The 59,684-nt window shown below is 39.5% G+C and overlaps 4 protein-coding genes across 4 annotated transcripts; 3 read left to right on the top strand and 1 right to left on the bottom strand.

Annotated features, from left to right (window-relative positions):
• Positions 1 to 1,965: 1,965 nt before the first annotated feature.
• On the top strand, positions 1,966 to 10,401 carry LOC306961669 (alpha-protein kinase 3-like). The gene is made up of 14 exons (XM_079554513.1): positions 1,966 to 2,137; positions 2,260 to 2,470; positions 3,654 to 3,775; positions 3,972 to 4,089; positions 4,537 to 5,557; positions 6,180 to 7,806; positions 7,876 to 8,023; positions 8,107 to 8,234; positions 8,302 to 8,337; positions 8,421 to 8,692; positions 9,092 to 9,180; positions 9,267 to 9,484; positions 9,894 to 9,942; positions 10,057 to 10,401. The coding sequence occupies exons 2-14, from the start codon at positions 2,337 to 2,339 to the stop codon at positions 10,379 to 10,381; spliced, it is 4,287 nt and encodes a 1,428-aa protein (XP_079410639.1). The 5' UTR covers positions 1,966 to 2,137; positions 2,260 to 2,336; the 3' UTR covers positions 10,382 to 10,401.
• A 5,283-nt stretch (positions 10,402 to 15,684) lies between these two features.
• sec11a (SEC11 homolog A, signal peptidase complex subunit) lies at positions 15,685 to 22,011 on the top strand. Its single transcript, XM_079555228.1, has 6 exons — positions 15,685 to 15,861; positions 16,126 to 16,235; positions 16,428 to 16,577; positions 18,256 to 18,375; positions 21,502 to 21,559; positions 21,635 to 22,011. Exons 1-6 carry the CDS (start codon positions 15,811 to 15,813, stop codon positions 21,683 to 21,685), a joined length of 540 nt encoding a protein of 179 aa, XP_079411354.1. The 5' UTR covers positions 15,685 to 15,810; the 3' UTR covers positions 21,686 to 22,011.
• A 12,893-nt stretch (positions 22,012 to 34,904) lies between these two features.
• On the top strand, positions 34,905 to 37,817 carry tspan3b (tetraspanin 3b). Its single transcript, XM_079555544.1, has 7 exons — positions 34,905 to 35,076; positions 35,646 to 35,837; positions 35,926 to 36,000; positions 36,073 to 36,174; positions 36,293 to 36,445; positions 36,520 to 36,603; positions 36,676 to 37,817. The coding sequence occupies exons 1-7, from the start codon at positions 35,014 to 35,016 to the stop codon at positions 36,766 to 36,768; spliced, it is 762 nt and encodes a 253-aa protein (XP_079411670.1). The 5' UTR covers positions 34,905 to 35,013; the 3' UTR covers positions 36,769 to 37,817.
• A 67-nt stretch (positions 37,818 to 37,884) lies between these two features.
• pstpip1b (proline-serine-threonine phosphatase interacting protein 1b) lies at positions 37,885 to 44,950 on the bottom strand. The gene is made up of 15 exons (XM_079555745.1): positions 44,867 to 44,950; positions 44,387 to 44,487; positions 41,219 to 41,293; positions 40,941 to 40,975; positions 40,742 to 40,848; positions 39,890 to 39,952; positions 39,715 to 39,807; positions 39,552 to 39,597; positions 39,203 to 39,282; positions 38,896 to 38,994; positions 38,725 to 38,821; positions 38,521 to 38,629; positions 38,333 to 38,427; positions 38,103 to 38,227; positions 37,885 to 38,033 (listed from the first exon to the last, which is right to left on the bottom strand). The coding sequence occupies exons 1-15, from the start codon at positions 44,897 to 44,899 to the stop codon at positions 37,902 to 37,904; spliced, it is 1,290 nt and encodes a 429-aa protein (XP_079411871.1). The 5' UTR covers positions 44,900 to 44,950; the 3' UTR covers positions 37,885 to 37,901.
• Positions 44,951 to 59,684: the final 14,734 nt, after the last annotated feature.

Raw genomic sequence — 59,684 nt, 5'->3', positions numbered from 1 at the left:
TAATACTGCATTTGTGAGTGCGTGTGCCGTGCGGGTCACACAGCTGTCTTTCGGGGTTAGGTCTTCTCCAGTTTCTGCTTCCTTGGACCTGACACTGGTGTGAATATCAAGAAGATGATGTCACAACGTCATCAGTCGGACAAACACAGACCTAGTTGTGCAGAGACTTTGTGCATCAAAAATCAAACACTTACTCTTTATCCCTCTTCTAATTCATGGTGCAGACTTTCTATTTTGATTGTTCTTGTGTCACATTGGAATAGAATAGGTCTATAAAAGTCCAACACTATAGTAAATAAATAGTACATCGTGGTGGTCTGAGTGTCCAATGAGAGTGTGTCTGATTTGCAGTTGTTTGTATGTGAAATGTTGTCTCAGCTCATATTCAGACTCATTTTGGAAAAAGGCAAGTGTATCAAACAGGTAGTATGTGTAGGCTACTGCATTTCCCAGGGATTTGATGTGCTTCATGGGGAGCTTTGAATTATATGAATTATATCTTACAAACTACAAAACATTAAGATTTGGACCAGTGTAAAACAAAAATTACATTCATACATTTAAAAAAAAAAAGTTTAGATAACAGACGAACAGTTATCTAAAGATAGCTCATGCTACAGTAAACACATTTACAATAAAACAAATTTGCTTTCATGCAATGAAAAAATTAACTTGTGGAAAAACGTGGCAATTGTCTGAATAAAACAGTTGTGTTCTGGACAATACGTGTGAAGGGCCTTCTATTAAAATTAGGTCGAATATGGCCAACAACTGTTATTTTGCACTGGCAAAAGACGCACATGTACTGTATAAAGTAGTTCATGCAGAAAGGTCACTATTTATTAGGCTAAGAAGCTGGTAAATAAATACCTCAGTGAAACAGGAGCAGTGACGGTGCAGCTTCATCTGTTTATGATAGGACTATACGACTCACCTCACCTCTGCTCTTGTTATTGTTTTTATCTTTAACTATATAGATTTGCATAAATAAGTATAGATCTGGTGATGAGACTATTGCTTAAAGCCCTTCAATAAATCTGCCATCTTAGGCCACAACACAATCTAAACATAGCAAAGTATGAAGAAATGCTTCAGTAATGTGGTCAATATGCTCCTGGCCACTGTATTAGAGGAAACTTGATGTTATTAGATCTCAATTGTGACTGGACACTTGGTACAAGTCCAGTTTGTATACGTAACTAATAAGCAGTTAACAATAAACCTTCTGAATTTAGCTTTGGGGTACCCCTTTCCTACAAGCAGCTGTATATCAACTGGCTTAGAGGATCTACACGGTGAGATCAGCCAGCCGCTTGGACCCCGTAGTGTTTCCACACTCTGCTATGCTTTGATCTCTCTGTAGACACCCGGTCCAGGAAATGCTGCTCACTATGAGGGTTTCCATCTCCAAAGAAGAAGACTGCCAACCTATGACACAAACAACATTAAACTGTGACGTAAGTAAATTAGCTAGGAGGAGCAATGGATTCACATTGACTAAATGCAACTATTGGTAAAATGCTACTTTTGTTTTATCATTCTGTTCCCATTTGTATCTTGCACTTGCGTGAATAGGGCTGTGTCTAGATGAAAGCCCATTGCTCTTTGGCACTCTCAGAGTCCTGCCTATATAGGGCTGTACTATTCCTACTGCTTTTCCTCTGGGGTGTTTCACCATAATTGTCAGCTGCATGACAATGTGACACATAGAGCTATTGAACTAAGCTTGTGTGTGGCTTTTAAAATTGTAGAATCGAGTGCAGCGATTTTCACTCCAATTGTAATTTTGTAAAACATGCTATTGATATTGTTGAAAAATATTCACATTACTTTAAAAATCACATTGCCATTATAGGCTTGTACATATCAGTTAAACCTTTGTTCTGGTTTTCAGATACACAATTACAATCTCTTTGTATTTTAATTTTATTCCCCACCATTTCACTGTCTTCTTGTTGAGATGTACAATAATGGTCCAATGGTAACTTTTGGAAAGTATGATGTGCTCTTGTGCCTATTTGCAGGCCAACTATAAATAGTGTAGCAGCCTACGCATGCTCATGTTTGATTGGAAATTTCATTGCCTTAAGTCAGTGCTCTGGGGTATCTGTCAAAGGAGGGAAGAAAGTTTGGGATGGTAAGTAAATTTGATTACATTTAATCTACTGTGTAAGCTTATAACAAGAGGATACCTTGGGAAAGACAACAGTTGATTGTTTGAACTTTTTTAACTTGAACTTTTTTTTTTTTTTCCCGAAGATTTGTTGTGGAACCTAATTCATCTTTTTATTTTTTTATTTTTTCTTCTGCTTTTGCTTTTTGTGGACTTCTATCTGATGGATATGGGTTCACGGAGGACAATGACTCGTTCCCAGTCTGGAAATGGGAGATTCCCAAATGGGACACAAGTGAGTGGAGGCAATCGGTCCCCTGGGTGCAGCTACCTTTCCAATGTGAGGCCAGAAACCAGGTACAAGTCCACTGACTGCCGAACCCACTCAAACCACCGCATCGTCCTGTAACGTTTTGAGCGGCACTCAAACATTTCACAGCATATCTTATTTCTTTGTTTGTTGCTATGGTCACCGGAGTTTAAATAGTTCTGATTAAGAGCAGCATGTCTGCAACGCAGTTTGGGGCCCACTTCACATCTAGCAATACACAATACAGCCATAGTGGGGCAAAATGAGCTGACACTCAGCTATTTACATGCAGCAGTGGTTCTCACACTGTGATACGTTTACCATGACATGTGCATGAGCTTCTTCAGGGAAATGTATTTATGTATTTGAATTAGATATTTGACTCATGCTTTAGAAATGCATTGACGTTAGGTGTTTTTGTTTTGTTTTTATGGGTATAGACATTGTTTATACCCAATTATTTTATTTGGTGGTTGCCTACTTGATTTGAAAAGTTTGAGATTCCTTGTACCTGCAGATTGAGAGAATCGAGAGCCCCTAATCTTGTGATATTGTATCCCCTTACTTGTGTTTTCACAAAAATAGGCAACTAAAGCATCATTATTTCATGGTGATATGAATATTTAAATATTGTTGACATTTGTTTCTCCTTTTTAATCTTTGTTATGTAATCTATTTAATCTGAAATTATTATGCTTTGTGACAGGATGGATTTTATTATTTATTTATTTTTTAAATACATTTGATCACTTTCTATATTGTACATTATTTTTGACAAATTCCTTTTAAAAAGGCACATTTTGTCAACTGAAAATTTAAATGATCATTAATGTGGCTGTTTGTTTACATGTGAAGATGATAGGAAATACTGTCTTATGGTGTTAGTCCAACTGCAGACATGCACCGAACTGTAACAATATCCTTTAATGCGCAGTGGCCCAAAACGGTTAACACCAGACATGGATAAAGTGCACATCATCCATAAGCACCAACATAATGTTCTGATTAAATGCATGCCCGCATCTATCCATTCTCATCTCTTCATGCCTCTCTTTTCATTCTGTTCATGTTTTGTTTTGTTGCCTTGTATGTTCATGTAATCTGGTCAACTTGTTTTCCTTGCAAGCTTTGTCGATACAATATGTTTATCAGAGTATTATTCAGCAAATTGTGTCTTGATTATAAAGCTCATCTACAATCGAACATTGTCTGACATCTTTTTATTTGTAGGAGCACTCTGTGCAGTGTCATTGCACAGTTAACGGAAGAAACTCAGCCTTTCTTTGAAGTTACTCTGAAGTCCAAAGCTGTGTCTGAAAGCTGCAACGTCAAGTTCTCATGCGTCGTTACAGGTAAGACAATGTTTGCAGAGACTTTGTTATAATCACACACTGAAACTCTCAAAATACACTGGTGAGAATCAGTACTTGTTAAGCAAAGGAATTATGCATCCAGTTTCATCAAATAAAATATTAACTCATATTCAGCTGATTAAGGATTTTTAAATTATTTAAATGATTATATTTTATAATTTCATTCTTTTTTCAGGACACCCAACTCCTCAGCTGACCTGGTATAAAGATGACATTCAATTAGACAGATACTGTGGTTTGCCAAAATATGAGATATTCCGCAATGGCCAAAATCATTCCCTGCACATATACAAGTAAGTGCACCAGTTATATCAGGGATCTCCAACCAGTACCTCGGGAGCTACCAGTAGCTCGCCAGGCCTTTCTAGGTAGCTCGCCAAAGACTTTCTACGTCCCTACATGCTTGATAACTAAAATTTTAGATGCATTATCTGTTTGTTCTGAACATGCTGAACACAATCTGTGAACTGTTTTAGGTTGGTCAATATTGTAAAGTATAAGGACTAAACTCAAGTCATTTTCTTTGAAATACTAATTCTCTTAGGCGAAGTCCACCTAAATTGCATTTTATACAAGCGTTTTTGAAGCATAAGTAGCTCTCCGACATTCTTGTTGTGTAAAAGTAGCTTGCCAGGTAAAAAAGGTTGGAAAATCCTGAGTTATAAACACATCACTGGTGTATTGTATAATGCTAATTAATATACTTTTGTTGTTTTCTGTTTTGTTATTGCTTTTGACAGGTGCACTGTGGACGATGCAGCAATATACCAGGCCTCAGCCACTAATACAAAGGGCATTGTGTCCTGCTCTGGTGTTCTTGAAGTGGGTGAGATGAATGAGTTCAAAATCCACCAGCGTTACTTTTCCAAACTCAAACAAAAAGCTGAGAACAAACGCAAGGAGGCAGAGGAAAAAGAAAACCAGGAGCCTGCACGAACCATCAGTCCAGATCGAGCTCAAAGGAAGCGACGTTCAACTGTGGGCGGCTACATCAGTGCCCCCAGCTCCACAGAGGAGGACAGCAGCGAGAGGAACCAGCAGGAGGCCACTGTAGAGGTGAAGGCCAGGGTACAGGAGAGCAATGTGGAGGAGGTTAAGGACATTAAAGGAACCACAGAGCCCATGGAGCCACAATCAAATACTGCTCAAGATGCCAAAGACAGTAGCTCTACAACTGCTACAAACAAATATGATTCTGCTCAGAAGGTTTTCAACGCACTACAACCCAAAACCCTTTTAAAGAAATTTAAAATCTTGAACCCTAAAGTCGGTCATGAAGAGAAAAAGTCCTCTGTGGATAGTTCACCGGCAGAAGGTTCTCTGGAAGCTGAAAGCAATGCTACTACAACCTCAGTGCTACCTCCATTTAAAACTTTAAAACGGCGAGTGACAGGCATCAGTGGCAAACAAGGATCAAGTCAGGGAAAGGTTGATTGTAAGACAGCAATGGGAAATGCAAAAGTAAAGAGTGGGAGTCGTTCCAATAACTCTTCACCTGTGATACCTCCGAGGGCTTCAAAACAGCAGCAGTCACAGCCATATATAAAAGATAATATGAGTACAACTCCTAAGGCCAGAGACAGGGATAAGAAGGCAAAAAGTTCACCCCCTGATATGACTTCCCACACAGACAAACCATGTGATGGTGGCACTGCTGTCCCTCAGCCTCCATGTCAACAGGCCAGACATGACGTGTCCCAGAAGGAAACAAGACCTGCCCAAAAAGAGGGGTGCATGCCTGAACGAGGGCAGAAGAGGGAGGTGAGAGACTGTTACGTATGACCTCATGAGGGCTTTGTGCTGCCAACATTGGCTTCATCACTAACACTTGCATTTGCTTCTATTTTTAGACCATAAGTATGTGGTGGCTGTTCTGTGTGATGAGAAATAAATGATGCATGTTGAAAGGCATCTTTTCCATTTAAAATCATGCATTTTATTTGTACTATGTACAAAATAATGCTTATATCAACTGGAATGAAATATGCTTCAATTCCAGTTCATCAAAAACGCATGCTGCACAAAGAATAATAACAACCTCAGGTGATCTTCATTCTTGCTCCGCTCCACAATGAACTGCATTCCTTAACCTTCACATATATTTGTGGGTGATTCATTAAATTGCTATTTGTTTGTAAAAGTAGCTTTGCATTAAACCTAATTATTATATGTTATAAACCTTGGGTTTAGAATATTGCTCCTATTGTTTCCGCTCCCAGTAATCTATATATTAAAATAAATAAAGCACAATTAAAAGGAAGATGATAATCTGCTCTGTGCTGCTTGCCACTGCTGCTGTTTGGTATCTATATTTAGCACGCTTGAGATAAAGCAACAAGTATTTACAGCTTGCTCCTAACAGTGTGTTTGTATCCTCCACAAGGCTACGCAAGCCCATGCAAAGACACAGAGGAATGAAGCAACTGTCGACCTTGAGCTGCAGGCCAAGCTCCGTTCAACAGTGGCACCAGAGAACACCCCGGCTGTGAGGACTGAACAGGACAGGCGTGGCCTGTCTTTGCAAAGCGAGCTTCCCAAGGCCATTGACAAAACGAACCAGGACACACAGGATCATTCCAGGGGATCTGCTGAAATCTGTGTGGGCCCGTTACCAGACACACAGAAGCCACCACTCGATAGTACCAGCGTGAGAGACAGCATGTCCAAGTATAATGTTTCCCTCACTGCTCATCAAAGTCATCATAATACACCCATAAATACCGTTGAAGGAACAGAAATACAGCTTGATGAGAAGGTAAAATGTAATGAGTCTGGCACTTTAACAGCACAGACGACCATTGCAGCGGGTGGAGGGGAGATTGTGCAAGAAAAGGCTGGAGATGTACATGCAACTAATGATGACATCATAATGGACTTTTCCAACAGAGGGAATGAATCTAAAGGTTCAGCAGAAAGTGTAATGTCTTTAGGAGGTGGAGAAACTGCACTGAACACAAATAAAGCAGAGATGCTTTCAGAGCCAGAGCCAAAGGATTTCCAGAAATGTCAATCACCTATTCCCAACATATTATCTATAGCTGAACTTCTGAGATCACAAATAAATGCCCTTGAAGAGTCAGTTTCCTTAAAGACAGCTCCAAAAGAATATACAGAAAATTCCCCTGGAAGGATAGAAGAAAGTGATAGCAAAACGAATAACGGCACATGCATTGATAAAGGCCCACCACAAACCATAAAGGAAACGCTAATGCAGATCTACAATGAACTGATCAAAACTAAAGAACTATTTGGAGATGAAGCTCCTGCTTTGTCAAACTGTACACAGTCCCCCAAGTCTCCAGAAATCCCTCTTTTAACCAATGGCTCACCTGAGAACACTTTACTATGTATTGATGTAAGCAAACAAGCTCTGTCTGAAACGGCACTACCTCTGACAATGAATGGACAGGAGGCTCCGAAATTGGATTCAGTGCAAAACGATGACATTAGGGCAAAAAGTAAAATAACTCCAGAAATCAAACTCGACGGTGACTTGGTAGAGAACAGAGAAATTATTACAGAACCGTTCATTTATAATGGCAAAACAGAAGAACTTAAGCCTGTGCAGAGCGTTTCTCACAAGGAAAGTAATTCACAAACGGAGAGTCCTGCACATGAAGACAATATTATAGTAGATTCCTTGCCAAATGTAATTCTTGAGACTAGTCCTTTATTAAAGAAGAAGGATTGCGTTTCTATTCCTTCTGCTACTCCACAAGAGCTAGCATCTGGAGCCAGGCGCAAAATCCCCAAAACCAAAGTGGACGAAATTGAACCCCCAACTCCCAACAACGACTTAAATCCTGCTGCAGCATCAGTTTCTTCATCCCCAAGGCTTTCTCGACTGCTTCCGTCAAGTGCAGAACAAGCATCACCGAAGAAAAAACGTTCTCCACTCCTTGGCAGAAAGAAGTCGCCAGTAGAGATACCAAGTCAACAAACCCAGGAGCTTTCTGATTCAAAACTTGAGGAGAACCCTGCAGACAAGGTCAAAAAGGACCCATACAAAGGTAAAACAAGTATGTTCTTAGGAAAAAATCTACAGAGTAACTAATATCTTATTATGTTGATTGCTACAGCTCCACAAGTCATCCGAAAGATCAGAGGAGAAACCTTTTCAGACCACTCTGGAAATATGAAACTGTGGTGTCAGTTCTTCAACGTCCTCACTGAATCTACTGTTACATGGCATAGAGATGAGTTGGCAATTGCAAAAATGTTGAAAAGGTATAACTTAATTAAAAAAAAAAACAATAACGAATAACACTATTATTTTTTAGATCTGTAGCCTGTTAGTCTTTATCTTTCAGTGCCGGGGATGAAACACAAGTCAGTCTCGCTCTTGCCCAAGCCACGTCCCAGGACACGGGTGTTTATGGATGTACAATAACAAATGAATATGGGACAGACTCAACTGACTTTTTGCTTAGTGTTGAAGGTATGCACTAATTTACTCAGACACTTTTATTCTTTTATAAAGCTGACCTTTTCTTACTGTTCCGTAGTTTTAGCTGGAATGTCGCTGCAAGAGGACCTTGGTGGTAGGAAGGGTCTTAATGCCAAACCATAGTTTTATTCACGTCATGTCTTGTACTTGACTTTGTGCCTTTATTGATGTTTGCAGTTGGAGAAGAAATTGAATTGACTCCTCTATTATTCAACAAAGGAGTGGCTGATTGTGTGTGGGGAAACAAGTTATTTGGCCGCATAATGGTTCAAGAATCTCACCTTGGTGTAGGATGTTCTCACAAAACATGGAGAGCCAAAGTCATTTATGGTCTGGAACCTGTATTTGAGTCTGGCAAGACATGCATCCTTAAAATATGCAATCCCATTGTATATGGAGGTAAAGGGGAAAGCCTGCTAATAGAAAAGAACCAAGAAACTGTTAAACAGGTGAGGGTCTGTTATTGTTGGCGTGATTGTAGTGCCACATCGTTTTTTTATCTGTAGCACTTTGAGATGTGTTTTTCATATGTAAAGTGCAATACCAATAAAATGCCTTTTTATTATTACATTACAAATGTATAAAGGCTTGACTTAACCTGACTGGCCATGGGGTTTTCTCATAGACTTTTATTCATCTAATCTGTGGTATTGCTCCAAGGAGGTTTGATGGACTCCATTCCATTATCATTTGACCAATTACAGCCATTTGATTTGGTATTGACATCCGTTTTGAATGGCGGCTCTAAGTTGGTTTATATTGCAGAGCACTAGATCCATTTAAATATAAAATACATATTAAGAACATTGAATGACCTGCCAGTTTAATGTTGAATGTTTTTCTTAAAGGCATGTAAAATTCAAAACCTGGCTCGAGAATACTGCAAGATCTTTTCTGCAGAGGCAAGAGCAGCAGAAAGTTTTGGCTTCTCTCTTGAGTAAATGCGACTGCTGAACATGATTTAGATTTACATACTAACAGCTGTTATGTTGTGTAATAAACTATAGTATCTTTGTCACACAGAGTGATCCCAGTTTACCTGATGTATCGACCAGCCACTAGTATTCCATATGCCTCAGTGGAGGCTGATCTGATGGGGGAGTACAGTAAACACTGTGGTCTGGATCCCTCAGGAAGGTTGGACATGAAGAACACATCTGAGGTGGAGCAGAAGTGCTGTGCCCTGCAGCACTGGATCTTCCAGTGGACCAGTGGAAATATGCTCTTCACCAAACTGGAAGGTAGGATAACCAGAGAAATACATTTTGCATTTGTTGCTTTAGCTAGATGTGTAAGATTCTAGAAAATCACTACATTTGTGTGGCTGTGTGGAGCCCGATTCTTCACTGGGATGAATTTAAAAGCATGTTTCACAACTTTCAGGGTCACTGTCACTAGAATTCTAACTACTCGCCTTTAAAGCCCCACGTGACATACATATGATCATTAGCAAATATAAATCTGTTGTCAACAAAATCCAACTCAGGTTTAAACTCTATTGCTCTTCAGTGTTTGAAGCCCTTAGAGTATAACATCATTTTCAGTTGGGGATGTTGTGTTAAATATCTCATTTCCCTCGTAACCGTTCCCTTCATTACTGATTTACTGCATGTTTCATTGATCCTAACCACAATGATTTTTCATTTGCAGGTGTTGACTCAAAGATCACAAATGTTGGAATTTCAGTCAAATCTTCTGGGTCAGTGCACTTGTTTTGTTTTGAAACCAAAATCTCATTTGTTAGGCAATTTGAATCTGAAACCATTAGCTAACGTTTCTGGGTTTTTTTTGCCTTTTGTACATGTTGTTACAGGCACCAAGGTCTCTCGCTCGAGGGAAATCCAAAGGTTTTGGAGCAATTTGTCATACTGCATCAGTGTAATTACTTCTGTGGTTTGCTGGGTTTGCGATCACTGAAGGTTATTGAGTCACTACTGATGCCCACAAAACCTAAAGGCTCCAAAAGTCCCTTGATTCAACGTAAAATGGGTTCAGGCTCTTCAAGTCCACAAACTGGACGGAAGACCTCTAGCCCCAGGACACCCAGGAAGATGGAGCAAGATGGCCGAAATACTCCCTCCCACTCCGAACACAGAGCTGCAGATGAATTCAAAGATAAGCTGAGTATTATTCATTAAAGATGCAGAGGGGAAACAGATGGAAGAAAACAGACATTCATGTTTTAAGTCAAGCTGCTACGAAGCAAAGTACCGCAGCGGCTGTAAAATCACGTCAAACAAGAAAAGTAGTTTTAGTCTGGACTGTTTGCTATGTCTGATGTCATTCCTTTGCTTTAACCAAATACAAAGTCACTTGTTTGATAGAAAACAAACAATATGCACTGTTTATGAGAAAAATATACTGTAACGCACTTATGACTTAAGTGAAAATGGTTTGATTTGATAAAAATAGCAAACTTTGTGTAAATATTTGACTATTAGTCTAGTAAGTAGTACAATGGAAAGGATTTAATAATGCTGTTTGGTGTTTTAGCATTGAGTTTCAGGTCTCTCTCATGCCAAATGTAGCAATATGGATTTACTTGCCCCCTTGTATGATCTTTTCTAGCAGATATGTGCTTGATCACATCTTTAAATAAACCAAAAATCAATCAATCTTTGAATAAACTTGTTTCAAATTAAATACCTTGCTATGTTGCCATGCTAAATACATAACTAGATCATATTTTTTATTCCAGTGACAAATACAAATATATATACAGTATATATCATTATAAGTATTAGTAGAATCAGTTGAACACAGGTCAGTTTTATAGCTACATTTCAACAGCTAAAAATCAGAAAAATCTAAAGCCAGAATAAAGGCCTTTTATTGTAAAGCTATAATATTTGTCTTCATTTTAGTTTGCCCACAGATTAAATAAATTGCTCCAGTTGAAGCGTTAATGGTTATGCATTGGTCATGGTGTATCCCGACACTTGCTCAAACTGGAATTTACATTCACTTTTACAACTAAAAGATTATTAACAGCCACTGTGTATGGCTGTGACAACTAATCATATTCATTGTGATTATTCACTTCCTTAAATAATTGATGGCTAATATATGGGTGATAATTTCATTTGGATAATACAGACTCTGAAACATGCAAGAAAAAAAAAATACTTTCAAGCTAAATGTATAAGTACTCTATCAAAGGATCCTGATTTGACATGTTGTTTCTTTAGTATGGTTATAATTTTATTTCCATAGGCACAGTAGAAGTAATTGTTTAACGAGTCAGCTAATCTTAGAAATAATCACTGACTAGTTGAGTAATAATCATTGTGGCTGTTGGTGCGAGACGCATGCTCTTTAGCACTTGGTTGTCCCATGTCAGTGAGTGAAGTGTTGCCTGCGACCAGTGTTTACAGAGTGAAAGGCTAATTTCATCAAGATAATCCTCCGTGATTCCCTCAAATTATGACTCACCGTTTATGTAATAGCTGGACATTAATGCACTGATTTAGCTAAAGCAGCACATTATACTTTGTGTCGTTCCACTTTAATTAGCCTAATATTTACCAATATTTCATTATAGGTTACATGTCTAAATAAACATTCTATGATTTTAAAATATAAAATATACACATTTGACTAATTAATGGTCATAATTTGTCAAAATACAAAAAGGCCATTACACTCAGGTAACAGATCTTCAAAGCTATCACGTTTCAGCTGAGCCATCTTTCAGATCATTTATCTTTTTTTTCACAGTGCGCAGTCTTAATTTATAACACTGCCTCCCATTGTTAACATCATCCTCTACTAATCTTGATACATACCTGTTTGCGAGTATGCACACAACTTGTTATTTTTATACAAACAACTTAACCATAATTAACTTTTAGATGTAGATTATAAAATAATGTTAAATATAATATTTGAGTGACATTTTTAAATGGTTTAACTAATAGAACAAAGACGCATATCTAAGCTAAGATTAAAATTTAGAGAAATTATGCACTGGCACAGCTCTTCTTGCTGCAGTGCGTAGCTCTGGTGGAATGGCATGAAATCTGAATCAGTGGGAATATTCCCAGCATTAATGCTTCTGATAAGAGAAAGTAAATGAGTGAATTGTTAGTCTCTCACTGTACATTTGGGTCTGATTAATGGACAGTTCACATTATTAAATCATTCACCTCCACAATACTGTGTGGAAAAAAGTCCATTTCATTTTTAACTGATAAAACTAAACGATTAGGATGATGATGGCTGTTTTGTTTCTGTACTATTAGTATCACATCATAGGACCATTATACGTCAAATGATAACATAAATCAGAGAAACATAGGCAAATATATGTTAATAAGCACCTCTCCATGGCTGCCTGTGACATCACATTGTTGTGTCTCATGGATCTCAATTAGCATTATCATGCAGGGTCACCATATCCATTTAGGCAGATTATGTGAAAAGCATCACACATCGCTAAATGCCACAGACTATTTGGCATTTAAAAAAAGTTTTATCTCTGGTGAACCAAAAGTCGCAGGCCGGCTCTGGTCATGGTGCCATTGATTCCCTGACTGTCTGCTGAGTTCATGAAACCCTATCTCTGCGAGCATTTGCTCAGTTGGACATAATGGCATGTGATGCATATCTCTCCTCATTCCCAAAATGAGACCTTAAAATAAAATAAGAGGTTATTTATTTGAGAATTTCATTGCGCTGTCACTGTACTGTCAAAGTGTTAGGGCTTATATCACGGTATGATACTTATCATGACACGTGTTGCACTATTTTACCCTGAATGAAATACAAGTCCGTTATTAACCAAAAGTTAATCTATATTGTAAATATTTTCCGATTATGTGTGGTCTACAGTGCTGCTCTTCCTGCCCTGTAGCAGTGCATTCATGATAAAACAAAACAATATACAGTGCTCATTGTCTAAGCCCTACAACAATAAGCCGTTTTGACGTGCCTGTCCTCAATTAGAGATTTTTACATGATCAAATTCTTAAAGGCAAATCTAATTTTCTTAACTTATTTTTTTGTCACTTGAATTTGTCGAATAACTGCAATTTGGTTCTTCAATTTTGTATATTTCTCACATTCACAAACTGTTATGACCAAAGACGATCTTTTTTTTTCCACGGCTAGGAACCCACAAGCCCATGAAATTGTTTTGCATTTGCCAGTCAAAGTACTTTACCCGTATGCACATACGCCCATATTCTGCCCATATTATTTAAAGAACATTACATCAAACCATAACGCACTAACTTTACCTGAAAACAGACAGCCCAGCAAACAAAGACTGCAATTAAGAAAATAACATGCTATGAAATTGGAGGGGAGAACTGACACAGTGGAAATCACCAGGAGAGTATCCTGAGTCATACAGAACATTAAACAGTTTTATTGAAGGCAAACATCCACAGGAAATTTGGATCGTCATAAAGAGATTATAATAATTAACCTCCTAATGTCGCCCTTAATGTACAATTTTACTAACCTTCAATAAAGATAAATGTAAAATCTAAAGTATAAAGTCTATTAATTAAACTTCTAGTGGAAAGTAATTTCACTGGCATTTGTTCAGTGTCCATTGTTTGTGAAAGAATGTTTATTCAACTTGAAGACAAGTTAATTACCGTAAACATCAGAGGTATATTACATTTTTCCCCCATTGACTGCTATCTCGTAGAGACATATTACCCTATGATTGTATTTGCTTATATTTGCTTGGCGTCTGATGCAAGCCACACTGTGTAGAAATTTATCCAATAAATAAAATTGAAATACAAGTATTTATTTCATGAAAGATATTTTGATCTTTGAAGTCCTCATAAACGCTCACCTCTCCCAGGACATGAGTGTAACTTACCCGGAGTGGGGACGTTTCCAGCTCATCTCCATGGAGATGTCGAGTAAAGTCAGCAGAATTTGAGGTTTAAACAGGTTACCCCTCTGTATTTTTTTATAGGGTTGTATCAGTCTGGGACCAGTGCCTTTATTGGCGGCAGTAGAAAACTCAAAGGAATCAGAGCAACAGATTCCTTTATTTTGGTCGTGTGGTTCGCGAGCAGCGTCACTCATGGGGCAAGGAAGTCCACTCAGTTACAATCTATGGGCGGCGCACAGAGAGAGCGATTTTTTCCAATCAGCAGTAATTGACCAAAAACCCACAGTGGGTGAGTTTCGTGATCCATAATTCTGTGCGAATATTAAAGCAGAACCGCTAATAAAACTGCATCAATGGCAGATGCCCGCCCTTCGCTGATTGGTTTACTCCACGTATGCTTGCGTCTATAACACTTTGGAAATGTAGCTGATGCCATGGTCACAATATACAGTAGTCCCAAATGTTACACAGTGTGCCTTTAAATCAGACATGTAAAGTTGACTTGACTCTAAATTAGCCATTTCCATCAATCCATATTGATTTTAGGCTACTGAATCAATCAATTGATATAGGCCTATATGTCAAGTGTACTGATATTATACTGTATTTCAGATAGGTCTACAACAAGTTCTTCTGTCAGTGCTAGAGTCTGACACTGCATTATCTCACGAGTCACGTTTTTATTTCGGTTTTGGAAAGTACCCAATAAAATACAGCTGCACTACCATAACAACCCGGAGGCAGCGTATCCAGAACAGTCACAGCGCCCTCTGCTGCGGATTCACGACAGCGAATCTAGGACAGCGGTTTGCGGTCAGGAAGAACACCTTGCAGCTGAATCTTTTTTTTTTTTTTTTAGATTTATATCAACTAATTCTATGCACTTTTATTTTCCCCTATGTTTCCAAAACTTTACTTTACTTTTAGATTGCTATATTTCTTAAAACACCGGTACTTTAACAATATGCCTCAATAGCCTAAACGTCAGTGATATTTTGTCACATTTAACATGGATTTTTCATTCCTTTTAGTCACACTCGCTAATCAAACAACAAAGGCTATGGCAATGACAAATGATAGCATGATGAGGGCTGTTCCCTCATCATGAAGTAGAGGAAAGAGAAAGGCACAGAGAGGTGAACACAACTTTTTAGCAGCAGGAACAGATAGGCTATAGTTACAAATCTTATATGGGCTATTTTCATTACGTGTTTTTTCTACTTCTACTTGAGTAAAAAAAAAAGTTGCTCTTAAAAGTAAAAATGTTGATACTCTACCAACAACTACAATGAAAATCTTCTGTAGAGGTGCGGATGCAGGTGGAAGTACATCTTGCACAGCAGTCGCGTGCCAATCTCTAAAAACATCAACATTTTCTGAATTCGTTTTAAAGAAATAAAAATATGTAATCTCACAGTTTGACTTCACTCACGCCGACCTGCAGAGGCCGCAGTGACTGTTCTGGATGCGCTGCCTCCGGGCTGCAGGTTTATATCATTGGTCTGCCTATGCGCTCGTATCATAGATGTGTACGAGGCTCGTATCCTGGACTGACACCTCGACACAGAGCTCACAGTGGGCGGGACTTCCGGTGCCGCGCACCAGGAAGACACGGATGCGAGTTTTACAGGGTGATCGTGTATCCATATGGTCGATCTATTCAATTGTTTTGATGTAATTTAGGTCTATTTTCTACACAGTAGTGCTTGCAAAATGCTATCGCTAGATTTCCTTGACGATGTGCGTCGCATGAATAAGCGGCAGGTAAGTAACTGTGACATGCACCGACTTCTTTGTATGAGCAGAGCTAAATGAGCGTTAGCTACACGCATTATTATGCTACTTGATAGGAAGTTATTTGTGCTTTGATTTAACAATTTTGTCATAGTCGCCTACGTTGAGGTTCGGACATTTAAACACAAAGCATGTATTCTTAATATTCTGCATTTATTGTACGGGCTAGTATCATTACTGATGTCATTGTTTTTACCCAAGAAGCTAATGTAACGATTTTTGGTGTGTGTTTAGCTCTATTACCAGGTGCTTAACTTTGGTATGATCGTCTCCTCTGCGTTGATGATCTGGAAAGGATTAATGGTCGTCACGGGAAGCGAAAGTCCTATTGTTGTGGTTCTCAGGTAAGTCTGACCATCATCAACTGTACGAAAACGTGTCCTTAAACGCTCCGTTCTCCTGTCATCAAATGTTCTGGTCCTTCCTGTTGCCTTTGTTTATTTCCCCCCCAATTCATTATCTATTGATCTATTGATTTACCCAAAGAAAATAATGTGCTTTAAATCGTTTACTGTTTGTTTTTGTCTACATCTCAGTGGCAGTATGGAGCCAGCTTTTCATAGAGGAGACCTACTTTTCCTGACCAACCGTGTAGAAGATCCCATCAGAGTTGGTGAAATTGTTGTGTTCAGGATAGAGGGCAGAGAGATTCCTATTGTGCACAGGGTGCTGAAGATCCATGAAAAGTATGTGGCCGTTTCTGTTTTTGTACTTTCTGTACTTCCTTCATTTACACATAAGCACTGAAACATGTTACTGATGTGTGTTTGCATACTTTGTGCAGAAACCATGTGCTTCCAATATCACTTATCAGTTATTTATTTTAGATATCATTTGTTTACATGGGTTACGCTTGAATAATGGCAATGAATGAACCGCTGTTAAGGCCCGGAAATAGTTCAATGTATGTATGAAGCTAGTTTAAGGTCACTCACTTTAAATACAGGTGAACATGTAGGTCTACAATAATGCATTCCAATGTTGGCTATGAAAATGTATTTCATAGCTCGAAACTAATCAATGTTAGTTTTTCGAGCCGTGAAGATTCATGCAAGATAAATATAAAAGCCAACGGTCACCATTTGACACGTGTCCATGTGCCATGTCAACACACACTGGGGCGTCACAGTACGTCAAAGGTTTTTCTGTGTGGCACTTTAAACCTGTGATTTAGGCCTAGTCCACACGTAGCAGGGCATTTATAAATCCGCCCTCCGCCTAGAAAAGAAATTCCACACAGCCTTGTTTAAAAAAATAAATAAAACGGCATCCACACTTAACCATGTATATGCGTTTTTTCATCATAAATTGTTCAAATCGTTTCTGCACAGCACATACATTATTTTTTCTGCTGCTGTGTAGTTCTATGAGCTGTAAACACTGTAGTCCCAAATTCACCGTTATAGCTTTACAGACCTACCTAACAATTGGGAAGACATATACAAAGGCATTTGCCACATTTTGTGATCTTCCGTCAGATAAATAGGCTAGTACAGCGAGTAACTTCCTTGTCCAGACTCACGGCTGATCGCTGACAGACTGACCTGGCACGTTATAACTCCAACAACGGCAGCAGCGAGGACTGTGGCATTAGCCTCACCATTTCCTCCGGGAGGACAACTTCATCTCAAAGTTCTCCTGCAGAAGCGCGTCCCGGTGTTATGCCACAAACTGCATGACTGCCGAGAAATGCACCCCCGCTGTTATGTCTTCGAGGAAAATGTCGGATGTGGGACGGCTACTTGGCGTAAAATAACTGACTGTAAAGTGCTACTTCACCTGCGCTTTGACATGAAGCAAGACTTGAGCTTTGGAGACGTTTGGAGATGCTGTTTCTGATGTAAACACAGGCCATGTGCGCAGCACGCTGGCAGTGACGTGGTCTAATACTCCGGTTATTGATGTCCACACTCAAACGCGTAACCGGAGTTTACTGTGGTCTCTTTTTGCGTCAAGTGTCAGAGACCGAGACTCGACAGCAGAAGTGCAAAAAAACGTGTTTTCCCTGACGCGTCTGGCTTCAGCAGATCCCAATCGTGGGGCAGGGTGCATTCTTGATTCTCGCTCGTTTGATAGCAGGCAACCATAAGGCTCGTCTGTTCTTCTGAAATGGGTGCACACCTGCCGGCATGTTGTGAAAGTTAAGTCCTGGTGAATTGTTGGTACTCTTATTTGCGCAATCAACAACGCAACACAATGGTATTGCGTTGGTTTTATACGAAAACAAAAACGTGTCAATTGTCTGGCGGTGCCACAATACAGTTTTCCAGTTGTTTTGCACCGAGACTGCTCGCGCATACACATAATTTAGTATGCATACGTCACATGAAATGGGTCTAATGAATGCATTTGTTGTTTCAATAGGGAAAATGGAGACATCAAGTTCTTGACTAAAGGAGACAACAATGCTGTTGATGACAGGGGGTTGTACAAGCAGGGCCAACACTGGCTGGAGAAAAAAGATGTGGTTGGGCGAGCCAGAGGGTAAGTTTTATGCCTTTTGAAATAAAATGTGCACTTTCTCAATTAATTTTATTGTGTTCATATTTACTAGGAAAATTATTAATTTTGACGCCATCGGTGATAGACAAATTAGATGTCAATTAAAACCCGTAATTTATCCTTTGCAAATGGAGTGGGTGGGTGGTTGGTGGTGGTCGGAGGGGTGGTCGGAGGGGTGGATGGCGCAGACTGGTTGCCTCGCTTCCGTCAGTCTACTCCAGGCAGTTGTTGCTACAATAGTTGCTTGAGAAAATGGAGGCAACTCACACCAGAAGTCGTCTCAGGGGTGCAGATCTTCATAAATAAAAAAAAAGGCATCGCATACTCAAGTGTGTACTTAAGTGTTAATTTTGACAACATATTTTAATTTAGTTTTAGTCTTAGTCTTTTGACGAAAATGTAATTCGATTTTAGTCTAGTTTTAGTCAAAAAAATATCTTCAATTTTAGTCTAGTTTAAGGCCCAATCTCAATTCTCTTTTCTACCCCTACCCCTTCCCCTAGCCCTTGCCCTTCCCCTTCCCCTACACCCTGAAACCAAGGGCTAAGGGCGAGGGTTGAAAAGACCACCCTAAGAAATGGGACAGCCCTCCATTTGACTGCATTTACTAGGTTGAGGTTATGTAAAAAAAAAGAAAAAAAAAGAAAAAACAAGCCTACCTGTCTCTGTAGCACGTTTCTACTGAACCAGTTCATCACTTGACTGATACTGTACATCCCCGTCCGTGTGTTGCTGCTTCTACAGCTGCAGCTGTGGCTGCAGCCAGAGCTGCGAGAGATCAGCCGATTCGCTCATGTAGCGCACTCAGCGGGGCCGGGCAGAGGTCGACCCGCTCACAGTGCGCGCAGGGCGGGGACAGGCACCCGCAGCCTCCGCTCTGAGCCCCGGCCTGAGCGGAGGCTGCCGAGGTGCGCTCAGACCGGGGACAGACAGCCTCGGACCCGGGCTCAGAGCACAGCGGCGCGGGCAGACAGACCGCGGGGAGACAGCGGGACACAGCGGGCGCAGCAGCGATGAACCCCGTGTGTCATGGCAATAGCGACGTATCGGAAGTTTGGAGAGAAATTGCAAAAGTCGCTAATGCAGCGCAAATAGCATTTGCAGCAGCAAAGCGAAAACGTAGAACACACACGTTTAACGCAAAGGACTGTTTTAATTGTTACACAAAGCGAATAAAGTCACAAACGAAGCGTTCTGCAACTTTATAAATGTTGTAAGAGTGATTAGTGATGATGTTCGTGAATTAATTTCGCAGCTTATTTCCGTGTTTTGTCGAACTCCTCCTACCCCTTCGTCTGAAGTGTGCATCAGCAAAACCCTCGCTTGAAGGGCTATGTGACCCTCTCCCTCACCCCTACCCCTCACCACAAAATAGAATTGGGACACCCCTTCGTCTCTCGTGAACGCGCAAAACGAAGGGAAAGGGCTAAGCGGAGGGCTGAGGGGGAGAATTGAGATTGGGCCTTAGTCGACTAAAATTTCAAGTAAATTTAGTCGACTAAATTTAAGACGAATTTAGTCAGCTTTGCATTGATAATATTCATTATAATCATGTTTAATCTTGTTCCTCTGCTTCATGGAGCTGCTCCACATGAACAAAGCTCCGCTGATCCTTTGGCAGTGAATTTACATAATCTGAGGCTCTTTCAGACGGTCAATAGAAGTTTGGATGATTTTTGTCTCTCCCTTTCATTTTTATTTAGTCTTATTTTAGTCGACTAAAATATCTGGACATTTTAGTCATAGTTTTAGTCTCATGAAAAACTTTTAATTTAGTTTTAGTCCAATTTTAGTCGTCAAAAATAACACTTTGACTAAAATTAAGACTAAATATTTTAGTCGACGAAATTAACACTGGTGTACTTGAGTATGCGATGCTGTTTTACAATAGTAGCTCACCACCACCAAGTATGGCTTGAATTAATAAATGCAATGTAAAGCGTCTTTGAGTGTCCAGAAAAGCGCTGTATAAAACCGATTTATAATAATAATAATTATTATTACTATTATTGTTGTTATTATTGTTATTATTGCTCATTGTTATTATTTGTTTTTGCACGGAATTACTTTCATGTTGTTTTAAGACGCAGCAAGTATTGAAATTTATTGGAAAGTATAGACAGTATTTTTGTACCCTTTGTAACCTTATTGTAACCTTGTGGGGTGGGGTGCTATTCTAATGCTCTGATCACTTTATCGCTCCTGACGTCTGCACAAGTTATTATAGATAAAGCATAGTTATTGTATTGATTGCTATATTACTATACAGTGGTCCAAAGTAGCAGGTAAAGCATCTCCAATTTTCCATTTGACATGATGTGGACCTCAACGACTTTCCCAGCAATGGGAGAGCCCCACTGGGTCGTGATCCGTGTGAGATATCATAAAAAAAAGCACTTAAAGACTACTAGGTCAAGATAAGAGGGTTGACCCTCTTTTGTTTGAGCCTTTCCTCATCATCATATCAAGCATCTTAAAGAAACACATTTTAACACACTTTGATACCCTTTTCTGACCCCATTACTCATACACATAATAACGTCTGGGATCAAATACGAAAAAGGACATTTTTTTTGGTCACTAGCACTGCAATAGCCATGTTCTTCATCCTTTAGTGATTGTTGAACAAGTCTGGATTCGGGCACTTCAGAGATCTATGAAAATGACTAAGGGTAATAACTACCTAACTTGAATGGATACAGATTCAAGCACGTAAGAATACAATGCGTTGAGGCCATTTCTGATTGCCCCCATTTATTTATTGTTGTTTTTCTGTTAAGTAATTGTGACTTTTTTTGAACAATATGTTTTATTGTCCTTTTTCTTTTAGTCAGACATTCAGGTTATCAATGAGCTTTATAGCAATGGGAGTTGGGAAAACATCTATAATATATCAAGTTAGAAGAACAAATTAGAATGGATTAGTTTATTATTAAGAAAGCCATGTTGAATTGAAGGTGAACGCCTCTTCAGTACAGGCAATTTTACACAAATCACCGTCATTTGGTAAACTTATGGTTTATTGAACTATTCCCAATATTTTTAATAGGCTGTAAATAGAGATTTAAGAATACTTACAGACATTCATTATTTTTATTTGTGTTGTAGATTTGTGCCATACATCGGAATAGTCACAATCCTCATGAACGACTACCCCAAGTTCAAAGTAAGTCTTCTGTCAGTTTTCCTTGTGTTTTCAATCATGAACATTAATGCAGTGTGTGTTTAATTGTGTTTGCAGTATGCCGTTCTCTTCATGCTGGGGCTCTTTGTATTGGTCCATCGAGAATGAGTTGCCCTCCAGATTTCAAGACCCAAGGAAGAATTCAACGTCCAGAAAGCCTCACCATTTGCTTTTCATAAACATATTTAAGTTACACTTTGTCAGGTTCAACTGCTTTTTGTACCATTTGTTTAAATTTTTATAGAAATGTCCATATGGTGTTGATGGTAACACCAAAAACAATCTTAACTTAATTTTTTGGTTGAAAAATTTGGTTAGATTAGGTCAAAATCTTGCAATCTTTAGAATGTAAAAAAAAAACCATCTTTCTTGTCCTTGTTCTTTGACTAAGAAATGTGAAGTATTTTATGTCCACTGTATACAAAAGTTAATAAATAAAACTGTGGCTCAGTTTGTCTCGTCTGTTGATACAATCTAATGCATTTTTATTGTAATGTGTTTTGTGTGTTTTTTGTTAGAATTGGAGTCGGGCATATTTTTGAAAGCATACTTGACACGATACTCGACCTATACACTGAGCAGCGTGTGGTTCACTAAATTACATGATTTGACCATAGACCACCTGAGCTGTTCACTTTCTGGGCAGATATTATACCATGAGTTACATAAAGGCAATTGCTTACTGTATTGTGTAAGCAAGGTAGTTGCCTTGTAATATTGAATATACTGACATTGAACAAGGCAGTCGTTATTGCTAATCAGTATAGATAAAGGATAATACATATTCAATATATAGGCCTATAGTTACCACTGCTATCACTATCACTTTGTGTCACTGTATCACTTCATATACACTATGTCAATCCAATCCCATTCTATGTCAATTGTTGTCGTCTACCATATTTTACCGCTTATTTTATCTTTATTTTTTTAAATATTCTTATGCATACCCCTAAGGCCTTATAGCTTAACGTTTAGCTTATTTTTATCTTAACTCTGTTATCTGTGTTATATGTTTTATGTTTAATGTTGCACGTCTCACCAAGAAAAAATCCTAATTAATCCTAATAAAAAACAATGGCAATAACAATTCTGATTAAAAGCTTAAAATGCACGTGTATCTAACAGACAAAACTCATATTCTATGTGTGCATTTTGTCGTTTTTACAAGGTTTCAACAATATATTGCTGACTTGGCGACATAGTGTCCTTTCGAACAAGGCACCATTAGAGATGCTGTCAAGTAAAACTTAATTAAAGTGACATTCTGTAGCAAGAAATGCCTGATATCGCGTATGCGTGTGAATGCCAAAGGTTATGAAAAGACCACAATACTGCATATTTGCAGCTTGTCACCCAGTGGTGATAAAAAGTGCCATTTCCAATCAACTTTAAATTGATGGCGAGAGCAAACGGGTTCCTGAATCCTCCGAGGACTGATAAAGATTACAGCAACAAGCTGCGACTGGCCAAATGTCCTGTTGTTCATCGGAGAGACCAGACACGAGCGGGAGAGCGGGGCAAGTCCGTCAATAAACCGTGTGACTCACGTACTCGATATGTGCCGTTAAATCACGCAAATTACAATGAGCCAGCCCCCTCCCCAACAGTGAGAAAGCCCAGCTCGTATAAAAGATGGAGCGCTTTTACGCAGCGCCAACGATTGGAGACACTTGGAACAGTGCGCGTTCGAGAAAGGTTTTGCGTTGCGCGTAAAAATGAAAGGCATCACTCTCCATAACGTCTGCTATTGCGGCTTATTCACGTATCTTGTGTTGTTATCGTTTATGCCTATTACGGCTTCTGTCAGTTTTGACTTAACCGAACTCCGGAATAAAGTGGCAAAGATCAAAGTGAATCCAAGAGGAAATCTTTGGGCGACTGGTAAGAACTTTTATGACTTTTAAAACGATTGAAAATTACCTTTTTCATGAAGGTTCTATTTGATTCATGAAATATTTTGCATTGTGAAAGGCCATTTTATGGGGAAGAAGAGCGTGGTGGATGCCCCCCTGCTGCCCGCCTCCGACAGCCAGAGTATGGATGCACTGGAGATGTCCCCACCCGCAGAGCAAAGCGCGCTTGCGGAGCTATTCCAAGAATTTCTACGCATGGCATTAGACACGCAGATAGAGACAGAAGAAAGACAATCAAACAATTTGGTAAGTATCGCTTTTCCACGAACTGTATAGCTAATGCTGTTGTCCCAAAGCATATGATATTCTAATGTGTCTATTATTATTATTCCAGGGGTCCAATTTGTTGATGAAGATTGTGCAGAGTTATTTGCAAAGGAGAAAATAAAAAGATCAGACACCATAAAACCTTGGACTTTCTTCTGCCAAGATTCTTGTTCCAGCTTTATAGGTCTACTGTTAATTACTGTATGTCTCATGACTTAGGCTGATAGGCTTACTTATAATGACCATTTACATTGTAGCTTTTTCTTTAGGCTGTATGGAATGAAATAATAAAAAAAGATATTTGCACAACTGTTATTGTAATCTTTGTAGATTTACGTATAAAACAGACATTGTAACACTTTTCTCTATTTGTAGATGTAAGAACACTGGTCTTTAAACCTGTTGGACATAAATAACACTTACATAAACACAAATGTAGGCAGACGCTTATATAAAGATGAAATATCTGAACATTTTAGATGCATGAAGTAATGGTGAATGTGTTCAAATCAATAACACCGCAGGGAGGTGGCCCGTATCCCTGCCTTGGGCAAAGCCGTCACACAATGTAATATTGTTATTTATAAGGATACACCCACAATATCTTGAGACAACACTGGGATTATACAAACTCTTGAGTAACCAATGAAAAAAGATCTCAACAATGCCAGGGTCATAAATAAGCAATATGCCATACAAACACATTTTCTTTTATCTTTTTTAATATGACACCCCGTGGAGACCTGCAGGTGCTGATGTAGGTCAGTAGGTTATAGGCTTAATCTTTTTTTTTTTTTTCTGAAAGAAAAAGTTGATGGGAGTTTTCACACATTTCACTGACCGTTTCTCATTTAGTATAATTCCTCCAGGTACGACAGACACAAGTGGCTTTCTCTACTGATGAATTTATTTTCTTCATTTTAATAAACACACCGTGAAAACTATAAAACACAAACAAGACAATAATTAGCTTCAAGAAAAATAAAGACAATTGGCAAATCAAAATACTTAAGACAAAAATAAAACAGACAAAATACCTCGTTGGCTGAGTACCGAGAGCTAGAGGAATTAGCTTCAGGTTTCTTCTTACTTCTTATTTCGGTCGTTTCTTGTTAAACGTTTATCTTTTGTTTTTCTTAAACCTCATGCTTCTTTTTCTCTTGAGAGATCGCTTCTTTTTCTCTTGAGAGATCGCTTCTTCTACGATAATTAACCTCTACTCTGCAGACGAAAACTGACTTTAGCGCCGCAGCGCCCTCTGGTGGCACTCAACCATAATAACATAAAAATACATAAAAAACAAAGTGAAATGAAAGTGTGGCAGTTACACTCCCACCAAATCTCACTACTCTTGCTGTGGGATTTCTATTAATTAACTCTAACTGACAGTCTGAACATGAAAACAACTGTAAGCATTAGTCTGCTTCAATCAAAACAATAACCTTATGTATAGGTCTTTCTAGTGAAACGGTTTTAGTCGTAAGTTTGTTTTGTTTGTCATACGTCCTTTCACTAACCAAAAGTCGAACCTTTCTCACTTTGTTATCAGGTCCAGGATAGACGTCTGTGACTTTGGCTAGCTTCCATTCATTGCGTGGTGCAAGATCTTCTTGTAGAAGCACTACATCGTTAATCTTCAGATCTCTTCTGTGTGCGTTCCACTTCTGTCTTGGTTGCAAGTTGAGCAAATATTCTTTCCTCCAACGAATCCAAAACTCGTTAGCCAAATATTGTACTCTTCTCCAACGTTTTTGAAGGTATAAGTCTTCTTTCATGAACTCTCCTGGTGGAGGCTGAATAATGGTTGACTTCATTGTTAGGATGTGGTTAGGCGTTAGCGGTTCCGGGCCAGTTGGATCGTTCAAATGTTCAACTGAGAGTGGCCTGCTGTTGATAATCGCCATGACTTCGTACAACAAGGTTCTTAAAGATGTACTGTCGAGTCTCTTCGCTGAATGGTCAAGGATAGCTGAAAGAACACTACGGATGGTCCTTATTTGCCTTTCCCACACTCCGCCCATGTGGCTTGCCGATGGGGGATTCATGAGAAATTCACATCCAAGTACTTTCACTTTCTCTTGGTCCAAATCTTTCATGAGTTTTGCAAATTCTCTCTGGGCACCAACGAAATTGGTTCCCTTGTCACATCTTAGTTGACGAACATTCCCTCTGATTGCAATAAACGCTCGCAAAGCATTGAGGAATGCGTCTGTACTTAGATCGTCCACAACTTCGATATGTATGGCTCGTGAGCATAGACAGGTGAGTATGAGTCCATATCTCTTGAGTTCTTTACGTCCGTCTTTGACGTATATCGGTCCGAAACAATCCATTCCGACATAAGTAAAGGGTGGAGTAGGTTCTGTCCGATCTATTGGTAAATCTCCCATACTTTGATTTTCTGTCTTCCTTCTGTACTTGCGACACTTGACACATTTGAAGATGTATGATGAAACTGCACGGCTGCTTCCAAGGATCCACCAACCGTTAGCTCGCAGTTCATTCATAGTCATTCCACGACCTTGGTGTTGAACTTTCGAGTGAAAATGTCTGATTAACAAAGTTGAGACATGACTGTCCTTGGGGAGTATGGCTGGATGCTTTACGTGTGGGTGTAGCACAGCTTGACTCAAACGTCCGCCAACTCTAAGGATTCCTTCATCATCCAGAAACGGACTCAGTTTGTACAGTTTCCTATCTTTGGTCTTAGAAACAGTTTTCTTTGATTTCAGATTCTTTATTTCTTCTGCGAAAGCTTTCTCCTGAACTAGTTTAATGACAAACAGTTCAGTTTCTTTTCTCTCTTCCAAACTTGTACTTTCTTTGGTCTTTGTTATTTCACCTTTGCGTTCCTTGACTTTCCTTCTCAAGATTGCAAGTGCTCTTATCAATCTTGTCCATTCTGAGAACTTCTCAAATCTGTCGAGAATAGTTCGCTCTTCTTTTGCCTTGGAGGTACACACAAAAGCTTTTCGAAGCTCTGGATCATTTTCTTTGATCTCTCCCACCTTGACATCTCTAACAGGCAGGTTCCTTTCCCAGAGAAATGCTGGTCCTTTAAACCAATCTGAAGACTTGAGTTGTTCTGCAGTTAAGCCTCGAGAAGTGTAGTCCGCAGGGTTGTGCTCTGACGCGACATATGCCCATTGCTCTGGTCTTGTGCTTGACTTGATTCTTTGTATGCGATTAGCTACGAATACTTGAAACCTCCTGGCATCATTATTTATGTAGCCGAGAACGACGGTAGAGTCTGTCCAGAAGAACTCTTGCATGTCAGGGATTTCAAGCTCTGTTCTGAGAAGATCACCGACTCTAACTGCAACAACTGCTGCTGAGAGCTCGAGTCTAGGGATAGTCGTGACGCTAGTGGGTGTGACTCTTGACTTGGCCATTACTAAACAGCAATGGACTTGATCTGAATGGTTAATGACTCGCAGGTAAGTACATGCGCCATATCCGTTGACACTGGCGTCTGCGAAGTGATGAAGCTCGTAGCTTTTGACTTGTCCGAAATCTTTAGGAACGAAACATCTTGAAATTTGCACATTGGCTAAACTTGGTAGATCTTTGATCCATGATTCCCACTGAGGCTTCAGATGTTCTGGAAGCTCTTGATCCCAATCAACCTTATCTCTGCACATTTGCTGGAGAATCTGCTTGCCAAGGAGGACAAACGGTGCGATAAAGCCAAGGGGGTCGTAAATAGAGGCTACGGTGGAAAGTACACCTCTTCTTGTCAGTGGGTTTGACTTGACTTGAACTCTGAACTTGAAAGTGTCTGATGTTACGCACCATTCCACTCCAAGAGCTCTTTCAATGCGTGGTAAACTTAAAGACATGTCCAGGTCTTTAACTGTAGCACACTCTTCTTCAGGAATAGTGGACATAACACTTTCACTGTTGGACACAAACTTGTGGAGTCTTAACTTTCCAGTAGCACATAGCTCTCTTGAGTCTCTGATAAGTTGAATAGCCTCACTCTCCGTATGAACGCTTGTCAAGCCGTCATCGACATAAAAGTTTCTTTGTATGAAGCATATGGCGTTCTCTTGAAATGTACCTTGTCCTTGTGCTGCGAGGTGTTTCAGACCAAAGTTGGCGCAGCCTGGAGACGACGCTGCTCCAAATAGATGGACTTTCATCCGAAAGACTGATGGTGTTGCTTCCAAGTCTCCCTTCTCCCACCAAAGAAACCTTAAGTAATCCTGATCTTCCTTTGTGACGTGGAATTGGTGAAACATTCGCTCTATATCACACATGAATGCGACAGAACTTTTGCGAAAACGACAAAGAACGCCCACCAAAGCATTCGTCAGGTCAGGACCGGTCAAGAGATGGTCGTTGAGAGAGGTATCTTGGTACTTGGCAGAGGCATCAAATACTACTCTGATCTTTCCTGGTTTGTGCGGGTGATAGACCCCATGGTGTGGGATATACCACGCAGGAGTGTTGTCTAATTCTTCGTCAGGGACCTTTTCTGCGTCACCTCTTGAGATGATGTCATCCATAAAGTTTTTGTAATCGCTGTAGTATGTTTTGTCTTTCTTGAATCTCTTTTCCAGACACTTCAAGCGATGCATTGCACATATTTTATTGTTTGGTAACTTGGGTCTTTCGTCACGAAATGGTAATGGCATCTCATAGTGGCCGCTTTCATTTTGTTTGATGTTCTCTTTAAGTTTTGCAAGGAACTTCAAGTCTTCTTGAGACACCGGATTGTCATCAATGGCCTTTTCAGAGAAGTCTGCTTCGAGCGCCTTGACGATGTCTGAAGGAGTGACGTCTCTTATTTTTGTCCTATTTACATAGTGGACCTTGTTCTGAAGCTTCACAGATGGCTCGATCTCTGGAATTACTTTCTTGACAATAATGCGATGACTGATTCCAATTGCATCTCCATAGTTTAGACAGGGATTACTTTGTCCAACAATGCTCCAACCAAGATCTGTGCGTTGAGCATACGGCTGTTCTTCTTTGCCTGACACGACCTCTCTTGGGAGGAGAGCTTGTGAGCAGTTGTATCCGATCAACAATCCTACTTCACAGTCTTGCAAAGGTGTGATTTCTGACTGAAGGTGTTCCAAATGTGGCCAAGCTTTAGCTGTCTCATTAGTTGGTATGTGAGCTTTATTGGCAGGAATAAACTCTCGAGTATATGTAGGAGGTAGAGTGATTTTCTTGCTTGAGTTAAAGCCACGAACTTGAAGATCTTGTAGTCTGTGAGACTGAACAACTGTTGTCTGGGAAGACATGGTAGACAGTTCTAGTTTGACAGGTTCTTGCTTCGTCTCAAGCGAGTCTGCAACTTCACAGAGAACAAAGGTGGTGTCACTCTGCGTGTCCAGTAACGCATATACGAGGACTTCTTTGGGTTTTGCAGGAGACGAAAGCCACACAGGAATGATTGCGGCTGTTTGTGTGTTACTTTCTTGACTTACAACTCTGTTTGTTGTAGCTGTGGCATTAACTTGTTCTTGAGCTTGGTCGTTGTGGCTTGGTCTTTCGTTACTTGGGTTTGGCTTATCTGGTAGTTGTTGTTTTTGTTCTTCTTTATCTTTGACTCTATCTTCGTGAAGACAGGTAGGATGCTTTTTATTGCACTTCTCACAAACATTGCGACTTGTACAGTTCTTCGAATGGTGACCTGGTTTGAGACAACCGAAACAGAGCTTTTCCGACTGAATGAACTTGATTCTGTCTGACACTGCTTTGTCCAAAAAACTTCTGCATTTGTGTAGACTATGCTTGGGCTTCTTGCAGAATATGCATGTCAGTTGCGGCCTTTCTTGTGAAGTAGTTGTCAGAGTATTAGCTCCAATTTGTCTCTGTCTTGTGGGTTTCAGCCTTTCTGATTTGTCAAGATCACCTTGCTTCAGCGACTGCAGCGACGTAACAGGGTTACAAGCAATCTTGGCTTCTCTTGTTAGAAATGCAACAAACTGGCTGAAAGTGGGAAACTGGTTTGTTTGTTCTTCGATTTCAATTACCTTGCGGTTCCAGCTAGCTGCGAGCCAGTCTGGTAACTTGGAAAGAATCTTTCTGTTCTCATTGCAGTCATTCAGTATCTCTAATGACTTGAGATGAACCATTGCTGCTTCACAACTGCGCAAGAAATCTGCAAAGTCTCTTAACTCAAAACTGTCCTTAGAAGTCATTTTGGGCCATGCTTGTAGTTTGTCTCTGTAAGCTTTAGCGATTGTGAATGGGTTTCCGTACCTTTCATCGAGAATCTTCCATGCAGAAACGTATGCAGATTCTGTTCCAAGTAGGAAGTATCCATCAAGGGCACTCTTAGCTTGTCCACTCACATATCTCCGAAGGTAGAATATTTTCTCCTTTTCCGGGATGTTCTTTTGGTCAATCAGTGTTTTAAATGAAAGCTTCCAGTCACTGTATCCTAAAGGATCCCCACTAAACGCAGCAGGTTCAGGAACCGGGATGCGGCTTGCACTTAGTGCACTTGCAAGCACTTTCACAAGATCTGATGTACCATCACTTGTAGGGGTGGCTGCAACTTGGGTTTCAGCTTGTTCAAGCAGAGAAGGGAAGTGTACATGTTTGTCGTCTTTAACTTTTATATTGATCTTTGTCAAATCAACTTGGCGCTCCCCTGTAACACTCGCTTGGTCATACACTTGCATCCTTGCTTGTGCTGCCTTGAGATCTTTAACCTTATCCAGATGCTGTACCTTTCTTTTCTTCTCATCAAGAGTTCTTTGCAGTACTGCATACTCTTCTTCTTGTTGAGCCTTTAACTTTGCTTCATCAGCTTCTCTTAGCATTCTCAATTTGATTTCCTCTGCCTCTCTTTCTAAGCGCATTTGCTTGACTAATGCTTCTCGCTCTGCAACCTTTTTCCTGACTTCAGCTTCAAGCATAGCAATTTCTTGCTGTTCTTTCTCTTGTTCTTGTAACACGGTGAGAACAGCTTGACTTGCAGCTGCTTCTGCTGCAGCTTCTTGATGCTTTACAGAGGATCTACTTGAATGCTCAGATGTGTTCTTAGTTGTGTTAAAGGAGCTTGACTTACTGCTTGTGGTCTTGAAGAGGGAGCCTGCATCTGGCCAATCTTGTTCCTCTTCCTCTTTCCCATCCAATCGATTAGTTGCTCGATCCACAATGAAGTTTGAGATCTCCACACATTTATCTACTTTGCGACGGGTCTCATGATCTGGTGGGGTGAGCTTGCGTAACTCACCATAGACTTTCGTGACATCTGCACACAAACCTGTAACATCACCAATAATATCTTTAAGTAAGTCTTCACTTAATGGGTCAGATTGAGAGAGGGGTTTCTTAGATGATTTAGCACGTGTTCTCCACTTTTCATAATTGTAGTTGAATCTTTGTTGGAGTCCCTTAATTCTTTCATCTTGCATTTCTTTTCCTTTCTCTGTGAGTGTTTTCACTCTCTCACTTCTCCTTGGTTCTGCTAGCTCTTGTTGCTTGCTAGAATCAGTAACTTGTTCTTGAAACAGCGCTCGGAGTTCTGCACTGACCTCAGTTTCAACTGGGAGGTCACTTGGCTCTGTCATGGTAACGTTCTGTCACTCAAGTGGTTGTTAAAACGTCTTATGTAAACTTAGTCTCTTTTACACAGAAGGTACTTGAAAATGTACACTTGAAATATATTCTTGAAATCAAAGGCAAAATAAAATAGAATGTAACTTTGTATAAATGTAGCTTAGCTCTTAGATCAAAATTCTCAAAATATAAAAATGCCCTTTAACTTTTCTGTAAACAATGTCCCAATAAAATAAAATAGATACTGGTTCTTAACTTGTGTACCTTTTAAACTTATCAACTTGAGGTAGCCGTCACCTTATGAACAGAAAACCTGGGAGGGCTAGGACGTTGCTTTCTTCACAGTTCACTTAGACAACCTTTAAGATCGCCTTCTTCTTATGGCCTTATCTTAAAGCATTGCTCCTCAGACTGCGTGCTTTTGGTCCTTGCGCACTCCTGGCTCCACTGTCCCTTCACAGCTCCGCTCCGTGCATGTGCTGATCACGCTCCGACGAGACCGCTGCACCTTAGATCATGCCGCCTCGTCATGTGCTCTCCACTCGCGCAGATCAGTCCGAGTTTTCACTATAATTCCTCCAGGTACGACAGACACAAGTGGCTTTCTCTACTGATGAATTTATTTTCTTCATTTTAATAAACACACCGTGAAAACTATAAAACACAAACAAGACAATAATTAGCTTCAAGAAAAATAAAGACAATTGGCAAATCAAAATACTTAAGACAAAAATAAAACAGACAAAATACCTCGTTGGCTGAGTACCGAGAGCTAGAGGAATTAGCTTCAGGTTTCTTCTTACTTCTTATTTCGGTCGTTTCTTGTTAAACGTTTATCTTTTGTTTTTCTTAAACCTCATGCTTCTTTTTCTCTTGAGAGATCGCTTCTTTTTCTCTTGAGAGATCGCTTCTTCTACGATAATTAACCTCTACTCTGCAGACGAAAACTGACTTTAGCGCCGCAGCGCCCTCTGGTGGCACTCAACCATAATAACATAAAAATACATAAAAAACAAAGTGAAATGAAAGTGTGGCAGTTACATTTAGATTTTGGAGTATTGGTGAAATAAATTGCTACAACAGCAGTCTGAGAAGTCTGCATAGCCTCATGCTTATCTGAATGTAGGGCTATTGTAAAATACATACGTCGAGCTTTTTTGTTCCTGCTCAGTATTGAATTGACTTAGAATGATTAGGCATATAATTATTACCCACTATTCAGGGCTTCAAAGCAAAGCAAAGCAAATACATCCCTCATGTTGATTGTTTGAAATAGCCTTCGAATAGGGTCTCCCAAACTTTTCATGTCAGGACCTCCAAAATCCAAATAGTCTGGGACCCCTACCATAAAATCAAGTTAATAGGCATTATCAAGCAAAGAAGCATTTCAAATTTGATCTAATATCTACATAATTTACTTAGTTATTTGACTCCAATTCACAAATGTTTTCAATAGAGGGTATGCACATTTCAAATCTAAATAGAAGTAAAACCTTCAACATGGAAATTGAGCGAAAATCAATGAATAACATTGCTGATTTGCCACTCAATTTGCTGCCTTTTGCTGTCATGGAATGCTAACTGCCAGGATGTTGCTATAGCCTATGTTATGGCATCACAAGTATAACCTCTACTAATGATTATTAAATACACATCAATACATACAACTTAAATCACTTGGGGCCCGTAGATGACCCCCTCTTTGGAACCACTGTCCAAGACAAAAGATCAGATTACATTCTGTTGAAATCTATTTGAATATGGGGGGAAATCGCACAGTAGCCTAAACTATCATTTGGTCATAAATGTGGACATGGTAATTGGAATCATAATTTGAAGCTATTAAAAGCCATGTGTTCAGATTTGATGCAACAATGCATTATGAAAATGTCACATGATCAAGACTCTATTGTGATATATATGCACAAATGCAGGTGCTCAAAGTTGAGACAATAGTTTATTATAAACTCAAATTGATGTTCCTTGCTGATCAGTGCAATTCTTACAGTACAAAGGCACTTGTAAACAGACTATCTTGGATGTGTTAGATCAAAAATATTTTTGTGATTTATTGTTCATTGGTGTTTAAGGGTTTCCACATGTTTTATGCCATTAACTAACCAAGATGAATTAGTAATGATCAGGGTTATATGCAACAGTTTATCAGCAGTATATGTCTTAAGAATCTTTATAGTTTTTGTATCCCTGTTTGAAAAATGATCTCAATTAAAGCTGTTGATGTAGCCAATGTTGTCACAGAGGGCATAGCCCCAGCATGTGTTTAAATTAGTACATTTTACATCGGTTGTACACAAAGCTGACACAGACAAATGAACCAGATTTGGCAAAACAATGAGAAAGACTAGGGGCAAACCATTAGCCTATATTGAGCCACATTACCTTAGGCGTCTCATGAAGCCATTCATTCTGCCCTCACAGGATTTACATGGCACTGTTTTTGTTGGTGAATTGTTGGACTTGCTTATACTTCTAAATGAATAATATTGTCGTAAGTGTGGATTTATTCAGTCTGCCTACATTTAGGCCCTAGGCCTATTCAAATAGGCGACATAATTTTTGAGGACATCTTCCATGATGCCTGTAGAGTAGCTACTAATTCTAAATTGGGCTCACAATCGCACTCCTAAGTGAAACATGTCAGCTCTTCCCACTGTAAATCTACAAGTGACAAAACCTTCATGTTGCTTGTCTGTATGGAGGAAAATAGCCATACATTTGTGGGTGTGTTTTGTTTTATGCCTATCTATTTTATTGAACTCTGATGGTCCAACAGGTCGCCAAGAGGGTTAATCGAATATTGAATGTGCTGTTCAAATAAGCAAATAAATACCGCCACCAAGTGTCGACGAGGAAGAATTACACGAGATAAATGCATCCAATTTTTACATAGACGAAATTTCGACCCTTTCATTGTCTCTCCTCTCAATGTCATGATTCAAACTGCAACTGTCTCTGAAAGTATAGCCTACTGTTTTATATTTCTAACATTTGTATTTAATTGTTCATTTTTGTTTTATATATTGAGGTTTTGTTGTTGTTGTTGTTTTTTGGTAAGTCAAGTTTTTATTTATGGGATATCTTGTATAAGATGAGCTTGCTTAGGGGGAAGTACAACGTATGTGCGAATTGTAGGCCTACAGCTCAATTTCATTGAGAACAACAGGGAAAAACAGAGATGATAATTTACAATTGTGAATATAGGCTATGTGAATATAACATTTACAAAATATGATAGGCTATTTAAATTCTTTTTTTCTATGAACACCAAAAGTTACGGTCAATATTAGGCCTATATCTTATAAATTGTAAGCAGTCTTTCCAAAAGTGATTTTTGAACATAATTGATTAGTGGGATAAATTCAATGCAGTAAGTTTAAAAGCGACATCTTTCATTTTGTTGAGTATTGAAAGACCAGGCACAGAGATTGTATCTTGTTAGTTTTACGAGTAAAACATGCAAAACAAGTGCATAACGGCGGCGGTATCAGTTTTGATAAGCCAAGTAAAGTTAAAAGCCCGACCGAGCCTTTTGTTTTGAATGGTGATGTCATCTGACCACGTGACCTTGGGACTTCATGGTGATTGGTCGAACCTGGAGAAACGCTGAACACTGGAGCAGAGCCATTGGAGCCATTTTATTATTGTAGCTGCAAAGGTGCAGGTGCATCTGCTGCATAGTTGTGTTTGTAAAATATTAGTCGAATAAGGATGGGGCAGTGTGGAATTACATCCTCCAAAACCGTGCTGGTTTTCCTAAACCTCATTTTCTGGGTAAGTGACCGGCGTTGAGCTTTGTGCATCTCGGTGCGACGGATGCGGTGGATGATAACACATTAGCGAGCTAGCAAACTGCGCCAGAGATGTGTGCTGCTGTTGCAGATGGAGGATCCTGTAGTCAAAACTATTTAGCATCAGGTTACATATTACATTAACGTAATATCTCTCAGACCAGGATTCCTAAAGCAAACATCATGAATCTAATCGCAAAATGATGTAGGCTCGAGTGCTGCATCCTCACGGTCAGTGTGACGACGTTTAGCGTTGAAGTGACGCCTTTTTCTTGCAACATCAGCCGCCTTGTCCTCATGTAGGGCGAAACTAATAACCGACTTAACTCTAATACAAATATCTGAAATTATTGGCCCATATGTCATCAAATTTCGTGCACCCCGAGACCAAACCACTGTGTACAGCCAGACCTGACCGCATATTCTATTCTTGTGGCATATTTTGGGGCGCTGTCACACATGGCATGACAGTGATCACAACCTACCAGTTTATTTCTAAGAATAGCCATCTGACTTCAATCCTATTTCTGTTTGTTTTCTTGCTCTCTGTAGGCAGCTGCTGGGATATTATGCTACATTGGAGCCTATGTGTTCATCACATATGATGATTATGACCACTTTTTTGAGGATGTCTACACTCTGATTCCTGCTATCATAATTATTGCTGTGGGAACACTTCTGTTTCTCATTGGCCTGATTGGCTGCTGTGCCACTATTCGTGAGAGTTCTTGTGGTCTGGCGACTGTAAGTATTGTTATCGTTGTATTTTACTGTCTAAGGTGATCAATGATCATTCATGAAGACTTTGCCAACTGTTTTGTTTTTGATACAGTTTGCTGCTATTCTACTGCTGGTGTTTGTCACAGAGTGTGTAGTGGTGGTGCTTGGCTATATTTACAGAGCTAAGGTATATAAAAACAATACACAAACATAATCAGCTGGACACTTTTTCAAAGTAACTCAATTCCGTACTTTTCAGGTTGAAGATCAAGTGAATCACTCCATCCAAAAGGTTTATAATGAGTACAATGGAACAAATACAGATGCTCCCAGTCGCGCCATTGATTATGTACAGAAACAGGTAAACCAGTTCCCCTGAAGTCTGCATACACACATACACATGTAAATGTATGTGAAATCAGTGGCCAGTATGTGTTGTATATACTGTATTTCTTATATTCTTTGCTTATGCTTTTTAGCTTCGCTGCTGTGGCATTCATAACTACTCAGACTGGAGGAACACGCACTGGTATAAAGAGTCCAAGAATAACAGTGTTCCTGTAAGCTGTTGTCAACCCAACATCAGTAACTGTACTGGTACTCTGACCCGTCCTGGAGATCTCTACCAAGAGGTACACCAACTTCAAGCACTATGATTAACACAATGATATTTATTTACATTCAGATTTTTGCATCTCAATTCTAGGGTTGTGAAGCCCTGGTTGTGAAGAAGTTGAAGGAGATTATGATGTATGTCATATGGGCGGCACTAACCTTTGCATCTATACAGGTAATAATACAAAATTCAAAAATGTGCTCTTTGTCATTTGACGTGTTATGTGATGTCTGTATTTGTCTGCAGATGCTGGGCATGTTGTGTGCCTGTGTTGTATTGTGCAGAAGAAGTCATGACCCTGCCTATGAACTACTGGTCACAACCAACAGCTATGCGTAAGATCCAACCAGCCACAATACAAGAATAGAAACAATTAGACATGTCCACAGTAGATCAACTGTAGTTACACAAACTCATGTTCACCTTGCACATTCCACAACAAAGTAGCTAACACTGAGGATGAGTTTTCATAATGAATGGAGAACTGTTATTTATCAAAGTTTACTTATATTCAACGTCTTACTTTTATTACCAGAGCCAAAGCTGTAAATGGCTTATACTGTCATTTTTCATTCATTTGTTTAATTTATTTTCTTAAAATTTGGCTTACTCTTATAAAATAGGAGTTTACAGCTTAAATGTGAAATGGATTTGGATGTTATGTGGATGGTTGTTTCACGAGTGGCAGTTTGCACTATTTAGACATCAAGAGATGTCAACTTCTACATCATGTAACAAACAACAACTTGATTTATATTTGTCTTACTTTGCAAAACTCAATGAGAACAAATGGAACACACTTAAAACAGGAATAGCGTCACGTGAGGGGGCTAGGACCCTGAAAAAGAAGATTCTAATCTAAGTGGGACTCTCCTGGATAAATACAGGTCAAATATAATAAAATAAATAAACAATGAAATACTGTACGATTAAAAGTATTATGTAATTTGAAATACTAAAGCCAGAAAGTGTTACTATATTTTTTTAAGGGTAGCAAATTTGAAACTTTGATCATGGTTAGTTTTTATCAGATTCGATCCTCTACAAATCAAGGAGCCTACCCTATATTTCCCCATGTTTCTTGTAATAATGTATTGTTAATGTTTTCTTTAGACCTACATGTAGAGTTTTACTTTTTAATTTTTTTTTTTTGCTTGTTTAGAGCACACCAATGCTTTACTTTATACCTCTTAGTGATGTGTACTGTTTTAATATTTGCTGTTAAGTTATACAGTATAGTTCTTAAGCTAATGTTACAGTATGATCATGTTGTGTACAGACTGGAGGAGAAATAAAGTCATGATAAAATCCAGTAGATTGTGCTTGTCGCTGGGGTTTGGGAGAAGTAATGTCCCTGTTTAGTCTATGCAAATGTAGTAGTATGCCGCTCTGTGGCCCAGATACCCTTACTAAACACAACATTATGTAGACATGTTAAAATACATCGTTTTATCCACTGTCAAATCAAATGTTTAGATGTTGTCTAGATAGTTCCCTGGTACCAGTCCTCGCTGCCCCTCCTTATCCACCGTCCACCAGCCATCATCCCCTCGCTCCAGCACTTGGACCACTTCTCCCCTGCTAATGCACAACTCGTCTGCTTCCTAATAATGAACATAACAAAATATGTAATACCAGTTCTTTAAAACGACAGCAATATTAAATATTTGTACCTGTGCAGTGTAGTCATATAAGACAATACATGTATCTGTACTTGTTTCAGCAGATACGCGTGATGGGGATCGGTTGTTTTCAGATACTGGTAGAGGTGCATAGCCACCACTTTCTAAAATGTCATCTTAAAAATACAATACACATGCAAACATACATTTAAATGTTTAAATAGTTACTACTGTTTTAGCTTGGGGAAAAAAAATGTTTCCACCTTTAATGCAGCGCTTACCTTCGTCATTTGACGTCAGTGTTAACCGCGAGTTTCTATTTTCCACTTCAACCGATTCGGATTGGTCCAAAAGGGCGGAACTCCTAAAAAACAAGCTTACAAAGACAATATACTTTCTTCAAGTATTTTTACACTGCCTATGTTATAACAAACACATTCTGCACATATAGGCTTATGCTCCATCTTACCATCTTGTTGACGGAGGTGAATTTGGCGTTTCCTCTGCAGCAAAGCGTGCACTACCATTTCTGTCTCTGCCCGTGTCTGTGGAGTAATAGCTTTCAAACACCACTGGTCCTGTGAGAGCAAGAGAAAATCGTCCGCGTGCACCGTTACGTGGGACGTAACCAAAGACGACGTAACTGCATATTGGTAGTTCAAAGGAAGCTCACCAGGGGGCGCCCAACCCGTACTTTTCACTTCAATAAAGGTGTTTAAATCTTTAGTGATGTCACAGTCCTCCAGGCGCTTTCTGACCTCCTCATACAGCTGGTGTGAGAATTACACTTCACATTTCAATGCCAAACATATGCAATATAATGTATCCATAAAGATTCACGTACACAATCGTCTTGGACACACTGCGCGGAGAAGTGATTGCAGTGGTCCCATAGAGCACATCTGAGGGTGCTGATGCGGTCTCCCTCCAGCTGCTGAAAAACCTGAAACAATGGCATGTGCAGCATTAGGCCTGTGGTTAAGAATAGGTTCGTGTTTAGTAGAGAAAAAGGAACTTCCTCTAAGCTCAGGGTAAATGCAGTATGAGCGGGCATGTGGCAGGCCTATGTGGTTAAGTGATAATGCAGTATGTCCAGGTGCTTTTCAGTTTATCAGAAGTCTAATGTAGACACAGGAGTATGAATACTATACCTCACAAGTGCTTCTATGAGTTTCCTCCCAGTCCTGACAAACGGACTCTAAGTGCACAGTGTTATTTAAGTACAGCTTCTCTAAAAAGACAGACAAAATGGACAGATAAGAAGGCTACGCAATCTACTTAAAGTATTTTTGAAGATGTGGTATGCTATCTGGTTCTCAAACGTTTCACACCAAGTACCATCTCATTTAAATACGTGCTAAAAGGAATACAAATAATGCCAAAAATATACACAATTATGGCTAAACTGGTTGTAAACTGTGTGCCATAAAAATAACCTAACTTCAATGCATTATGAAATGGATGTGTTTGAGAAGAACTATTACTAGTACTATGTCATACCCGCTTCATTGGCTGTTTGTCTTAAGTGCCTTGCTTTGTGGCGAATCTGTAAAAGTAAAAAACACATTTCATGACACAAGTATACAGAGATGTGCAGCATAGCTCTTACCCTGAATTGCTGAACTTAAATTGAGATTGTGATTGTAAGTGGCGGCTCGCGTACCTTCTCTGTATTTTTGCCTGTAACTGCGGTTCTGTCAGCATTTTGTTCTGCATCGTCCGCTTCTTTGCACCTCTGCTCATACGACTTCTTGGACTGGGGAGAAGGGTGAGGAATATTTGACTTCACATACTCACGGTAATCCAACAATGTGTTTTACAAGAAAAAATGTGATTACCTCGATTGTCTTCCTGAACAGAGAGACCTTTTGCTTATGAACTTTCTCCATGATGCTTTCAAACTGGGATAAGCAATAGAGTTTCAACTTTGCCATTGTCACTTTCAAAATCTATTTGTGTACCGTAAAGGTGCAACTTTTGATGCAGGAGATAAAGTAGATATTTGTGCGTATTGGACCTTGTAGTGAGTGACCCAGTGGCTGTATCAGTGGTCAGCCTGGTGCTTTACTTTCCGTCACAGTGGCTTCTACAACACTCCACGATCACTTGGAAGGTTCTCACTGCTGACGGAGCCTCTCACCAAAAAACCTACAAAACAATTAATCCTAGAGCGTTGTAGAGACCGCCGTGATCGAAAGTAAAGGTGCCATGTTGACCACTCATACAGCCACAGGGTCATCCATCCATCCATCCATCCATCCATCCATCCATCCATCCATCCATCCATCCATCCATCCATCCATCCATCCATCCATCCATCCATTTTCTTCCACTTGTCCGTTGCCGGGTTGTGGGTGCAGCTGTTGGAGCTGCCCAAATCACATTGCACCAGCCCCCTATGGCTCCTCCTGTAGGTGGTGGGTCCACAGAAGGACGACCTCATGGTTCTGACCGGGCCTGTTGGTCTCTCATAAGGGGCTTCTGAACCGCTCTTTGTCTGACCCGTCACCTAGGACCCCCGACAACAGAGCTCCCAGGATCATTCAGGCGCTCAAACCCCTCCACCACGTTAAGGTGGCGGTTCCAGGAGGGGGCCACAGGGTCAAATAAGCACAAATGTTCTGTTGTACTTCTCTTTGCATAAAAAGTTGCCTTTTAAAAAGTATATACAGTGTATGTGAGGCTAGTACCTTATTCCTCTGCTCTTTTTGCCGTTCTCTGAATGTCTCAAGCTTTTTCACCTCCTCTTTCAGAAGTTCAGACAAGTGGATGTGAAAGTTCCCAATGTTCTCAATTTCTGTGACAAAAAAACATTTATTTGACACTTTGAGTTCCCAAAAATACGCATTTATTTATTGTTGATTAAATATTGTGTTTTAAAAGACATACGTGCTTTAAGTTGCTCCATTGATGATCTGAGCGTTCTAAAAGTAAATTTTTTAAGTACAAAGTTTAGAGTGTAGTTTCTTTTAAAAACAAATGTGTCATTCTATTTATAACACGGGGCTCTACAGAACAGGAAATTTGCTCCATAAAGGGAATTATTGCAGAGAAATAGTCAGTGTGCAACATGCATTTCAACAGTTCTCCTTTTCTGTCTCATTCGGAACTGAGTCACATAAGTGTGTTCTTATATCTGTAAAAGTGTTAAAGTTTATCTACAGTACCCAGTCTCTGTGAGGCCTCCAGCTTTTCTTGAAATGGTCACCAACTCTTTGCCATATTTCTCCTCTGCCAAAGCTCTGAAGAGGCAAACATCATTTAGTAAAAAGAAAGCAATTTAAAATTTGATGATGTCAAAATTTTATTCATGGGCAGGGACCAATTTTACTTGAGCGGTATGATTTTTCAAAGAATTCTCTAAACAAGATCAAGACTGTTTTTTTTAGAGAGAGAGAGAGAGATTGGGTCCACATGTGCATGGGCCAGAGATATTAGTCATCTGTCTCTCTCTCACGGCGAAATCTGGACAGAGACACTTGATTCAAATCTGCTTAAAGATTGTAGAACAGCCCCTGGATGGACAGTACGAGGCCGCGTACCATAACAACACATTGCGGCTGGCTTTAATAAGGTCAATGAGGAGCTTAACTCATCAAACTGTCAAATCAATCTATCTATCAATCTATCAATCTATCAATCTATCTATCTATCTATCTATCTATCTATCTATCTATCTATCTATCTATCTATCTATCTATCTATCTATCTATCTATCTATCTATCTATCTATCTATCTATCTATCTATCTATCTATCTATCTATCTATCTATCTATCTATCCCTCTTTTTGTTTGCCCATCCATCCATTTAGATAATTTTAGATAATTCCACTTTTTCAGTAAAGTTAGATTTAGAGAGTGACGTGTTTCTCCAGTTTTTCGAGTCCTTAAAGGAACTCTACCAAAATGAAGGCCTTAAATGTCACCAAAAAGCATTATAGTTGTTTCAAGTAATGCTTGAATTATCTTTTATGCCATGAATTCATAAAAAAAGTATGATCCAAAGCACATCAGCTGCATGTTTGATGAAACTTTCAGTATTTGTGTTATCTGTGTTCCTCAGCTTAATCTAATATTTCCACATTTTTAGAAATGATAAATGCATAGATTTTGTTGCATTAAAGGCATTGAAAAATTCTATAAAATGTATCTATCTGTACGTGTGATTTTGTGTCAAAAGTGCAAAGGAATGCTTCATCGCCGACCTTCATGTAATCTAAGTTTTCATTTCTCATGTCTGTCCCTCCATGTCCCACCGCCTCACGTGACTCGTCACTTTCATTACTATTTGAGGTGGTAGGTCACCCTGGTTGTAGCCCTACAAAAGACTCCAAAGAACTAGTGGTGGAGCGGTGAGCACCCTCACAAATGTATCTATGGGGATCAATGAAGTATGGTTGATAGTGAGTGAGTGAGTGGTCGGTGGCACAGACTGGTTGCCTCGCTTCAGTCAGTCTACCATAGCCAAATCAGCCAAATTCACAGAGGTGACCCTCTCAGATTTTTTGACAGTACAGGCTGCAAAAGCAGGAGTTTAAAAAAATAACAGAAATGTTCAAACATGTGTAATCCTAAGAAATATGTATGCATTGAATATTCCTTTTAGATAGTATAAGGAAACTAGTGAGAATTCAAACGGAAAGACGAATCTGCAGCGTTTTTGAGGTAAAGAAATGTATCGGTCATACCGCCTTTGCTCTGCCCAATCCTGTCAGACCTTGGAAGCTAAGCAGGGAAGGGCCTGGTCGGTACTTGGATGGGAGACCGTTTGTTAACACCAGGAAGCCTAGCGAATGTAGTGAGTGAGTGAGTGGTTGGTGGTGGTCGGAGGGGCCGATGGTGCAGACTGGTTGCCTCGCTTCCGTCAGTCTACTCCAGGGCAGCTGTGGCTACAATAGTAGCTTACCACCACCGAGTATGGAGTGAACGAATAGTGCAATGTAAAGCGTCTTTGAGTGTCCAGAAAAGAGCTCTATAAAACCAATGCATTATCTACAAACATGTAAAACTAAAATGTTATGTTCATATTGGTCTGTGTACATAAATATGCATTTCTCTCATTATAAACCTTGTCTTTTTTATTTTAACAATGAATAGATGGTTAGAAATGCATTTGTTTTTTGCAAAAAAAAATGAGTAGCATTCAAAATATTTTTTAACCATGAAGCAATTTGAGATAGATAAACAATTTCTGGCTATAGACTGACTGATAAGCCTTCTATTATACTACGTGGCTGCATAGACTAGATGCCCATTTTTGAGCTTTTCAGAGTAGGACCCATCTTTGTGAAGCTATAACTTAAAGACCCTCTATCCGATCGACATCCTGCTTCTACTGTAGCAAGGTCATAATGACCTAAACCTAGAATATTAAAATGATCACTCAATACACTTCTTTTCTAGAGCCCATGACATTTTGGGGGAAAAAAAATCTGAAATTCAAAAATTGCCATTTTTAGCAGCCTATAAATCCTTAACTGTACAATCTAGAACATTTTTGATGATTGTGCTGGAACTATGTTCAGTAGACACGGCACATAATTGTAGCCTTACACGTTTCCATTGCTGAGCTACTTTAAAAGTGCTCAGAAACGCAAAAAGCACCCAGGAGCAGAAAAGGTGGTTGCAACTCCCTGTTTTGTAAATTGTCTAAAAAAAACGATTGGGAGTTACTGAAAATCACTTTGCATGTGTTCATTACACATGTGAAGGAACTCAAAAAAAAAAAAAAGCTTTGGGTGAAACCACACGGAATGACCCCTATGGCAGCTGTGGCTACAACAATAGCTTACCAGCACTGAGTATGGAGTGAATGAATAATGACTACAGTGTAGTGCTTTGAGAAACTTGGTAACACAGGCTTGTAAAGCGCAATACAAGTGTTATCTTAACTCAGCCTCATAGCAAGAAAGTCCCTGGTTTGATAGCCGGACTATGTGGAGCCTTCCTGTGTGTTATTTGCACGTGTGTGTGTGCGTGTGTGTGTGTGTGTGTGTTTGTGTGTGCGTATGTGTGTGTGTGTGTGCGTGCGTGTGTGTGTGCGCGTGCGTGTGTGTGCGTGTGTGTGTGTGTGTGTGTGTGTGTGTGTGTGTGCGAGTGCAGGACAACGGATGTAAATCAGCCAATGGGTGCAGGTGATGTTAGTTTTGCATGCCTCATGTATATTCATTAGCATGTACTGCTCTGAACATAAACATAAATAAAAACATCTATTTGTTTTTCTTTAAGTATAATGTGATTTTTTCATAGTGAAACAATTGGAGAGCAAACATGTTTCCTGAGGTCCATTGGACTGAAGTGTTGTCTGTTTTAAAAAGCTGCTGTCTTTGCATACCTCATTTTGAAAAGCTCCTCTACATCTTTGCACATTTGCTTCCCATCCTTCAGCCTGTGGATAATAACTTCATAACCGCTATGGTCAGTCAGATCAGTTCCCTGCGAAAAGAAAGCATGAGCTCGAAATCATTTATCTCTGCTCAAAAAGCCGTTGCAAAATGTCCTTGACTAAGCTGAGGTCATAAAATGCAGAAGTTGCGTTGAGCAAAATTGTCATGAGAAAGATAAACAGTAACATACAATACCATAAAAGTGCAAAATATTTTTTAAAAAACCAACAAATAATAGCTTAATTTAATATGATTGCCTAGCTACTAATAACAGCTTAGTATCACAGTAATGGAGACCAACATGAAGGCAAATTCAACGAGAATGAACAAATATTCTTCGCAATTATAACTGTTACTGTTACAACAGTGTCAATGTTCAGGAAGTAACTATTTCTATGTCTAGCAAAAAATAAATAGAATGTTCTTACCCAGAAAGCATCTTTAAACATCAGTGGTGCCATCTCATTGGTTTGTAACCGGTTTCAAAAAGTATATGTCTCCGTTCTAAGATCTATCTAAATGAGGAAGAGCTCTGTCCCATGATGTCACTGACCACAGTAGCTCAGCCCATAGAGGTTTCACTATCACTTAGAGCATTTTTTTGACACTTCTCAATACAGTGCAAAGGCTACACATACAAATATATCACTGATACTTCTCAACAGTGAGCAAAGGTTACACACATCGCTGCAGAAGTGTGACAGGGTAAAGTGGGCTAAAGGCAACAATGAATATACTTTGAATGTACTTTTGTTCTCATGCCCAAATATATGTCAAAATATTTCTTATTTAACAATATCAACATTCTCAGTGCCATGACATAGAAGCCAAGAAGTTCATAAGTGTTGGGATGCATCTGGAGAACTTTTCTGGGATTTCCAACTACAAAAGGTTTTTTGACAAGGCCCCCTTTTGCATATTTTTTGTATTGGCATCCAATCTTTGAAGGTCCAACACTGGGCTTGTTTATGAAGCTCTCAAAAATATTCTTTAAGTAATTATATTAATTATATTAAACATACAAATCTTCAGGATAGTCCATAACAGAATGCCCAGCACTGGCAAAAGGTCTCTCATGTCCCACTCAATACATTTATTTTATGTAAATCCATCAATGCATAAATACAAAGTGTAAAAAGCTTTAAATAATTCTTGATAAAATAAGATGCAAAGGCTAGCAGTGGTCAACCTTATTTAGTTGCAACCCCACAAAATAAGGAAATTATTGATATTGTATTCAATACAAATGTTTTATTGAAAACAGCAAACATTTATGGTCAGAGTAAACTACCGGTATATTAAAAAAGATGTTCGATACATGCTTGATACTATTGTAAACGCAAAAATCCCTCCCCCCCTTTTTTTTTTATTTTTTTTATTTATTTTTTACAATAGTGGTCCCTTTTTTAATTGGGATAGGCACATGTAAAACACGCACAAACATACGGATTGCATGGTTGTGGCCAACGGCTCCAACGGGTTAAACAAGTTCCTTAATGCACACAAAATATTACACAAGAGAACAAAACAGTTGTTAATAAGTCATCAGTTTTGTTTGCATGGGAAACCCTGAGATGAGCAATAAAAAGCTAAAGCTTACCCTTTTTTATTTGTTGCCACAAGGGGGAGACAAAGCCCCATGTAAACGCAAACTGACCGTATCCCGACCCGAGAAAAACAACAACAAAACCTGTGGCCAGGCCAGGGCCCACCTGCGCGTGGCACAGAGGCCTAAGTTATTGAGCCGCACTCGAGGATTACAGCTGAGACTCGGATGTAGGTCTACGCATAGGTGAGCAATACATCAGCATTGATTTTCAAAGTGAGAAAACTGTGAGTCTGATGACTCCATGGATGTCTCTCACCAAACAGTCAATAATAGCATGTGAAAATCAGATCCCGCCACTATGCTCCGGTCAGGCCATGCTTTTGTTACACACCTGGCTTGGGATACGATTGGCCAAATCCACAATTTTGCTTTCTTTGAATAATTTTTTTCTTTACTTATTTTTTCATTGAGTTGGCTAGTTTACAGAAATGTGGCTAAGATATCTGGTCTGGTCTGATAGACTTTCTCTGTTTCAAATAAAATCGTGCTCCTTGTCCCCATGCGGTAGGCCTCTCGACTAAGCACTGCTTTTCCACAAATAAATGAAATAATTAAAAGAATAATGGAAGAAAAAACACTTATTTTTCTAAAGGATTTATGACGAGGACGTTCAAACCATGTAAGATTTTGTATTGATGTGGCATAAATAGATCCATATGGATGGATCTATTGGGCTTCCCAACTTTGGGCCTTGGGCGGGGATATTCCCCCTGGAGTTGCTGCAGCTAAAAGCAGGACTGACACAGAAAAAAAAATCATGTTATTTTTTGTTATGTCTCACCCACAGCACTGCACACACACCCTGACTGGCTCTGTCTCACTGTGGAGTGGCACTTATCGAACTGTGACAAACGAGTGGTGTCAGAGCTGCCCCCCACCTTTGGGGATTGGCTAAATGACCTTTCCATTACCCGACCACTGCTGTATTCCCCGTCCACAGATAGAGTTACATAGGCTGCCACGCAGCCCATTTGCTCAGACCAGTGTCACCGCTGCCACTAGAATCCACTACATCTTTCTGCCTCACATTACTTTCTTTATTTGATCTTGTGCATACTGTATGTGGGCGGTCACAATATTACAATTCAGAAGGCAAAATGCTGAAGGCATTTTCCTTACCTTCCTTTCCTTAGCTACTTTGGAGATTTTCTTGTGTTCCTGCTTTACCCCGATTTTCCGCAGCTCTACACAATGATCTAGGGCTGGGTCGATGAGTAATGATGAAGTAGAAATTAATAACTATTTAATTGGTCATAACAATAACATAACAAGATGAGTATTATATGATCATATTAAGTTAAATGAGTGCATACAATAGAAATATCAAAGTACTGTATGTGTTGTGTAGTCGATTAATGCATTTTATTTATTTAGGACAATGCATGTTAATGAACATACATGGGACTCATGCATGTAAACATGCCACGGCGCCTTTCCATCCGTTGTCCCACTCACACTGTCAAACACAGTCTTATTGATCCTGGCCTATTGTACATGTTTTTAGTGGTAGGGGAAACCATTTTTATTGCGTAGGTTGCCTTTGCAGACACGGGGAGAACACGCAAACTCCACACAGAAAGCCCCCGGCTGGGGATCAAACCTGGGACCTTCTAGCTGTGAAGTACGAGTGCTAACCACTGTGCCAGCGTGCCGCCGATAACTGTGCAGCCTTGTGTGTCTGCATGTCTGTATGTCTGTGTGCGTGCATGTGTATGTGTGTGTCTGTGTGTGTCTGTGTGTGTGTGTGTGTGTGTGTGTGTGTGTGTGTCTGTCTGTGTGTGTGTGCATGTGTGTGTCTGTGTGTGTGTGTGTGTGTGCGTGTGCATGTGTGTGTCGGTGTGTCTGTGTGTGTGTCTGTCTGTGTGTCTGCGTGTGTGTGTATGTGTGTGTGCGTGTACATGTGTGTGTGTCTGTGTGTGTGTGTGTATCTGTGTGTCTGTGTGTACCTTCTATAAAATGGCTGTGAACGTGTGTCCAGCAAGTGACTAGACTTAACCAGTTTTCACACTTTCTCCTTTGTCTTGTGCTAATCTCTTGTTGATCGCAGGCATCAGGCCCTGAGCCGCTCCACATTCTTCAGGGACATCTGCAGAAAGAGTGTTCCGGGCCACACAACTGCAGTGGAAAGGTAAAGATGCTGACGGCCACAGGGACAGACAAACAACGAGTGACAGAGTAGATGTAAGGCACAAAGAATCAAAGAAAGATCAGAGCTTTAAGAAGATTGACCCATGAATGTATGATTTTAATATCTTAATTTTGCTAAATAATATCTTGCATTGATCTCAATATATTTTCTTAAAATTAATATGATTTGCCTGTAATTGAATACTGTTTTTTTTTAACACATGTGTTTAATTGTTTTCAGGCCTTGTAGGCCATTGGCTAGCTTTTCTAGCGTGAAGTTTTGTTCCAGGAAATCAGAAATACAATTTCTTTGCATATTCTGAAACTGAATAAAACAAAAGGGGTCAAATAAAGTTTCCACATGCAGAAACCCTGCAGTTTTTGAGAAATTCGAGCGTGAAATGGGAACTATTTTCTTCTGGCGCGTATGATTTTACGGTCACCTGACCTACTTCTGACCAATCGGCGCATCGCGTTGACACCGCAACCCGGAAGTAAACACGCAGCCCAGAGGAGCGCCTTCACTGACAGCGCAGCTGTTAGCTACTATCGTGAAGAAAATCCCGCTTTCTGAAGGCAAACTTTAGATCCTCTGCAGCGAGAACAACTCGAGCAGAGTGGGCAACACTCACGAAGATCGCAAACGAGTGGATTTGGACCATAGACCTGTTATACTCCCTGGACAGCGAGGAAAATGAACTGCAAACTTCTGCGAACTCTTCTTCAAAGATCGTCAGACCTACGCCAGGCAAAGACTCTTAAAACGGCAGCCAGGGGGTTGTCCTACTCGTGAGTACATTCTTATTTATTGTGTAGTATAATGCTAATACAAATAATGCCTGAGGGAGCGACACACGTGCTGTGCCTCACGTTGCATGTATGACCCGAAGAAAATTCGTAGTTTGTTCTCATTCTGGATGTAGTTCCCCATTTGTCTGATTTGCTTTAGAAATTATAATAGCAAATAACTTTACCAGTTAGTTACACCAAAAAGATGTTTAAGCATGTTGACATTTGAACCTATCAAAGTTTGTCAAATGTTGTTGCTATAATAAAGCGCAAACCAATCAAAAAAGTAAATTAAAGAGTGCCACTGTGAACAGCTCTGTTGTTTTTACAGTCTGTGGTTGTTCACTGCAGTCAACTGTGGTTAATAGTTTATTATTGCTGGAATAAGTCTCTTCGGTGTGAGTTGGAATCACTGATCCTTTCAGTCTCTTATTTCACTCCAAAGTCCAATTAAGTCCATGATAAAATGGAGAATATTAGTACAGTTACTTGTACATGATACATAAGGCCTGCCCTACTGCTGTAGTTATTTCTGTTGAATCTGCTTTCTTCATTTTCCAGGACAATTACGTGATGAAAACATGTTGTGGTGGAGCCTGGTCCTGTAAAGCCTCGCCTCACTTCATTTAAAGACTCAACATGAAAGAGTGAGGTATGTATTTATGGGAAGTTCCAGGGCTCGGAACAACTGCATTCACATTGAAAAATGCTGAACATATTCTGCAAACTGCGATCCAACACTTACCTAGAGGCCTTTTTATAGCAATATTCTTAACACGTTTTGAAGACTATCTGACTGAAAATTATAGTAAATATTATATTAATCTAAGCTCTGAATTCTCAGTTTCTGTCCTTTTGGCTCCTCAGATATGGCTTTGATTCTTGACTGTACTTTTTGTTAAAAACCTAAAATGTGCTTTGTCTGTATTTTTACAGTGGGAGAACCTGCCATCTGTGGCCACATACGAGATCTCCTGTGATTGTCTGGAGGACTTTGGACAACAGAGAAATGATCCTGATGAGACTCTGCTAAAGATCATCAATGAACTGCAGAGTCGTCAGAGGCCTCAGATTAGAGGTATGTCATGTATTTTTCTGTTTATCACCGTCTTATAATCAAGTCATGCATTTAGATTTACAGGGATTTATTGGGTTGGTCTAAATTAATATCAGAGAAGTGAGATTTCTTTTTTTCCCCATCAAATTCTAACTTGGGCCTAGAACAAAATGTGTCTGACTCTGTGGCATCTGACCTTGGCCCTTTCTGAAACCGCCTCCTTCCTTTTGCTTCACACTTACACTACTTCTTTGAATTGAACATTAATTTCCTCTTAGAGTTTCAGATTCAGATTGTTCATATGTACACTATATTTTAGCTTCTTAAAACTTGCCAATATTTGGTCTCATTTCTGCTTTCTTTTTCATTATCAAATATCTATATGACTGTAAAATGTGACTCTTGTGAATAAACATGGAACATAAATAGTTTAGTGCATGAGGCTGCTCTCTGAAACACACACCTGTGAGTCGCATCGATGCTTATAAACCACTTCTCCTGCTGCGTGTTCAGCTTAGGACAGACCTTTCCTTCGAGGGAACATGCATTTCCAGTGTTAGTGAGTAGGAAAAGGAAGGAGGATGCGGTTTCAGAAAAGGCACAACAAACCACTCACAGATCCACAATCATCCATTATCATCCCAGACACTAGACTTTATTTTTTAACTAATAATCTACTCATATGGGCCCCAAAACTGTACATACAATGTAATAAAAAAAAAAATTGGTATATAAGGTATTTACCATCAACATACAATAAACTAGTTGTAAATTAAACTTAACGGTACTTTTTGATTTCAGATCGGACAGGCTGATGTCAAGGATTCGAGCTGATTTTCCTCCGATCACCGTCTAATCTGAGAAATAATAGTGAACTTTTGAAACACTGAACGAGGACAGTAATTCAGGAGTTACACTTTACATCAGAAAGAGCCTTTAAAGGACCCTAACGACAAGAACTTTTTAGCCTCCTTGCCTGGATAGAGAGTGCGTTAGAACAGTGGTTCCCAACCTGGGGAGCGGGGGCTCCTGGGACGGCAGGTGGGGCCCAGAGCTTTGTCTGGTCAGAGTGTCAGGTCATACATTTGCACAAGTTAAAATGGTTAAAAATCACAACAGGTGCATAAAACTATCTAATTTCAGAAAATGTGTTTAAAATGCATATCGGTAAATATTTTCAGGTTTTGATTTTTTTATTGTATTTGTTTCGACTGAGGGGGGGCCCCGGGCTGACTACAGCATGCACAGGAGGGGAATCAAGAACAAAGGTTGGGAACCACTGCAGTAGAAGGTCTTATATTGAATGAATTACAAGATCTAACAGGCAAGACTGAAGTCAAGCTTTCGTCCATATGCCAAGATACACTTGATCTGCTTCTGATGGTTAAAAACCCCAAAATCACAAAAAATAAAAGAATGTTTGAAACTTATCTGGAGCAATTTGTTATTTATGTTCATAAAATCTAATTTGAAAATGTCATGGGGAAATGGTAGGTCCCATAGTGTGCTTGTTTCAATAGGACGCATATTTCAAAAAAGGCATATTTTCAAAAGTTATTTCTTAAAAACTAGCACTCCTATCCACCTTCTTTTACCACATATTGAATATTTTTAGTATTGTCTTTATGATTGTAAAATTTTAAGTCTGTGGCCTTTACACCTTTTGAAATAACTGGAGTCAAAAATGCCTATAGAGGCTAAAATGTCCATTTTTTCACAAACTTCCCCGCTTTAGGAGCCAATTTCTCATTAACTGCAGGGAGTCTGCGTGTGGAAATTTTTGTGGAAGAAGTTTAACTATTGTACTTGATAAAAATCCAAATAAAAAGTATTTCCTATTTCCTGGAACAAAAGTCATTTTCTAAGCCCTTTCTGAGAGCTAGCCGATGGCCTATTGGAGTGAATCAAGACTGGCTGTATTTGCACAACCAACTGGTAAGCAACATACTTTTAAGGTGCTGTATTTGATATGTTTTTAGCCACATTATATTCTTAAAAGACACAAAACACTGCAGTTAAAGGCTCCTTAGTATTGGTATTTTCTGTTTTAAAACTTAAAAATGTCACAGGTAAGAGTATCTCATCTCATTTTTGGACATACAGAACAACTGGACTGAAATTACTCAAACATTAATGAAACAAAAAACAACATGATTAATGGAGAGAGGTGTTAGTTTTAGTGGAATAGGATCCCTTTAAACCAATGTTGCATGGCGTGAACATGGCCTCACAGTGGGTCGGAATGGGGAGAGTCCTTGGGCACATATGAGCAACCTGTTAATAGGCTGACAGATGGGGGCTAATGATGTGCGCTCACGGGGGCACGGCCTATAGCGGCCAGAGAGACAGGCTGCAGTGGTTGTCATAATACAGCTGAGAGCCAACAGCTGGGGTAGGCGGAGGACCTGGGAGCAGGGGAGGGGCCAGCTGCCAAACTGACCCCTCTGCACAAGCCAGGGGTCTTTCTCATGTTTGATCTATGCTTATGCTACAATGAAACATTTATTAGCTCTTACTAATCCACTGCATTAGAGAGAGGAGCATCGCGCTTAATCAATCTGGTACTCTGTGGTCACTTACAAGGGCCATCAAACATGCAGCATACACAAACAATCTTTAGACCTCACTGCAAGCCATTAATTTACACAATAATATGTTTTTTAATAGTAACATATTTGTAACATTGAGAGTGGGCGGGACATCACCAGCTCGTTTCCATGGAGATGCTGCTGCTTTCTTTGGCAGGTTTAAAACCATTTAATAACCCAGTATCACTGACATTTATTAATCAGCATTGTACAACAGTAAACTTGTGGCGGAGCAATACGTCCTGGAATGTTCCGCATCGTGTGCTTAAACACAATAATAAAGCTGATATGACTGACGTGGTTGCAGCCAATTTGGATAGACGACCATGGAGATCCGCCATGTTTGTGGCTGTCAGCAAACATTCTCCTAACATTAGCTAAAAAACGTATAAAAAGTGGAGAAAACAACAACTCCGTTAGCAGTTGAGTCGCTACATTGTGGTGTCCAAGTGTTTTAATGTGAACAATAACTCCAGTACTTTAAAATATCCATTTGTTTATTATTGCTGCTAATCCCATGATTCTTAGCGATATGACATCACAATCCTGGGAAACACTTTATTTTACACTACACCTTGTACCTAGCTAAATTTAGTACAATGTAATGTGATCTGTCACAATGTGTAATAACTTGTACCTATGGGTGAGATACACAATGTAATAATATGTATTTGTAGATACATAATGTAATAAGACATAACTCTAACCTTAAGCCCTAACCCTAAGGGTCTTTTGTCCTATTACATTATGTACCTACAAAGTACTAATACACATTATTCCATTGTGTATGTAGTGCATATGTACAAGTTATTACAGATTGTTGCGGAGTACTTTACGTTGTACTAAATTTAGTTAGGCACAATGTAGCAAGGTAGTGTATAATGATGACGTGTTCCCCAATCCTGAACTCTATAGCTTGTGGACCCCTTGCACAAATCTATGGCAAAAACAATATTTTAGTTTTAAGCCAATCAAATTGTGCTTTTAAACTAGAGGGAATAAACATATTCATATGAATTCATATCAATTGTTCAGCTTTTTTATTTTTCATCAATATGTTTAATATGTTATTATATGGTTGTTAACGCTGTCCATGGGTTTGGTGATCATTGTAAGTGAACTGTGCTGTGCTAAATTGGTACAATTATAGAACATAGAAAAACATTGATTTCCTATTATAAATATTTAATTAGCAGTGCTTTTTGCTCTCACTCTTGCTTCCTGGACAATGAGCAGTACTATCCCACATTCAAACTTCACATGTGGCCCACCGTGCAGCGCACACCTCTTTGTTCCCCGCTGCACTGCATGTGATTTGGCCCATGTTTCCACCGGGACCTAGGTGTTTTCTGTCCACTTCTTACTTGACTTTTTCACACCTCTGTGGCCCTGTCGGTCCCCGGCCACTTTTTTCACCTCTGTGCTTCCCTTTCTGTCTGTGTCATCATCTGTCACTTCCAGGCTCACCCTCGGCCTGTCACTCCTAAGCTGCATGTCGTGAGTGCAGTCTCCGATGGCCCGGCCTTTCTTTGCCCCTAGTGCCTGTGATGTGAGTGCAGATGCATGTCCGTGTGCAGCAACCTGGACTCTCAATATGCTCTTCCTTGTGGACCACTACATATACGTGTGTGTGTGTGTGTGTGTGTGTGTGTGTGTGTGTGTGTGTGTGTGTGTGTGTGGGGGGGGGGGGGGGTCTGTGTGTGTTTGAAAAGCAGAAAGGCCACTCCGCTAATTTGCTAAAGTGGTTCGGACCGTCTGACAGGGTAGAGATGCTCCTGGATTCACTGGTCAGTTTCAAAGGGAAGTCACTGCACAAGACATATAGGGCAGGCTGGTGGTCAACCTAGTTTGGACCTCATTCATCAGAAGCTCGGGGGATCCACTGTGAAGTTTCAAGGTTGGGATTTGCTGGTATAGGCCATGTATGTGATTGTCTCATCATTATAGAGAAAGGAAGGTGGTCAGGAATGCTGCACTGGGTCCGAAAGAAGTTCTTTAAAAATGTATTAAGTGCTGAAAATCAGGTGCTCTTTCAGGATGACAAACAGAATGAGCAGAGGAATAGACTTGCCTTAAGTGGTCAGTTCTGCACTCAAGGCAAGTCTGTTCCTCTGTCTCATCATTACGTTGCTTTTTCTTGACATATTTTAAATAGTATTAGTTTAATAGTAATTCTTTTTTTTTTTTTTACTTTTACAATTGTCATGGTTGTGCATAAAATCATTTTTCTTTCTCGAACCTTGCTTGACTTTCAACCAGCAGATGGAGCTGTTAAGTTACCAAAATGTTGCTTTTCATTCTTGCTTTCTTTTTTATTTGTCTGCTTTCTTTATCAGTCTACAGCTCTGTAACACACAGAGAAGTCGAGTCGTATTGCCAAGTACATACATATGTAATACTTCCATTGTTTTGTATTTGGAAATAAAAACATGGTATTATATAAAAAAAAATAGAACATAAGCTTTTCATTCAGAGAAGACACATGAGAAACATTGATATCAAAATACACAGGAAAGGAATTAGCATAGTCTAAAAACCTTTCCCCTCAAAGAAATCGTTTAAAGCAGACATCAACTCTTTTATTTGACAGTTTCTCTGCGATTTGCTGCAAACATTACGTGGTTGGTTGTTCTTGATGCGTCAGACATTTTATTGGTGTGGTAAAATTGAGGACAGTGCAGGTTGCTTTTTCTTTTACGGTATTTTACAAAGACAGATGGCTCACAGTTGTTTGGTAGAGATTTTCCATTTTAAGTTTAACGCTTTACTGCATGGAGCTTTTTACTATCTACCTATTTGAAATCCTACAATCTGAGGCATGTATAAAACTGCAACATTTCCTTAGTGTTTTTGAACCCATTGAGTGATAATATTGGGTATGAGAGTGTCTGTTGTTTCAGCCAGTCAGATCCAGGTATCAGAGATGCAGTGGTGTTGTGCTATGCGGTGGTGTGCATGATTATCGAGCGGTGTGTCATGCAGGATAAGGCCCGGTGTGCCTTTGTTGACTGGTTTGCGGTCAGCGCTGCAGGGAGCAGGATTGTGGTTAGCCTACAGACAGCCAGGCCCTGTAAGGAGATCAGCTACAGTGGGTGTGTGCCTGCGTGTGTGCGCGTGTGGTGGCCCTTCAACGCTTTGTCTAGTTTACAGTCGTTCATATGGACTCTCTAGGCCCCGTATTATGGTTTTATATATATATATTTTTTTGTGTTACCGACACGGTCTTTGACCTCAGTATGTGGTGATGCTTCCAATCCTGCTCTGTCCTGTACAACAAATGTGTTTGAGTTTGTAACTGATAATGATAATAATAATAAAAAATAACGCATTAGTCTTATATAGCACTTATAGCTCAAAATCGCTTTACAATTTCGTGCATTATTCATTCACTCCATACTCGGTGGTGGTAAGCGAGGCAACCAGTCTGCACACATCAGCCACCACCACCAACCACTCACTCACACACTACATTCACCAGGGTCTCCCATCCAAGTCCTGCCAGGTCCTTCCCTGCTTAGCTCTTAGCTCTATAAGCTGTAAGGTCCAGTCAAGAAGCTTTTAGATTTTGGTAAAACTGGACAAAATGTGCTCGGTAAAGGCGGGGGTTAAGGGGTTAATTTAAAATGATTTCTAGTTATCTCTTCTATTTAAGGTATTGAGTAATTGCATTGTGTAAAACATATTTGCTTAGCTGTATAAGGAAGTTGAAATGTTTTATTATTGTTGATCACTTGCAAACAGGATGTAGCTTATAATTACTGTATATACTACTTCTATTACTTCCTAACACTATTATGACCTCCAGATTGCTGCTACTGCAATGTTGTAGTGGTATAAAACATTATCTGAGGAGATGAGTGCTTAAAAACAAGTTCAAAAACATAAATTAATTTATTGTTGGTTAAAAAAAATCATGTTCAAGTGACACACAGGCCGCCTCTTCCCCTGGTGGAATGTACCTGAGAGCTGGACCTAATGGAGGACTCACTCGTCTGGTTTCACAGGAGGAAAGAACAGTAAAGAGACGGTTTTGCCATGCTCTGATTCTCCTCCCCGTTCCCGAAGATTGCATCGTTCCAGAGAGCATCATCAATTCTTTATAAGGCCTCACCGCTAAACACAAACAATATCTGATGGAGTTTTGCCACAGGCGTGCTCCGAGCGCCCCAAAACCGCCCTCTGTCCTCCCACTCCCTGCGCTCCCCGTACACAAGTCCTGAAATGGGCACATCTCATCCAACATTAACTATATGGTGTGAGTATTTAACCTCGGCTTGCTTGATTCTTGTTGACACACTTCAACTATCGATTGTGGTTTTGTCAGTTGTTATAATACGGTGTTTCCCGAAGTGTGGCACCGCTGGCATACGCGGTGTTGGATACTCCTGGTTTAAATTCAGCCTTGTTTTAGAGCAACTTTTAGACTTTGGGAGATGTTGTCCTGGTATATGCTGTAAATGAAGGTAGTCCTGTTTTTGGCTTCATAATAACAAATTTGATTCTTGTGTTAGTCATTATTAAGTGCAGATTTCATTGATTTGTCCTGGTAAGATATTATGGCTTAGTGTTATTCCATTCTTCTGTTTCTGGGGTTATGTTCTATTTGTTTTAAGGACTACAAATAGGGTCTACTGCTAATTAGGCTAATAGGCCTAAGTGAATGGTCCTCTTTTCTCCAGTGTGACATCAATACAGTCTGATCTTTTCTTGCAAATGACATGTTATCAATTATCCATTATAGGGTATTTATTAATAAAGTGTAATTTACACTAAATATCCTCTGGGATATGACACGTTCCTTTAGATTACATTAATATAGACCCTTTCGCTGCTGACATCATCAGTGACATCAGCTGGAGGCAGGAAGTGATCATGAGAAATAAGATAAAACTAAAACTAGCTATTATAAGTGTTAAACTACAGCTAAAAAATGTGGTCCTGTTGCGGTCTTAAGGTGCAAGAACAAGAGGAATGACATTTGAGATGATAAAATAAGGTTTATCTGATAATTTCCAGACATTTGTTTATTGTTACTATGACAACAGCTACAATTTAAATAGATAGGAATCTAGCTTCCTGCCTCCAGCTAAGCCGAGACTGTTTACAAACAATTAACAACTCACAAAAAGTGATCTGATTGTTACAAAAATGTTAGATCAGTTATTTCATAAACTAAATTACAAACACTTGGCCATTCCAGCGGTAGCTATTTTATTTTATTACTTGATTCAATCAAAGTTTCTGTCCCAGCTTTGAGAAGTTGACGTTAGCATTAGCATGCACCCGCTAGCATCAGCATACTGTTGTGAGCCGCGGCATTCTGCGCTGCGATCAAAAATACATTTGCGGAGGTTAAAACGAACTAAACAAGCTTCACAGTAACATAGGCCTACAGCATGTCCATATTCACTTCATTTAGCTTGTGAAAGTTGTGTTTTTAAATTAGTAGCAGCCAAAACAGGCATCGGTTCAGTATCGGATCAGGATCCTCCTATTATATAGAAATAAAGTACAAGTAAACAAGTTTCCCATTATGTAGCCTGAGTTTGGACATGGTTTAGTCTTCATTTTGACCTACCGTATATTTATCTGTCTCTCCTGGTTTAGATGGACCTATTCATGGGTTTTATTCACATTACTATGTCATGTTACAATATTTGAAGTATATAATATTGTTTGGAATTGTTAAACGCCCTTTCTGTCCGTTTCCAACATTCAAAATGACTTGACAAAGAAAAAAAGGACTCTGAAATAAATATAACATCTTAATCAACACAACAATAACCCAAGTGTGGAGAGAGAGGATGAACCCCTAAAACACTCCTCAAAATGTACAAAAACAAAATAATATAGCACTGCGGTGGACAGTGGATACGTTAACAGCGAAGTACTGACAGATAGCGCCCCTGTTAACTCGCAAAAGAAAAAAAAGAATAAAGAAAAGATAACAATAAAAAAATGTTGACATATAGGTGAAGCCATGTTATAAACCTGTAGCTTTCTGTATTTGTACATGTTTTTTTCCCATGAATCCTGCATAACTTGAAAATCCGCCAAGTGTTTTATCGTAAGCCCAACAATACATTTGAGAAGATGAATTAGATGGCCTAAATTGCACTGTGGCCCTTTAACCTTCTGAATAAATGCTCTATTTATTATGATGACTTCCTACTACTTGCTGGTGATTTATGCCTTGAATACATAACCGGACAAAGAGGCACCACCCACTGTCACAGATGAATGCCATTTGTGCAATTTATGGCGCATGCAATTTAATACGTCTGCCTGTTCTTGTTAGGATATAGGGCCCGTGTAGTTTTTGTCTTCGCGTTTGTATTTGTCTCATTTGAAAGATAGGAAAGGCATTGATTTTAGCTCGGCAGCGGTGATTTCACTCATCTGTCTCGTCTGATGATGAGAAGTGCGGTGGGATCAGATGTGTCGCTCATTCATTTCCCCGAACAAGGCCGACATTCATCTGGAAAAGAGTGACGTCTTTATGTACAGAAATCATCATCTTTTTTTGACTCAGTTATTGTATTGGCTTTAAACAACAACATGTAAAACAAAATGTCTAAAATGTCTTATCTTTCTCTAGAGAAGAGAGAGAAATGCCATTCACGCAACGCCTTACTCTAATTATGAGAAGAGAAAGTGAAGGCGTCCAAATTGACTTGGCAGATAATGAGCAGACTGGCACATCACAGAGAGATGGACCTTGTTTGTGACCTATGCACCGAATAGAGCAAAGAGGAAGAAAGTCAGATTTATATATTTTCATTTTCATTCACTACACTGGCACACAGATCCAGCACACTGTCAAATGATTGTTGCATTTAAATCTAATACTTGTCGTTCGTCAAATGCATCCTCTTAACCCCCACCTGGACCAAGCTCATTTTCTACAGTTCAGCTTTACCCAAATCTAAAGCTTCTCTCTTGTCAAAATAGCGACAAAAACGAGATGTTTTGTGAGGAAAAAGAGACAAAAATGTGACGGAAAAGTGGCAAAAATGTGACGAAATAGAGACAAAAATGTGACGAAAAAGTGGCAGAAATGTGATGAAAAAGTGGCA

The sequence above is a fragment of the Gobius niger genome, assembly GCF_951799975.1.
Source record: "Gobius niger genome assembly, chromosome: 4".
In the NCBI taxonomy this organism is placed as follows: domain Eukaryota; kingdom Metazoa; phylum Chordata; class Actinopteri; order Gobiiformes; family Gobiidae; genus Gobius; species Gobius niger.
The sequence above is the reverse complement of the archived record's forward strand: the minus strand, read 5'-3'. Positions and strand labels throughout refer to the sequence as shown.

What these genes read in the sequence shown, in the direction of transcription:
- LOC306961669 (XM_079554513.1), top strand. Translation starts at nt 2,337, where the DNA reads ATGGATATGGGTTCACGGAGGACAATGACTCGTTCCCAGTCTGGAAAT. An exon ending in GTTCTCATGCGTCGTTACAG is followed by an intron (nt 3,776 to 3,971) that starts GTAAGACAATGT and finishes TTCTTTTTTCAG; the next exon opens with GACACCCAACTCCTCAGCTG. An exon ending in AGTTTTGGCTTCTCTCTTGA is followed by an intron (nt 9,181 to 9,266) that starts GTAAATGCGACT and finishes TTTGTCACACAG; the next exon opens with AGTGATCCCAGTTTACCTGA.
- sec11a (XM_079555228.1), top strand. Translation starts at nt 15,811, where the DNA reads ATGCTATCGCTAGATTTCCTTGACGATGTGCGTCGCATGAATAAGCGG. An exon ending in GTCGCATGAATAAGCGGCAG is followed by an intron (nt 15,862 to 16,125) that starts GTAAGTAACTGT and finishes GTGTGTGTTTAG; the next exon opens with CTCTATTACCAGGTGCTTAA. An exon ending in CCTATTGTTGTGGTTCTCAG is followed by an intron (nt 16,236 to 16,427) that starts GTAAGTCTGACC and finishes TCTACATCTCAG; the next exon opens with TGGCAGTATGGAGCCAGCTT.
- tspan3b (XM_079555544.1), top strand. Translation starts at nt 35,014, where the DNA reads ATGGGGCAGTGTGGAATTACATCCTCCAAAACCGTGCTGGTTTTCCTA. An exon ending in TCCTAAACCTCATTTTCTGG is followed by an intron (nt 35,077 to 35,645) that starts GTAAGTGACCGG and finishes TGCTCTCTGTAG; the next exon opens with GCAGCTGCTGGGATATTATG. An exon ending in GTTCTTGTGGTCTGGCGACT is followed by an intron (nt 35,838 to 35,925) that starts GTAAGTATTGTT and finishes TTTTTGATACAG; the next exon opens with TTTGCTGCTATTCTACTGCT.
- pstpip1b (XM_079555745.1), bottom strand. Translation starts at nt 44,899, where the DNA reads ATGGCACCACTGATGTTTAAAGATGCTTTCTGG. An exon ending in GGAGGCCTCACAGAGACTGG is followed by an intron (nt 40,976 to 41,218) that starts GTACTGTAGATA and finishes ATTTACTTTTAG; the next exon opens with AACGCTCAGATCATCAATGG. An exon ending in TATATGACTACACTGCACAG is followed by an intron (nt 38,034 to 38,102) that starts GTACAAATATTT and finishes GTTCATTATTAG; the next exon opens with GAAGCAGACGAGTTGTGCAT.